General features: G+C 38.5%; 4 protein-coding genes across 6 annotated transcripts in view; 2 read left to right on the forward strand and 2 right to left on the reverse strand.

Annotated features, from left to right (window-relative positions):
- Window positions 1–9058: 9058 nt before the first annotated feature.
- Window positions 9059–18740, reverse strand: mis18a (MIS18 kinetochore protein A; the record flags this gene model as incomplete). Its single annotated transcript, XM_079804705.1, has 5 exons — window positions 9059–9245; window positions 14253–14355; window positions 14458–14580; window positions 14678–14744; window positions 18533–18740. 5 exons carry the CDS (start codon window positions 18738–18740, stop codon window positions 9168–9170), a joined length of 579 nt encoding a protein of 192 aa, XP_079660831.1. The 3' UTR covers window positions 9059–9167.
- Window positions 18741–18849: 109 nt separating this feature from the next.
- eva1c (eva-1 homolog C (C. elegans)) lies at window positions 18850–37228 on the forward strand. Of its 3 annotated transcripts, XM_079804707.1 has the most exons (9): window positions 18850–18903; window positions 19401–19663; window positions 23088–23284; window positions 29487–29610; window positions 29689–29841; window positions 31926–32072; window positions 33341–33415; window positions 33502–33588; window positions 36469–37228. In XM_079804707.1, the coding sequence occupies exons 2-9, from the start codon at window positions 19549–19551 to the stop codon at window positions 36861–36863; spliced, it is 1293 nt and encodes a 430-aa protein (XP_079660833.1). In that variant the 5' UTR covers window positions 18850–18903; window positions 19401–19548; the 3' UTR covers window positions 36864–37228. The 3 variants fall into 3 exon arrangements, with proteins under 3 accessions (XP_079660833.1, XP_079660832.1, XP_079660834.1); XM_079804706.1 differs by lacking the exon at window positions 18850–18903 and having other exon boundaries at window positions 19203–19663; XM_079804708.1 differs by lacking the exon at window positions 18850–18903 and having other exon boundaries at window positions 19203–19663; window positions 31929–32072.
- A 1184-nt stretch (window positions 37229–38412) lies between these two features.
- cfap298 (cilia and flagella associated protein 298) lies at window positions 38413–55574 on the reverse strand. The gene is made up of 8 exons (XM_079804709.1): window positions 55518–55574; window positions 54611–54770; window positions 44571–44738; window positions 44426–44493; window positions 44184–44342; window positions 42048–42179; window positions 41004–41099; window positions 38413–38966 (listed from the first exon to the last, which is right to left on the reverse strand). The coding sequence occupies exons 2-8, from the start codon at window positions 54747–54749 to the stop codon at window positions 38856–38858; spliced, it is 873 nt and encodes a 290-aa protein (XP_079660835.1). The 5' UTR covers window positions 54750–54770; window positions 55518–55574; the 3' UTR covers window positions 38413–38855.
- A 9638-nt stretch (window positions 55575–65212) lies between these two features.
- Window positions 65213–65686, forward strand: part of LOC307118872 (heat shock factor protein) — a 25226-nt gene continuing 24752 nt past the window's right edge. Inside the window, exon 1 of the mRNA XM_079804710.1 lies at window positions 65213–65387. Within this exon, the coding sequence (XP_079660836.1) occupies window positions 65295–65387 (93 nt within the window). The 5' untranslated portion in view covers window positions 65213–65294. The remainder of the gene's footprint in view (window positions 65388–65686) is intronic.

The raw sequence follows: 65686 nt of genomic DNA on the forward strand, positions 1-65686 counted from the left end.
TAATGGATAATAATGTTTATGATCATCCCCATTATGCCTTACATACTGTTGATTGAGCTTAACATGTGTTGAACCCTGAACACACTTTAATGGACTGTAAACATTGCTCTGTGTTTAAGTGCTGATCGACTGATTCAGTTATTAAAGTGAGTCTTTAACCCTTTAACTGTCAGCCCCCTTTTGAGAATACATATGAAAATGCACTATCCAAACTATAAAGGCTGTAATTCAAGAAAGCTTTGGAATATAGAGCTAACTTTAGTCTTGTTTTAAACACTCGGCAGATCATTGCTGAAGTGAAAGTGAAAGGAAGTTTAATATTTTTATCTTATATATAGGGCTGTCAAAAGATTAATCGCATCCAAAATAAAAGTTTGTGTTTACATAATATATGTGTGTGTACTCTGTATAATTATTATTTATATATAAAAACACACACAAGCATGTATATATTTAAGAAAAATGTATTATATTTATATATAAAATATTTATATTTATATATAATATAAATTATATAAATATATATACATGCAAATATTTTCTTAAATATATACATGAATGTGTTTGTATTTATATATACATAATAATTATACAGAGTACACACACATATAATATGTAAACACAAACTTTTATTTTGGATGTGATTAATCGCGATTAATCTTTTGACAGACCTACTTATATAAAATATATATTTTACAAAAAAGTTTTAATCTAAAATTACTCTAAAATCAAAGCCATATGTCTAACCAAGTTGTGTTCCAAATTTGAAGTTGATATCACAAAAATTGAAGTTCCCATGAGATTTTGTTTAGGGCGCTGTACCAAAAACAGCCACCGGGCGTCATTCAAATTACATGGATTGTTTTTTTGATGCATTTTCCTGTAAATTTCTGTCCAAATGTCACTTCCATCACAAAACGGTTCCCAAATATGGAACCTTGAGACTCAGACCTTTCCGACAATATGTGTTTTGTCAAGATTTGAAAAGATTTTGATTATAAAGTAGTTAAAATAAATGTTGCAATATGAAACATTCCCCACTAGGGGGAGGAGCCCGCTAGAAGAATTTAAAGTACCATTTCCATGGTAACGCAACATCCAATTTCAAAACGGTTTTCACAGGAGGAATTTTGAGTTCGTAAGCTTTCGAATGATACTTAAATTATGATAATTACTAAAATATATGATACGAAAAAAGGTGTCCCGGAAAATGCATCAAAAAAACAATCAATGGAATTTGAATGACACCCGGTGGCTGTTTTTGGTACAGCGCCTAAACAAAATCTCATGGGGACTTTAATTTTTGTGATATCAACTTCAAATTTGGAACACAACTTGGTTAGACATATGGCTTTGATTTTATAAAAAAATTAGATTAAAACATTTTTGTCAAATTTATATTTTATATAAAATAAAAAATATTTAGTACAGTATTTTTTATTTATACTTAATTAACTTTTTCATACTTATGCTTTCACTTCAGCAATGATCTGCCGAGTGTCTGCTTTAAAACAAGACCAACGTTAGGTCTATATTCCGAAGCATTCTTGAATTACAGCCGTTTAAGTTTGGATAGTGCATTTTCATGTGTATTCTCAAAAAGGAGGGTGGCGGTTAAAGGGTTAAATCGCTATTGTGAGAAGGACTATTTCTTCCGCGTCTGACGGCTCTTTTGCTAGTTCCAAAACGTCATTTTAAAGCTGGTAACGGAGACTTGAGCCGCTGATAGCAGACTAATGCAGTTATTAATGAAGTTATTAGAGAGAGAGAGAGAGAGAGAGAGAGAGAGAGAGAGAGAGAGAGAGAGAGAGAGAGAGAGAGAGAGAGAGAGAGAGAGAGAGAGAGAGAGAGAGAGAGAGAGAGAGAGAGAGCTTGTGTGAATTAGGCTTCCTCTGTGCGTTATTACCTCGCTAGTGAAAAAATATAAGTATTAAAATTTACTTTAGGAAAATCGTCTGTCATGTTGTTGTTTTTTTAGTCCTGTAATTTCCGTTATTACAACAATGCGGAGTGATATGAAACTGTAATGCGGTCAAGAGCTGCCTGGAACTACATAATCGCAGACCTCACCTCAGAACGTTCATCAGCCAATCAGATTCAAGCATTCAACGGCCCCGTAGATACAGTCATTGAATTCACAGTAAATGCCTTCATCGTTTACTTACACTCATGTCGTTCCAAACCTGTATGACTTTCTCTCTTCTGTGGAACACAAAAGATGATATTTTGAAGAATATTGGCAACCAAACCATCTCAGTCACCCTCACCTTCTGTTCTATGGACAAAAAAACACAACAAAAACAACAAATAATGACTCAAATTATTTTCTTTTATGTTCCACATGTTTGGAATGACATTAGGGTGAGTTAACACTTCAGTTAACAATAACACTTCAGGGAAAATCCCCCGTATGCTCGATTACCGATCCAGCCCTGGAACGGCTCCACAGATGTCGAGTTAACCTGCTGACATCATAACCTGAGCAAATAAATCCCGGTTATCCTTTAGTGTCATCGATATTAAACGGGTAGGGCATCGTCGCGATTTAAAACTCAGTGTCCAGGGCGTGCAAATCCCTCTTTACTGTTTGTTACACGGCTAAGGCCATCATTAGAGTCAAAGTCAAATAAAGGCCCTCTCAATCTCTCAATCTGTTCGGGCTTAGACCCTGATTGAGACTAATCCTGTTTACAAACGGGGGTGTTTTACCAGCTGAGGAGCATTTTCTTTGTGTCTGAAAAACAGACAATTAATACCGTCCGCACAGACCCTGGGGAGACGGGGGCAAGTTGTCACATGTTTTTCAGGGTAGGTTTATTTCTGAAAGTCAGTTTCTGTACAGATAAATACATTTTAATGGGATAGTTCACCCAAAAATAAATATTACCCCATAATCAAGCCATCCTTGGTCTGTCGGAAGCTAGTGTTTTTAGTTATTAAATTATAAATATGGATATGTTTCTGAAACAAACACTTCAGAAGGTCTTTTTTATTTTTTATGATGGATAGATGGTCTTTTATGATGGATGGATTTTTATGATGGATAGATGCACTTTTATGATGGATGGATGCACTTTTATGATGGATAGATGCACTTTTATGATGGATAGATGCACTTTTATGATGGATGGATGCACTTTTATGATGGATAGATGCACTTTTATGATGGATAGATGCACTTTTATGATGGATAGATGCACTTTTATGATGGATGGATGCACTTTTATGATGTATGGATGCACTTTTATGATGGATGCACTTTTATGATGGATGGATGCACTTTTATGATGGATAGATGCACTTTTATGATGGATAGATGCACTTTTATGATGGATGGATGCACTTTTATGATGTATGGATGCACTTTTATGATGGATATGCACTTTTATGATGGATAGATGCACTTTTATGATGGATGGATGCACTTTTATGATAGATAGATGCACTTTTATGATGGATGGATGGTCTTTTATGATGGATGGATGCACTTTTATGATGGATAGATGCACTTTTATGATGGATGGATGGTCTTTTATGATGGATGGATGCACTTTTATGATAGATAGATGCACTTTTATGATGGATGGATGGTCTTTTATGATGGATGGATGCACTTTTATGATAGATAGATGCACTTTTATGATGGATGGATGGTCTTTTATGATGGATGGGTGCACTTTTATGATGATGATAGATGCACTTTTATGATGGATGGATGCACTTTTATGATGGAAAGATGCACTTTTATGATGGATGGATGGTCTTTCATGATGGATGGATGCACTTTTATGATGATGATAGATGCACTTTTATGATGGATAGATGCACTTTTATGATGGATGGAGGCACTTTTATGATGGATGGATGCACTTTTATGATGGATGGATGCACTTTTATGATGTATAGATGCACTTTTATGATGTATAGATGCACTTTTATGATGGATAGATGCACTTTTATGATGGATAGATGCACTTTTATGATGTATAGATGCACTTTAATGATGTATGGATGCACTTTTATGATGTATAGATGCACTTTTATGATGTATGGATGCACTTTTATGATGGATGGATGCACTTTTATGATGTATAGATGCACTTTTATGATGTATGGATGCACTTTTATGATGTATAGATGCACTTTTATGATGTATGGATGCACTTTTATGATGATAGATGCACTTTTTGGCCGCCAAAATCATATCCTCCATTCACTGCCATTATAAAGCTTGGAAGAGCCAGGACATTATTTAATATATCTCTGATTGTGTATAAATTTCATTTTTGGGTGAACTATCCCTTTAATGTTTTGAGGGCTAAGTAGTCACAATAGAACAATTACACTATCTTGGACTTTTCAGCTAAATGTATTTATAAAACATTAAAACAACAAATTATTGAATAGGCCTATATTCTATAAATGACCTTTTAAAACTCATATATGACCCTGGAGTCGTGCGTCTCACGAGTATATCTGTGGCAATAGCCAACAACGCATTGTATGGGTTAAAATTAATAATTTTTCTTTTTTGTCAAAAAAATCATTAGGATATTAAGATCATGTTCAATGAAGATATTTAGTAAATGTCCTACCATAAATATATATATATATAAATTAGTAGTAGACAAATAGTTGTATCTCAGCCAAATATTTTCCTATTTTTTTTTAAAAAAAAGTACCCTTATGACTGGTTTTGTGGTCCAGGGTCACATATGACACCAATCTAATATTCATGAAAATCCAGAACTTCAATGTGGGTTTATTGTGTTTGGTTTAGATGACAAAATGACTTTAATTTAAAGGTGTTTTGAACTAGAGGTTTGAAAGCAACACATTTGGCCTATAAAATAAAATTTGCATACTGCGTTTCTAATGAACTCATTGTGTTGTGTAACGTCAAGAAATTCAGAAATGTCACAAGTCTATACATCGTAACCGCAAGGAATGTTGAGGCGTACACACACGCATAAAGCCAGCTGTTCCACAGAAGCTGCGTGCAATTTGCATTTAAGCAAGAAAGGACTGGCAAATCCTGTTTTGAGCCTCGCTGCTATTGGAGGGTTTGTCTCTACATTCCTCGTTTCGATTGCTTCACGGGGTTATTTGCAAAGAAGTAACCTTCGCTTAATCAGACTGTCTACATTATTGATTACCACCCTACCAGTCCACCAGGACAAAGTGTGTGTGTGTGTGTGTGTGTGTCTGGACACTGAGATGAAGGTGGATGGGGTGGGTAAGATCATACTGAAAGTGCAGCGCATCAGCACTCCAGTTCAAGTGAGATGCTCTCTGAGATTGCAGCCAGCGTCCATTAATCAAAATGACAGCGGCTGGCGGAGCAGGTGAAAAAAATTAGGCTATGGAAGAAAAATACATGAATTAAAAATTCAGTACAGCAGATGACGGCCTATGCATTTCGTTCATGAACAAATCTGTGATTTTGAATCGTGTTCATTCTGGTTCATGTATTTTTCGTTTGTTAGCGTCATTGAGGTTTTCCTTCGAAGATTCATTACACAACGAGTAAATGGCTTCCGAGAGCGTGTTGTGAAGGAGAATATCTTTGTTTTGACCTAATGAACGCCAGTCGCTGCTTTGAGATTCAATGCGGCACTTAAGACATTTAGTTTGTGAAAGAGGCATTTCGTTTTGTGAGATTCGCTGTCAAAGGCATCAGGCGTTTCAATCACACGAAGAGACAGACATGAATGTTTCTTTGCATAAAATTAAACAATATAAACATAATAATTAATTTATAGATAAAATAAAATGTACACAAACCTGCAATTTGATGGAGCTGCACTCCAAAAACTACACTGGGACCCAGGATCTGTGTATCACATAAACTACCCAAACACTGGGTTGTTACGTCTGACCCAGGATCTGAGTAACACAAAAACTACCCAAACACTGGGTTGTTACGTCTGACCCAGGATCTGAGTAACACAAAAACTACCCAAACACTGGGTTGTTACGTCTGACCCAGGATCTAAGTAACACAAAAACTACCCAAACACTGGGTTGTTACGTCTGACCCAGGATCTGAGTAACACAAAAACTACCCAAACACTGGGTTGTTACGTCTGACCCAGGATCTGAGTAACACATAAACTACCCAAACACTGGGTTGTTACGTCTAACCCAGGATCTAAGTAACACAAAAACTACCCAAACACTGGGTTGTTACGTCTGACCCAGGATCTGAGTAACACAAAAACTACCCAAACACTGGGTTGTTACGTCTGACCCAGGATCTGAGTAACACAAAAACTACCCAAACACTGGGTTGTTACGTCTGACCCAGGATCTGAGTAACACAAAAACTACCCAAACACTGGGTTGTCACGTCTGACCCAGGATCTGAGTAACACAAAAACTACCCAAACACTGGGTTGTTACGTCTGACCCAGGATCTGAGTAACACAAAAACTACCCAAACACTGGGTTGTCACGTCTGACCCAGGATCTGAGTAACACAAAAACTACCCAAACACTGGGTTGTCACGTCTGACCCAGGATCTGAGTAACACAAAAACTACCCAAACACTGGGTTGTCACGTCTAACCGAGTATCTGCGTTACACAAAAACTACCCAAACACTGGGTTGTCACGTCCAACCGAGTATCTGCGTTACACAAAAACTACCCAAACACTGGGTTGTCACGTCTAACCGAGTATCTGCGTTACACAAAAACTACCCAAACACTGGGTTGTCACGTCTAACCGAGTATCTGCGTTACACAAAAACTACCCAAACACTGGGTTGTTACGTCTGACCGAGTATCTGCGTTACACAAAAACTACCCAAACACTGGGTTGTTACGTCCAACCGAGTATCTGCGTTACACAAAAACTACCCAAACACTGGGTTGTTACGTCTGACCGAGTATCTGCGTTACACAAAAACTACCCAAACACTGGGTTGTTACGTCTGACCCAGGATCTGAGTAACACAAATACTACCCAAACACTGGGTTGTAACGTCTGACCCAGGATCTGAGTAACACAAAAACTACCCAAACACTGGGTTGTTACGTCTGACCCAGGATCTGAGTAACACAAAAACTACCCAAACGCTGGGTTGTCACGTCCGACCCAGGATCTGAGTAACACAAATACTACCCAAACACTGGGTTGTAACGTCTGACCCAGGATCTGAGTAACACAAATACTACCCAAACACTGGGTTGTAACGTCTGACCGAGTATCTGCGTTACACAAAAACTACCCAAACACTGGGTTGTTACGTCTAACCCAGGATCTGAGTAACACAAATACTACCCAAACACTGGGTTGTAACGTCCGACCCAGGATCTGAGTAACACAAATACTACCCAAACACTGGGTTGTAACGTCCGACCCAGGATCTGAGTAACACAAATACTACCCAAACACTGGGTTGTAACGTCTGACCCAGGATCTGAGTAACACAAATACTACCCAAACACTGGGTTGTAACGTCCGACCCAGGATCTGAGTAACACAAATACTACCCAAACACTGGGTTGTTACGTCTGACCGAGTATCTGCGTTACACAAAAACTACCCAAACACTGGGTTATTACGTCTGACCCAGGATCTGAGTAACACAAATACTACCCAAACACTGGGTTGTTACGTCTGACCGAGTATCTGCGTTACACAAAAACTACCCAAACACTGGGTTATTACGTCTGACCCAGGATCTGAGTAACACAAATACTACCCAAACACTGGGTTGTTACGTCTGACCCAGGATCTGAGTAACACAAAAACTACCCAAACACTGGGTTGTTACGTCCGACCCAAGATCTGAGTAACACAAAAACTACCCAAACACTGGGTTGTCACGTCCGACCCAGGATCTGAGTAACACAAAAACTACCCAAACACTGGGTTGTTACGTCCGACCCAAGATCTGAGTAACACAAAAACTACCCAAACACTGGGTTGTCACGTCCGACCCAAGATCTGAGTAACACAAAAACTACCCAAACACTGGGTTGTTACGTCCGACCCAAGATCTGAGTAACACAAAAACTACCCAAACACTGGGTTGTTACGTCCGACCCAGGATCTGAGTAACACAAAAACTACCCAAACACTGGGTTGTTACGTCCGACCCAAGATCTGAGTAACACAAAAACTACCCAAACACTGGGTTGTTACGTCCGACCCAGGATCTGAGTAACACAAAAACTACCCAAACACTGGGTTGTCACGTCAAACACAAGTCAACAAAATATATAACACTGTTCAAGTGATTTGGATATTTGAATGCAAAAATCTTACATATTGCGCCTTTAACCATGAACTTTAATAAGCATAAGGTTAGGGACGAGTGTTATCTGTACTTTCCTGAGGTGAACCCATAATCTAGCGCTGCTAGAGGATACACATGTAGAGTGAAGCTGTTTCCCTCTGCTGGACACAAGCAGTAAACATGATGCAATAATACCATGTGCTAGTAGAGTGTTTTATTCGGGTTTTACCTCATGTTCCTATTTTTAACAGGCAGAGCGGAGGAGGAGTTCAAAGACTCAAGAATGAAGAGTCTCTGCGGAGACCACGCCCCTGCGCGACGTCATCAGACTGACAGACCGCCTCGCACGCTGGTTGGCTGTCCGGCGAATAAGGAAACGACGGATGGGATGGCAACAGGCTCTAGCGACGGCATGTGCGATTTGTTTCCATAGCAGCACGGACCTTAGATACAGCTCGCTGGTTGGTCCGCGGCTGCTGTTGTTATGCGGTTGAGGGCGCGCGCCTTCAGGAGTCTCTTTCCCGCCACTCGAGTGTTGCTAGGCACATTAAGACAGGAACTGTAAACAAAAAATGGCTTAAGCCCCCCTGCCCCCACCCACTTGTTATTGAACCAGTTTTCCACAGGGTTGGAGAAGCGATGTTTTGATGTAAAAGATGAAATATCATAAACAAAACAAGTGGTGGAGGAAAAACAACACGTGTGATGCTTTATCATATTTACTGAGCATAACATGACAACAACACAAACATACAGAACAGCAACATTTAGAGAACAATAACTATATCCAAGGACATCTTTTACAGTGCGTTTCATTGACATTAACACAAGGTAGGACACTACAGATGACAGACAACATTATCTTACACAAAAATATCATTAATCATGACCGACGTGGTTTTTTTAATAAAACAACAGCCCATCATTTTGCAGTATTGCTCTGGAGGTTTGATTCAATCTCCAGTAGGCGTTGTCCAATGATCACCGCTAGGGATTTGATCTGAAAAGCACATTAGAGAATGACATTAGTGTGTGATAAAATTAAATAACACATAATTGCCAGAACACAAAGTCCCAGTACATCATATCACACAATTTCATCATCACCATTCATCAATGTTATCAGAAGTTCGTATCTGATTTATATGACAAACGCACAGACGTGGAAGATTTAATTAAAACATTATAATATCTCAAACCCACTGTCAACACTCCTTTCTAGATGAAATTCTTCAACAGCTTCTAATATCTATTGTTCGCTGGACTCAGTGACCAAACAAAGAGCTCCAGCATCACCACAAGAGCGCCATCTGCTGTTCACTCGTGTGTTTAAACCGCAGATATTATTATTCCACACCTTTAGAAATCGCTTCTTTGTACCCCACCCATACTGAAGCACATTATTATTAAAGATTTGTTTGAAACACACATTTTAATTAGTCATAATTTCAGTTACTCTCCAAATTAATATAGAAACATCTTAAAGACCAACAAGGATTATCTTAAATCTAGATTCAATCAAGGTTTATTTAATAATTCTGTTGCACCAAACTTTAAAACCTTGTTTAAAAATAAGCAGGTTTACATTCAAATCATCATTTTGATCCTGGATTTAATTTATATTTAAAATAGATTAACTTTAATCCTGTTGCTCCATAACTATTATAGATTCATTTTAAACTTACATATGAGGAGGTTTAAATAAAATAAAGAGCACCTACAATTAAACTATGCGGATGATTGAACAGATAAACAGTGGGTGTGTCGTCCGGTCTCAGGTGTTTATTACTAATAAAAATGAAAAATAAGTCCGGGAATAAGCCATTGAGTCCGGGATGCGGATCCGTCACTCATCTCAGTGCAGGACAAACAAAAGAAGAGAGGAGTATATTTAGCATTTAACGGTTTAGTTAAGTTTATTTCCTTTATTGGCAAGAGCTACTTATGTCAGAGAGAGAGTGTCTGGTGGTCAATAAAGAAGGAAACTGAATATTAGTATTGTTGCTGTCAATGGCGAATCCATCATGGTGGCGAAAATTAATTGCGGATTAAATTCTAATCCCGATTTGTTAATCTGGGTTTAAAATTAAGTGGTGCCACACAACTCGAGTTAAAATAAAACCTAGATCAACAAATCCTAGATTAGCTCTAAACTGAGTTTAATTTAATCCTTGTTGGTGCAACCCAGCCATTAATATATTTTAAATATTTGTTGTAATGGTGTGTTTTTATGAATGAAGGCCAGTATCTCTGACGTCTCTATGAAACATTAATGACAGACATTCAACATTACAGGATCAGTGAAAGATATCAATTTACACATTTATTAGGCTTTAAAAAAAAAAAAAAAAGACTCTTATGAGGATATATGAGACAAAACGGCATTTTGGCAAAATTCTGTGTTATTGTTCGTTCAAGCGTGAAAGAGACTTGATACTGGCGCGTGTGTGTGTGTGTGTGTGTGTGTGTGTCAGTCAGGACATTTACAGTCAGCGCATTCTCTTCAGTCTTTCTGAGCGTTGTGTGTGTGTGTGTGTGTCATAGTCAAGACATTTACAGTCAGTGCGTTCTCTTCTGTCTTTCTGAGCGTTGTGTGTGTGTGTGTCATAGTCAGGACATTCACAGTCAGCGCGTTCTCTTCTGTCTTTCTGAGCGTCGTGTGTGTGTGTGTGTGTGTCATAGTCAGGACATTCACAGTCAGCGCGTTCTCTTCTGTCTTTCTGAGCGTCGTGTGTGTGTGTGTGTGTGTCATAGTCAGGACATTTACAGTCAGCGCGTTCTCTTCTGTCTTTCTGAGCGTTGTGTGTGTGTCATAGTCAAGACATTTACAGTCAGCGCGTTCTCTTCTGTCTTTCTGAGCGTTGTGTGTGTGTGTCATAGTCAGGACATTCACAGTCAGCGCGTTCTCTTCTGTCTTTCTGAGCGTCGTGTGTGTGTGTGTGTGTCATAGTCAGGACATTTACAGTCAGCGCGTTCTCTTCTGTCTTTCTGAGCGTCGTGTGTGTGTGTGTGTGTCATAGTCAGGACATTTACAGTCAGTGCGTTCTCTTCTATGACACACACACACGACGCTCAGAAAGACAGAAGAGAACGCGCTGACTGTAAATGTCTTGACTATGACACACACACAACGCTCAGAAAGACAGAAGAGAACGCGCTGACTGTAAATGTCCTGACTATGACACACACACACACACACGACGCTCAGAAAGACAGAAGAGAACGCACTGACTGTAAATGTCTTGACTGTCTTTCTGAGCGTCGTGTGTGTGTGTGTCATAGTCAGGACATTTACAGTCAGCGCGTTCTCTTCTGTCTTTCTGAGCGTCGTGTGTGTGTGTGTGTGTGTCATAGTCAGGACATTTACAGTCAGCGCGTTCTCTTCTGTCTTTCTGAGCGTCGTGTGTGTGTGTGTGTCATAGTCAGGACATTTACAGTCAGCGCGTTCTCTTCTGTCTTTCTGAGCGTTGTGTGTGTGTGTGTCATAGTCAAGACATTTACAGTCAGCGCGTTCTCTTCTGTCTTTCTGAGCGTCGTGTGTGTGTGTCATAGAAGAGAACGCACTGACTGTAAATGTCCTGACTGTCTTTCTGAGCGTCGTGTGTGTGTGTGTGTGTCATAGTCAGGACATTTACAGTCAGCGCGTTCTCTTCTGTCTTTCTGAGCGTCGTGTGTGTGTGTGTGTGTGTCATAGTCAGGACATTTACAGTCAGCGCGTTCTCTTCTGTCTTTCTGAGCGTCGTGTGTGTGTGTCATAGTCAGGACATTTACAGTCAGCGCGTTCTCTTCTGTCTTTCTGAGCGTTGTGTGTGTGTGTGTCATAGTCAGGACATTTACAGTCAGTGCGTTCTCTTCTGTCTTTCTGAGCGTCGTGTGTGTGTGTGTGTGTGTCATAGTCAGGACATTTACAGTCAGTGCGTTCTCTTCTGTCTTTCTGAGCGTCGTGTGTGTGTGTGTGTCATAGTCAGGACATTTACAGTCAGCGCGTTCTATTCGGTCTTTCTGAGCGTTGTGTGTGTGTGTGTCATAGTCAGGACATTTACAGTCAGCGCGTTCTATTCGGTCTTTCTGAGTGTCGTGTGTGTGTGTGTCATAGTCAGGACATTTACAGTCAGCGCGTTCTCTTCTGTCTTTCTGAGCGTCGTGTGTGTGTGTGTCATAGTCAGGACATTTACAGTCAGCGCGTTCTCTTCTGTCTTTCTGAGCGTCGTGTGTGTGTGTGTGTCATAGTCAGGACATTTACAGTCAGCGCGTTCTATTCAGTCTTTCTGAGTGTCGTGTGTGTGTGTGTGTATGTGTGTGTCATAGTCAGGTCATTTACAGTCAGCGCGTTCTCTTCTGTCTTTCTGAGCGTTGTGTGTGTGTGTGTCATAGTCAGGACATTTACAGTCAGCGCGTTCTCTTCTGTCTTTCTGAGCGTTGTGTGTGTGTGTGTCATAGTCAGGACATTTACAGTCAGTGCGTTCTCTTCTGTCTTTCTGAGCGTCGTGTGTGTGTGTGTGTGTCATAGTCAGGACATTTACAGTCAGTGCGTTCTCTTCTGTCTTTCTGAGCGTCGTGTGTGTGTGTGTGTCATAGTCAGGACATTTACAGTCAGCGCGTTCTATTCGGTCTTTCTGAGCGTTGTGTGTGTGTGTGTCATAGTCAGGACATTTACAGTCAGCGCGTTCTATTCGGTCTTTCTGAGTGTCGTGTGCGTGTGTGTGTGTGTGTGTGTCATAGTCAGGACATTTACAGTCAGTGCGTTCTCTTCTGTCTTTCTGAGCGTCGTGTGTGTGTGTGTGTGTCATAGTCAGGACATTTACAGTCAGCGCGTTCTATTCGGTCTTTCTGAGCGTTGTGTGTGTGTGTGTCATAGTCAGGACATTTACAGTCAGCGCGTTCTATTCGGTCTTTCTGAGCGTTGTGTGTGTGTGTGTGTGTGTCATAGTCAGGACATTTACAGTCAGCGCGTTCTCTTCATTCTGTCTGAGCGTTGTGTGTGTGTGTGTGTGTGTGTCATAGTCAGGACATTTACAGTCAGCGCGTTCTCTTCTGTCTTTCTGAGCGTCGTGTGTGTGTGTGTGTGTGTGTGTGTCATAGTCAGGACATTTACAGTCAGCGCGTTCTCTTCTGTCTGTCTGAGCGTTGTGTGTGTGTGTGTGTGTGTGTCATAGTCAGGACATTTACAGTCAGCGCGTTCTCTTCTGTCTGTCTGAGCGTTGTGTGTGTGTGTGTGTGTGTGTGTGTCATAGTCAGGACATTTACAGTCAGCGCGTTCTCTTCTGTCTGTCTGAGCGTTGTGTGTGTGTGTGTGTCATAGTCAGGACATTTACAGTCAGCGCGTTCTCTTCTGTCTGTCTGAGCGTTGTGTGTGTGTGTGTGTGTGTGTCATAGTCAGGACATTTACAGTCAGCGCGTTCTCTTCTGTCTTTCTGAGCGTCGTGTGTGTCATAATCAGGACATTTACAGTCAGCGCGTTCTCTTCTGTCTGTCTGAGCGTTGTGTGTGTGTGTGTGTGTGTGTCATAGTCAGGACATTTACAGTCAGCGCGTTCTCTTCATTCTGTCTGAGCTTTGTGTGTTTGTGTGTGTCATAGTCAGGACATTTACAGTCAGCGCGTTCTCTTCTGTCTGTCTGAGCGTTGTGTGTTTGTGTGTGTCATAGTCAGGACATTTACAGTCAGCGCGTTCTCTTCATTCTGTCTGAGCTTTGTGTGTTTGTGTGTGTCATAGTCAGGACATTTACAGTCAGCGCGTTCTATTTGGTCTTTCTGAGTGTCGTGTGTGTGTTAATTGCGTTAAATATTTTTACCGCGTTAAACTGAAAAATGTATTGCATGCGTTAACGCTTTATTTTTGACAGCACTATTTAAAATAAATGTATTTCCCCCATACAGTTTTTATTATTTACACACTCAATATTGGCAATAATCTCTACACTTATAGTGCACAAGAAAGAGCTTACACTGGTTTACATCATACTCAGAGATCAATAATTCAAACGGCCTCTAGGCGAGCTGCTTCACCTCTGTCATCTGCTGCTCCACAGTGTCCTGGTACTCCAGAGTCACCGGCCTGTCTCTTCTGTCTAATTCTGGCCTCTGCTGGCCTGCACTGCCCACTACATAACTGCAGAGAAACACGTCCTCAATGAGAATCACGAAACATGCATGGCCCCAAAAAAGACCAAAGATAAATATCACACAAGCTTGTGCACAATAGGCGACTTACCTTTCAATATTTGCCACTTTAAAGCAGAAAAGGGATCTCTTGAAATCAAGCTTTTTGGGGGTTGATATGTACATGATTCCTAAATCTGCACAGCAGCCGTGGCAGGTGAGACTAACAACGAGGCTGGAGGTGAGACAGTTATACAGACATTGATTGGTGGTTAAGTCAGGCTAAAAACACATCTATGTCATTATATATCTATAAATAAAACATATCTCACCATCCAAGCTCCTTTCGGGTACCGGAAACAAAGGGATCTTTACCGATGACAATATTGTCAGTGATACCTGAAATTCAAGGTGTAAAAATACATCATGTATGTGCTAAAAAACAATATATATATAGGCAGTATATATGAGCATATATTGAAAACGAACTATGCAATAGACCTGAAAATATGATATAATTGAATAATTGAATAATGAAGACTTTTAAAATCATTTTTTCAATATTTTATCTTAAAATTATGACTTATAAAATCATATTTTTGATTTTTTATCTAATAATGAGGACTATTAAAATATTATATTTGACTTTTTATCTTATAATTATGACTTAGAATGTCATATTTTTGACTTTTTATCTAATAATGAAGACTTTTAAAATCATATTTTCTATATTTTATCTTATAATTATGACTTATAAAATCATATTTTTTGACATTTTATCCAATAATGAGGACATTTAAAACAATATATATTTTCCTTTTTATCTTATAATTATGACTTAGCATGTCATTTGTTTTACTTTTTTTCTAATGAGGACATTTAAAATAATATTTGACTTTTTATCTAATAATGAAGACTTTTAAAATCATATTTTCAATATTGAATCTTATAATTATGACTTATAAAATCATATTTTGACTTTTTATCCAATAATGAGGACATTTAAAATAATATATTTGACTTTTTAATCTTATAATTATGACTTAGCGTGTCATATTTTTGACTTTTTATCTACTAACGAGGACTTTTAAAATAATATATTTGACTTTTATCTTATAATTATGACTTAGCATGTCATATTTTTGACTTTATCTAATAATGAAGACTTTTAAAATCATATTTTCTATATTTTATCTTATAATTATGACTTATAAAATCATATTTTGACTTTTTATCCAATAATGAGCACATTTAAAATAATATATTTGACTTTTTATCTTATAATTATGACTTAGCATGTCATTTGTTTTACTTTTTTTCTAATAATGAGGACATTTAAAATAATATATTTGATTTTTATCTTATAATTATGACTTAGCATGTCATATTTTTGACTTTATCTAATAATGAAGACTTTTAAAATCATATTTTCAATATTTTGTCTTATAAAAAACAATACATATATGGGCAGTATATATGAGCATATATTGAAAACGAACTATGCAATAGACCTGAAAATATTATGATATAATTGAAATTTTTACATGGAATATATATTTTCAAAAACATGTTTTACTCTAACACTGGAAGACAATTAAAGCCTAAACAAGAAAATATAAACAAGTTTGAGGATGATATCAAAAAATGAGCTTTTAGTGCGATTGTGTTTGGGCGCAGTACCACACGCTTCCACTAGATGAAATCCGTCTCCCATTCATTTCCGATGCTCTTACAAGTGTGGCTATTTTTTTCAGGACGATTTATCCTTTTCGAAGTCCAGTCATCTTTATTTCTCCAGCGCTCTCACACACAGATGCTTCAGCTTCACACTGATGACAGGACATGAGTTTAGTTTGAGATCTAAAGTAAGTTTGAGTAAGTTTTTGATTGAATAATTTCTGTTGTTAAAAAAATATATATATTACACAAAATGAAAACAATAATGTAAATATTATTATTATTATTTTAAGTGTGAATCAAAAAATTAAAAACGCATTAAAAAAAACCCCGCATGATTTCATCTCTTAAATTTCTTAGTCATAATTTAGACTTTTTTAATCTAATTTCAGTTATCATCTCATAATTTAGAATTTTAAGTCATAATTTTGACTTTAAATCCAAAGTGTAGAATCAGAATCATTGTAGAATCAAGTCATAATTTTAACTGTTCATCTCACAATGACTTAGCATGTCTTATTTGTGACTTTTTATCTAATAATGAGGACTTTTAAAATAATATTTTTGACTTTTTATCTAATAATGAAGACTTTTAAAATCATATTTCATATAAAATCATATTGTCTTATAATTACTTATAAAATCATATTTTTGACTTTTTAATCCAATAATGAGGACATTTAAAATAACATATTTGACTTATTTTAAAATTATGATTTAGCATGTCATATTTTTGACTTTTTATCTAATAATGAAGACTTTTAAAAACATATTTTCAATATTTTATCTTAAAATTATGACTTATAAAATCATATTTTTGAAATTGTATCCAATAATGAGGACATTTAAAATAACATATTTGACTTTTTATCTTATAATTATGCCTTAGCCTGTCATATTTTTGATTTTTTTTATCAAATAATGAGGACTTTTTAAATCATATCACTTGTTATCTAATAATGAGGACTATCAAAATATTATATTTGACTTTTTATCTTATAATTATGACTTAGCATGTCATATTTTTTACTTTTTATCTAATAATGAGGACTTTTAAAATCATATTTTATATATTTTATCTTATAATTAAGACTTATAAAATCATATTTTTGACATTTTATCCAATAATGAGGACATTTAAAACAATATATATTTTCCTTTTTATCTTATAATTATGACTTAGCATGTCATTTGTTTTACTTTTTATCTAATAATGAGGACATTTAAAATAATATTTGACTTTTAATCTTATAATTATGACTTAGCATGTCATATTTTTGACTTTTTATCTAATAATGAAGACTTTTAAAATCCTATTTTCAATATTGAATCTTATAATTATGACTTATAAAATCATAATTTGACATTTTATCCAATAATGAGGACATTTAAAATAATATATTTGACTTTCTATCTTATAATTATGACTTAGCATGTCATATTTTTGACTTTTTATCTAATACCGAGGACTTTTAAAATAATATATTTGACTTTTATCTTATAATTATGACTTAGCATGTCATATTTTTGACTTTCTCTAATAATGAAGACTTTTAAAATCATATTTTCAATATTTTGTCTTATAATGACTTATAAAATCATATTTTTGACTTTTTATCAAATAATGAGGACATTTAAAATAATATATTTGACTTTTATCTTAGAATTATGACTTAGCATGTTATATTTTTGACTTTATATCTAGTAATGAGGACTTTTAAAATCATATTTTCAATATTTTGAGAGCGCGAGATCACATTTTGATTGGCGTTGTGCCAAGCGGACGAGCCGCGCAGTCAGCGGACGCTTGCGTTGCGGAGGCAGACGAAAGTATAAACAAGGCTTAACAATTTTGGAGAGCGATGGTGAATGCACCTACAGTGATTCGCGCGCCACTTAATTAAACATTTGGGCGTCCGTTATAAAAGGCGAGAAGTAGCGGTACGCAAGAAAAGGTGCCCACTTCGCCCCACTTCGAGCAATGATTATCAGGAACGTTTACAAGCTAATGTTTTTTTCCTTCTGTGATTATGAAGGCTTTGTGAAACTGTACAGCTTTTCCAGTTTTTTAAATGACATGCACTGAATACAAATAGCTTCCTTTCTACACAGAGGACAAACACATTTTCTATCATGTATGCCAATGAAAGATGATCGAGCCAATCGGAATAGGTATGGGGCGGGGCGACACGTACAGCCCCGCCCAGATCTGCAGGTCGAAGCCACGCCTTTGCTTTGAAAAAGCATCTAGCGAAAAATTACATATTGTGCCTTTAACAATTTTTTAAGGATTCTATGATGAACAGAACGTTAAAAACAACTTATATAATTTTTTGCTAACACTATAAACGTATTTACTGACATTTTGGATCAATTTAGTGCGTACAAGTATTATTTTACTTATTTATATATTAAATCCAACTGACTTCAAACGTAATAGCGGAAGTGTATCAACCCAAGACATAACACTTACACCAATACAACAGCAATAAAAGCGTAATAATATTTACGTCTGAGCATGATCTGGTTCTGCTCGTCATCACTGCCAGCCCAGGATAGACTGTCGCCGATCGGTAGTTTGCATTTCCCGCACATAAACACGGCAGGTCCGTCGTTTTCCCCCTCTTCCTCCGCCCTGCAGCTGCTGTCCGCGACGCCCTCACACACAGAGTATGTTTTATAGCTACAATCGTCCGTGTTTTTAATTTTTCCAGCCATATTTCCAAATGTTTTCAAGCGTTCGCGGGCAGCTGTACTTCTGCTGATCTGCCGCGAGCGCATCTATGAGTGGATGAGCGCTCATCGCCCCCTGCCGGAGCGGAGGAACCGCTACACTTCACTCTCAACGCGAGGTTCGCACAAAAGCAGCCAGACCTTCTCGGTTCGTATGGTTTTACTAGATAGAACATTATAAACATTATAACACACAGACAATACATTATTTATACACAGACACACAGAAATATAAATAAAAATGTTCTTGTATAAACGATCTTTTAATTAAATATATAGACTTTATAAAGGCTCCCAGAAGTTTAGCTTCAAATACATAACCGGTTCATTGACTGTATAAAATATAATTGATTGTATAATCAGAGTGGTTTTATAATCAGTGTCTCTCAACCCCTGCTAATGTCAGGCATTCACCGCCACGCCCCGTTCAAATGCGTTAACATCCTCCTCAAAATCACTTTCTGGCTATCAAGAAGTATCTTGTTTCTATTTGTAGTCTCGCTAAAGACCCTAAAATCACTAACATGCGAATATAACGCGCGCGTGGCCGGTTTCTGACTTGTTGCGCACTTTTTATTTCTCTGTGATCGCGTCGCTTTGAATGTTTTCTTTTTGCCTTTATATCTTCTGACCTTTTTTTTAAAGGTGAAACTATCCCGAGGATTTCGCTGTGTTAGATTTGACAGGAGTGGGATGAGAATAATGTACTTTAACGGGGTGAGAATCCCTGGCAGGTGAGATTCTCCAGCACGCGCTTGAATGCACGCGCCGCGGCTCGACGCAGAATCTGAACATGTTCTCAGCGCCGCTCCCGCGACGCCGGCGCGCACCTGGGCTGTGTGTTCAGGTACTCATAGGTGTGCTCATACTGTGGACCAAAGAAATGGACGGACTCTCGGATTTCTCAAGTGAGTCAATTATGAACTGACGATATTTATGAGTGCGATATTCAATAACAATGAAAAATGGCTAAACTAATATAAACACATAATTCTTATTCATTTAGTTAAATTGTTCTTGTTTAAACAACGTATACAGTCAAAAAATAAATGTATCTTTCATGATGGTTTCGTGTTTTAATGACACGAAAGTAAACAATAAGCTAAATAAGTTACTTGATTTATTTTCATTTATGTGAATATTTGTATGATAACGCTCTTATTCATTAATATTTCATAGAGACATCAGTGTCAGTGATTCATAAAAACATGCCATTACAACACATATTTAAAATATGTTTCTACATTAATTTGGAGAGTAACTTATTACAATGTGCAATTAGTTACACAATTACACCACCTATAGACACTTTTGATGTGACGCCTCACAAAAACAAAACAAAAAATACTTTAATTTTGAAATCAAAAACTAGTTCACTGTAGAAGATCATTTTCACTCGTTTTGATCATATAAATACCCTGATAAATACATAATAAAGGCTCGATGTCTTACGGCGGAGTCTTTACCGTCATCACCGGCGGCCATTTTGTCACAGGCGAGCTTTCTGGCGGACTCTGATGGAAGGTGAGTGATTATTCATAAATGTGCAGTGTCATAACTACATCTCTGACGTTTATAACAAACCAAACAGTTTGAAAAACGTTAGAAAATTGAGCAAGTTGTGGTTATTTAAAAAGTACACGCACCATTAAAACACAATGTTACGAGTGAGCGAGCTGACTGTGACAAGATGGCCGCCAGGTGCGGACGTCTACCTCCATTTATGAGTGCGATATTCGATAACGATGAAAAATGGCTAAACTAATACACAATTCTTATTCATTTAGTTAAATTGTTCTTGTTTAAACAACGCATCTTTCATGATGGTTTCGTGTTTTAATGACACTAAAATGGCAATGAAAAAAGTAAACAATAAGCTAAATAAGTTAATTTATTTATTTTCATTTATGTGAATATTTCTATGATCACGCTCTTATTCATTAATGTTTCATAGACATAAGTTTCAGTGATTCATAAAAACATGCCATTACAACAAATATTTAAAATATACTTTAAGTTGTTTCTACATTAATTTGGAGAGTAACTTATTACAATATTAAAATATATTACAAAAACTAGACAATTACACCACCTATAGATACGTTTGATGTGACACCTCACAACAACAAAAAAACAACAACAACAAAAAACAACAACAACAACAAAAAACTAGTTAATTGTAGAAGAGGTCTCCTTAAACGCTCGTTTTGATCATATAAATACATAATAAAGACTCAATGTCTTACCGTCATCACCGGTGGCCATCTTGGACAAACTATTAATAATTATTCATAAGTGTGCAGTGTCATAACCACATCTCTGACAGTTTGAAAATCGGTAGAAAATTGAGCAAGTTATGGTTATTTAAAAAGTGCACGCACCTTTAAAACACAATGAGGGAGCGATCTGACTGAGACAAGATGGCCGCCAGGTGTGGACGCCGACCTCCATTGGCTAGCAGCGCGGACGAGACATCTAGTCTTTATTATGTATATGAATGGTTTTTATATGCCTAAGCATATATAATTCTGTAGCTTTTTTTATGTTCACTTTTTAAAAAGTTATCAGCCAAAGAGATTAAATTTAAGGTTCTAAACCATTCAAGATTTACAACAGTTTAAGTTGGAAATTACATTTTCAAGTCTATGCTCAATAAGTGAATAAATGGATTATATCTACTGCATAAATATAATTTAGTTACATAAAATCCCATAAAAATACAAAACATTATTGAACATTCATTTCATTGAAGAAGAAAAAAATTGATAATTTTTGACCAACACACGAAGAGCACAAGAGATATAAAATGATTACAATTTATGTACAATAACTGTTTTGTACTTATTCCTGTGATCAGAGCTGAATTTATCATCATCATTACTCCTTCAGAAATCATTCTAATATGAGGATTTGTTGCTCAAGTAATATTTCTTATTATAAAAAGTTGAAAACTTAAAAAGGCACAATGTAAGATTTTTAGATTCAAAAATCCAAACCACTATTTTCTTGACGTGTGTACTTACATTATCCCAAATGTTTCCAAGAATGTTTAAAGGGTTACTTCAGTGATTTAGTATTAAGCTTTGTATCAGTAGAAACCCGGTTGTATATTCGAATTATCGTACTTTCCCCCCTCATATCCCCCTGAGACGAGAGAATTATGCATTTTATTTCTGGAAAAAAATCCTCCGGTGACACAAATATTGTCATTTTGCATCATTGGAGGATTTTTTGGCCAGAGGCTAAAGACCATGACACTGCACACTTATGAATAATTATTAATAGTTTGTCCAAGCATCCAGAATTATAGCCACGTTAATAACGTTTGTAAGAAACCAAACCATTTGTAAATCCGTCCAGATTTCAGCGAGATAAGAGTATTTGTGTTCAGATCACTCACCTTACATCAGAGCCAGAAAGCTCGCCTGTGACAAGATGGCCGCCGGTGATGACGTTAGAGACTCCGCCGTAAGACATCGAGCCTTTATTATGGATATCTATGGTTGGGAAAATGAAGCCATTAAACAATCAGACTAACTTGAGCTGGAGAACAATGAGGAGTTTCTGTCCATGAATGATCCAAACAGTGTCTAATAAAACACATCAGATATTAAAGCGCCGCTAGTGTTGCCATGGTTACTACACAATAACACCGGAGGGCAACGCGGGTATTGATATAATAGCTTATTTCTCTGGATTTCATCATGGACAAGTCAAAATATTGGCTATATTAAATTGTTTTAGTGGTTTTTCAATATTTTAATCCAAAAATTGTACATATTGTGCCTTTTAAGTATACTTCATACATTTTTTTTTTGTAAAAACATTGAAGTATACTTTTTTTTTTCGTAAGGGAAACAATGATTTTATTCAGAATTCTTTGATGAAGAAATTTAAAAGAACAGCATTTCATATTACATGCATTTTTTATAACAATGTAAAAGCCTTTACTGTCACTTTTGATCAATTTAACGCATCCTTTATGAATAAAGGTATTAATTTCCTTAAATAAAAACGTTAACATTTTAAACGGTGGTGGAGTAGGCTACACTTTTAAATCTGGTGTTGTTGATTTACCGCACAAAGTGCCATGTTTTACTGCCTAATATGATGAAATTATTACAATATTAAAATATAATACAAAAATGTACAATTAATTACTTAGACAATTACACCACCTATAGACACTTTTGATGTGAAGCCTCAAGCCTCACAAAAAATTACTTTAATTTTGAAAACAAAAACTAGTTCATTGTAGAAGAGGTGTGTCCATATGATATTTAGCATGTTTTCTGAATTGTAATGAACTCATTAGATCCTCCCTTGCATTAGATTATCTGTTTAGGATCATCAACAGTCACTCAGCTCAAGCCTGTGATGGAGATCTGCTGCTCCTCAGGTGTCCACGACACTCCACCATAACTGTTCAGTCTGCGTTTTATGGACAGGGTGAAACCCTTCCCGGAACCGTGCCAGGAATGAGATGCCAGTGGCGTAATCACAGCTGTTCTGCGCCCACAGCGCTGCAGGTGAGCCAGCCTTGCTTGAGCCTTTAATCAGTCCTTCCAGAAAATGCAGATTTTTTGTTGCGAGCAAAAATCCTTGATTTTGCTGCACGTTTTCTTAAAGGTGTCATGAACTGGCTTTTTACATTTTTTTTAATAAAAAAACTTATGGTCAACTTATGACGTTCGCGTGGTTTTTACAGTCAGAAACCTCATAATGAATCAGTAATAGGCTACTTTCTGCCCTGGTTTTGAGGCTTTCTGAAGAAACGCTGGGTTTTGATGGGCACTGAAGACTTGGAAGTACAGGGAGTGCAGAATTATTAGGCACGTTGATTTTCTGATCATATTTTTTTTCCAGGCACATTTGACCAATTCCAAACCACAGTAATCCTAATAACTACTATTAATTTAGTATTTAATAATGTATTAGTGATATATAATTGTTCATGAAGGCTGGAAATGAAAATCACCTTATATTCAGGTGTGCAGAATTATTAGGCATGTTTTCTTTTACAGATAAATTGAGCCAAAAAAGAGATTTAACTCAGACTGAAAAGTCAAAAAGTATTAAATGCCCATGAGAAGGATGCAATACTAATGCGTTTATGTTACGCATTATGTTTATTGTTTACTAATACTTTATGCGTATAACGTTTTGGGAGTTCATTTTTAGTCCATCTCTGCAAAACGGACTTCAGGATGGACTAAAAATGAACTTCCAAAACGTACTGCCAGATTCTGGAAGATGAATTCTTCAAACAGTGGTACTAGAGGATGTGGTGCCGGTCCTTCAAGAGTCACTCTCAACCTATCTGTCCATAAAGCCTATAAAAAAACCTTCTTCATGTATTTTACAACACTTCAGCTTGTGATTCTTATCTAGTGGGGGTCATTTTTTAGGATTCTTTACCTAACTGAAGTCTCTGAGATCCTGACACCTGCACTTCTGGAGACTCCAGGTCGGTTCAGCTCTGGAAAATGGTGGCGCTGGAGACTAAAGGGTTCCTGATGGTTTCACCCTTAATTCTTCACCTTAATTCTTCATTCTTTTGCAGTTAACAGGTGTCTTTTCTTCACCACCTGTTTTTGTCAGATCCTGCTGACCCAACGAGCATTTCACTGTCCAATGGTCATGCCTTAACTGCAATGTCTAGTATTGCATTAGTATTGCATCCTTCTCATGGGCATTTAATACTTTTTGACTTTTCAGTCTGAGTTAAATCTCTTTTTTTGGCTCAATTTATCTGTAAAAGAAAACATGCCTAATAATTCTGCACACCTGAATATAAGGTGTTTTTCATTTCCAGCCTTCATGAACAATTATATATCACTAATACATTATTAAATACTAAATCAATAGTAGTTATTAGGATTACTGTGGTTTGGAATTGGTCAAATGTGCCTGGAAAAAAAATATGATCAGAAAATCAACGTGCCTAATAATTCTGCACTCCCTGTAAACGCCCACGTCTAGGATTGGATAAGATTTGCATATTTAATGAGCTTCAGCTCCTCTCAGTAGATGTGGGGATGGGTTTGAAAGCGTCTGGAGAAACGCTCACAGGACTCTAATCTCTCATCCACTTGCGATTGATTGGGATGTTATTTCTGTATCATTTCGCCCGATCATCAGTGAATATAACCGCAAATCGTACACACTAGGGATGCCACAATTCTCAATATAATATTGAACCGTTCGGTACGGCATTCACGGTTCAATACGCGCTTGTGAATTGCGGTTTTCGGTTTTGCATTTAATTAATAATTTTTCTGCAAATTCTATAATTTGCCTCCTCCATCCCAATACTGAACAACGCGAAATACATTCACATCACACGTTAGTGGTAGAGTTATACTCACAGAACACTATAGTTATTCACAATCACAAGTTCATTATTTGCATGTGTTTTAAAGCCTTGCCGGCTCATTCGCTGTGCGCGGTTTTAACATGCGCTTTTCAGAGCGCGCGCACTAAACGCCTGTCAAACACATGATTACAGGACTAAATAGTCGTCTTACTGCGCTAATACTGTCAAATACACACAAGGTTAACATAAATACAGTCGGTTATGTCTAAAGTGAAAGTAAAATCGTGTGTGTCTGTATATTAGATGTGCAGGTCTTTAATTGACAGCAGCGCAGCCTATAGTTTTAAGTTTAAGTAAGGTTTTTCAATTCTTTTAAGTAAAATAAAGGAAGAGTATTGCAATAAAAAATAGTCTTTTTTCTCTTTAACCTCTTGCGGTTCCTGTCGCCTAAGAATAGAATAACAAAAAATGTATGTGACAAGCCATCAGAACCGAACCGTACCAAAAACCGAGGTTTGTATTGAACCGGGGACTAACTGTATTGTTGCATCCCTAGTACGCGCACACACACACATGCACGCACAAGAAAGGTGAAAGCACGTCTGATAAAAACACAGCTCCGGGACGTTGGGCTTTGCGAGCTGGCGTTACAAATCCGAGTCTGATCCCGAATGAACCAATAACAGCTTGTCCAGCCTGTGAGCGCGTGCTGAGGTGTGTAATCAATAGATATCAAACAATCTGTAACAATGCAACACTAACACATATAAACACATGTTTTACTCACATCAGTGTGTTGCAGCGTTCCTGTCGGATCCAGAAGCACAGCATTGTGTTTTAATCTCAATATGTCTGCAAATCCAGTCTCCACCTGTGTCTTGTTTACAAACGAATCCGCGGTTAAATGCAATGTCTTACACACATGAGCTGGAACCGCATGTTTATTGTTCGACCCGTTTAGCTCCACGAGTCGGTGGGCGGGGCTTGAGGCGTTGCTTCTGCGTTCTATGACGTCATTGGTCGACATATTCTGAGATCTCTCGTTTTGTGGCCCGTGTGTCAATAAAAGCTTTTCTTTGACTAACAAGGACGTTTTCAGCTCTGAAACTTACAGGATGTTCTTATATCACCATTAACTTTTATATATATCAAAGACTCAAATGGAAAGTTGATTTCTCAATCAAAAATCACCCCTTTAAAAAATGCGATGGAATATTAAGGATTTTTATGCGATGAAATCGCATAAAAACTGCGGTTTGATGAAAAAGAGAAAAAAAAGTGATTCTCCCAACACCCTGTTCTCACTAGGCTACTACCTTAAGGTAAAGAGTAATTTCTTATTACTTCCTATGAAAATAATTTCCCCCCACTGTCATGTATCACACCGGGAAACTGCTTTGCGCGATCTTTTGCGCTTATTTTTGTTGGCAAATGAGAATGATTTGCGTGCTTCATCATGGTTTCATCCATAGTTGCCAAGTCCGCGTATAACACGCGACTTTGGGCTTCTTTTTTTGGCAAGTCGCGTTAAAAAAATCACGAGTTGCGTTTTTTTGGGCTTATTTAAAAAAATGTGGTTGCTTGTTAGGAAAATATAATAAGCAACTTCGTTTCTTTACATGTATGGTCCATAACCAATACATTGGCTGACACTGTCAGCTAATAGCCAATCAGTGCAATGACACAGTGCTGTAGTAATCTGTCCTCATACATCCCGCCTCCTTCTCCCTCTCACTGAAGAAAAATCGTGTTCAGCGTGCAGGCATGTGACGTTATAAATGTACGCAATGATAGTTAGTAGACGCAAATAGACGTATACATTTTCACAAACAATGCCACCAGCAGAGATGTACAGAGATGGAGAGGAAACAGGGAGGAGAGGCACCTAATTTAATTTAAACAATATTTTTGTAATGTATTTAAAATTACAGGCTATTATAAAAAAAACAAGTATACTAATAATAACAGTAGGTATGGTTCAAATTTATTTTATTGTAAATATGTGGCTATATTGAAGCGCTCACTTAGTGCTTGCCTGTGTCCCAGAGTGCACACTATCCATCCTAAATATTATGTGACATTAGTAATTTTCAATACTATTTAGGGCAGATAGTGTGCACTTTGAGATGTAGGGCTTATCTTTTTCACGGTTTGCAGTGTCTACTCACTGCCCCTAATATGTGTGCACTAACTCCGACTATAGGTTACCATAATTGGCCTTCATGTCACTTTTCCTCTTTTTCCTCTTCTTCTGTTCACAGCTGATTGGAGGATATTGCGTGCCCTTTATTGCAATTTGATGATTTTTGTAAAATCATATCTGTTTTTGCTTTTCAAACTCCGAGAGGTTTCAGTTTAATATGTTGCAGGCTCATTTATTGATAAAAAAATTATTTATTATAAATAATATTGATGATAATAAATGATATAATAGGGCTGTACGATTAATCGAAAAATAACCGAAACCGACATTCAGAACCTCTAACCGACATATTTTTTCCATGTCGGTTATTTCGGTTTTCACGTGACTCCGCCCCGTCAGTCACATCAAGTGCAGTTTGCAGGCACACAGATACAGGAGCGGTAATCTGTGTTTATAGATGCCCAGAATCACTATAGTAACTGCACGTTTTACACAGTTTATACAGGTCAGTTAATTGCTGTTCTAATAGCCTACGCGCTGACACACACACACAGACGACGCGCGCAAGCCCCGAAGCCGCTTTCACTTTCGTGCTCATAAAGTTTGTCAAGTAAATGCGTTTAAAGGCTTGCCAGTTTCAACATTTAAAGCGATTGTGAACTATTCAAAAACAACAATACGGAAAACTTCTCCATTCAGTGCTCAGCTTTTTTCTGTGACACAGAACCGTGTCGCGTCTCTGAAAACGCGCGCGCCCTGAAGGCAGACCTCTATCACCTGCGTTCTCACAAAGCTTGTCATTTGTATGTGGTTTAAGCCCTGCCAGTTTGAACATTAAAGCGAGTTTCGACCATCAGATGTGTATTATGTTGAACTAATGCCTGATATATTTTGACAAACGAACACTCAGACAGAAGCTGTGACTAAAGTAAAGTCACTAAAGTAGCTTAGAAACTCAACCGTTATAGGCATACATTTTAATACCTTTGAAGTACAAACCACAGCTTCATAATGAATAGAGACAGTAAGAGTAATTCACACACACAATCACTCTCTCATGCATTCAAATAAATGTAATGTAGGTCTACAGTGTTAATTTATCTGTATCTGATGCACAACAAACAAAAATCTGCTCCATAGACAATAACTGCTGAAAGTGTCCTTCAAGTATTTTAAAATCACAATGCACTTTTTCATTAGAAAAAAAAATCCACCTTTAATAGTAGAAAATATTTACAGTACAAACCTTATCAGTGAACTTACTCAAAAACCTTATGAGGGCAAAAAAAAAGCAAAAAGCAAAATAATCGTTCATTAATCGTAATCGAGGTCAAAAGTTCAATTAATCGAGGTTTTTATTTTTGGTCAAATCGTTACAGCCGTATGATATAATAATATTGGGCTTGTTTTTGAAGCCCAACTTTACAGCAGAAGAACACATGTTTACAGTCTGGGACAAACTGTGCTTTTGGTCTGTACGGCTAATGTTGCCCTTCATGACGACTGTGAGGGGGGGAATGTTTTTATAACTCATTCGTTTACATTATATAAAGCCTTAAAGTTCTGCATAATTAAGGGCGTGGCCACTTTGAGTGACAGGTGGATTTCCGTTTGTCTGCTGTCTGTTAGTCCTTAGCTCCGCCCACGTCCCGCCTCTTTGCCCATTTTCTGTTATCCGGGAGTGACACGCTGACAAGATGGCGACGGCCAGCTCGACCCGACTTTACACTTCAGAACTGCTCTTCAGATCCTATGGGAGACGTCACGGACACTACGGCCATAATCGCGGGGTTTGCAGCTTTTCGATGATGTTCACGTCGCGTAATTACGTCACTTCATACCGTTCCCATGGCAATAGGGGGAAATGGCTGCTCTTGTGTGAAGTAAATGCAAAATTGTTCAACTTTCTGTGAAGATATGTCACTTTTTTGCAACGAAAATGCGGGGATTATGAAATCATACAAGGCCCGCATATTTTGTGCGCGGAATTTCGTATTTGAAAAAATGCGGCCCCCACATAAATATGCAGACTTTGGCTGATTATGCATTGAATTATGCGATCGCATAATCATGTTTTTCTGGAGGGACTGTTTAACTGTGCATGCACTAAACACTGACTCAATAAAGCCGTTTTAGTAGCTTTAGTCCCACTGAGAACTAGACTTCTGTGGCAGCTGATCTTTTTCACTTCTGGCTCAGAAATAAATCAGGACATGTTCCCTGCCTTTTGTATAACGCACAGTCTATGGTCTTTGATATCCCTCTCTATTAGAAAGTGCTGTCTGAATGCCAGGGTCATAGAGATTGCCAGATTCTGGTTAATCATCAAGTCTTTGGCAGAGATCCTTGCCCTGGAATCACTAAATTCCTCCGTGTGTCATACAGGTGTAAACCTAGTAAGTATTTCCTTCTTTAAAGCCTTTGTTGGTTATTTCATCCTCCAATATTTACTCATTAATGATGTCTGTCCACAGCGGAGCACAAGAAGAGAGTAACATGTGAGGGAGATCGACTTCTGCTGCACTGCAAGTATCCAAAAGTGCTGAATATCTACTCGGCCGTTTATGGCAGAGCGCAGGAGGAGGAAGACTTGTGCCCAGCAGAGGAGCGAGAACCTCCGCCATTTGGTACGTTTTTAGGTTTAAGTAAGATTTTTTATTTAATATTACATTGATTTAAAGGTAAAATTAGGCGGCATATTATATCCACATGTAACCCATCCTGTTCGAACCACCCGCTCTAAGTGGGACTCGAACTCGGGTCTGCGGACATGAGAGTCGGACGCTCTAACAAGGAGGCTAAAGGCTGCAACCCCTAGTGTCAGTCACTAGAGCGTCTCTTGAGATCAGAGGAGTGAGGTAAAGGGCGTTTTCACACCTGAAAGTCCGCACCAAGGTCCGAACCGAAGTTCATGTTTTGATACATTTGGTTAGTTTTGGTTTGGTTTCGCATTGCCATCATGCGAGTGCACTAAAGAACTTTACATGACACACTTGTGTCCACTCGTCATCATCATGTGGCATCTGGACTGTGATTGGTTTGTAAACGGACGTGCGTCTGACGCGTCTTTGACAAGAATGAATGAACGGACGCATATCGTTGCCACTATTGAACAGTCGCATTGCTGGACTATTTTCTTTTCGTTAAGTTTAAAAGTGGACATTTCAAGCTTTATATTAACATATTTCTCATGTTTGTGAGACGGTATCTGCTGAGTTTGGGTTTATTTGAGACGCTCCAGTTCATGTGTAAAGCATGTGATCGCTCCCGCGATTATTGTCTGCTATAGACTATTTGCTTCTTATTTATTAAATCCAGGCAATTATCTGATGAAACGTTGATTAAAATTAAGATACAATTTATACAAAACGAAATTCACATTAAAGAAAGGCTTTCTAAGCCAAATCATACAAAATTTATTTCAAAATCATTTCTGACCTTCTGTCTTTTGACATATTGCGCATCTTTTCACTTTTCATAATCAATGTAGCCGAGATGAATCCAACGCTCTCATTGACTTTGTATTGCGTGAAGCGCCTCCTTGTCATTTCTGACTTGTAACAAATAACAGAACAATGTCTAAAAGCTGATATGTGACCGGGTGTACAGCAAACAAGCTAAACAACACAGAAATACGTTTTTATAAGCTGTCAACCCAAAAAACAGAGCGTTTAAGGAGACAAAAGAGGATACAGGCAATAAGACGCGAAGCATCAGCAGGAAGAATGGGTCAATCCTGACGTTCCAGGCAGGTTTTTGAGCCCGTAAGTTACAACCTCAAACCGCGACTCACGACTTTACAGCGTTCCAGGCAAAGTCACGTGAGCGCAAGGAATTGTGGTAGCTAGATGTAAACAAAGCATGACGGACCGTACAGGGCTTATGCTCATTTACAATAATTTGTATCGCCAAAGGTGCTCACTCCTTGCTTATTTGAGGGAAACGGAGGAGAAAAAATGCGCCTCAATTACTCTTTGATTAGAGCTTTTATGTATTGTTTATCTACAGGCATGCTAAACATGCTTCTGTGTGTGATTTGGCTACTAGTAAAGCCAATGTTTAGTGTTTGTTTTGGGTTATTAGTTCTTGCGACAGATATTTGGCTATAATTGTTCTAAAAATACAAAAGTGCCATTCAGTAGCGATCACTGTAGATCCGCAGTCTTTACTCTTGAGGACTGAACAGGTTCTGCTCGATCATCTGCACTAAAATGTTCTGGGTCTGATTCGGCTCAAATTGGTGTGGTTTTATTGACGCCATTGTTTCTAATACTGACCAAAGCACAGTCTACCGGTAAAGGGAAGGGGCGTGACGTCTCCGACAAACGTGCACTGCGGTTAGCGAATCACAACACACTGGGCCAGCTAACCAATCAGAGCCCATCGCGTATTTTTGAGGGACCGGCTTCATAGAACCCGGAAAGCATCAGACCGTTTTTACAGAGCAGTGTAGAATAAAGGTCAAATATATGAAAAATAATGATTTTTTAAAAACGAAGCATGAACACATGTTACAGTGCAGCCCACAAACACAATCAAGCCTTTGAAAGAATGTGTTTTACCACCCCTTTAAAATCCGGACGTATGGACACCCTAATATGAATATGCAGTTGTAATATGCAGTATATTTATAACGTTTTTAATTTGATTTGACGGAAATTTTTTGTGTTTTGTACTGGATAAACCGGTTTTCTCCCTCTCTTTATTTCAGTAGAATGTCTTTTTTATGGAGCCGGGGATGTGGTGTCCGACATCTGCTATGGCAAACAGAGGTGTGTGTTTACCGTAGACCAGGAACATTTCAAAGACCCCTGCCCTCCTGGAACGAAAAAACACATCAGCGTCCTGTATGCATGCGGTATGAGACATCCATCACAATCTTCCTAAAGCTAAACTCACACAGGTTTTCCCATTGACTGAGAGCGTGGGAAAAGACTAGCTATGGCCTTTGTCTCATCTCAGTTGTTGACTTACCCGTCTGTTGTCTTCCTGTTTCTTAAATTACAACGAAGACAAATATCGTTTGGGAATAAAAACAGGGAATGAGCCTGGCATTCTGTAGCTCTCACGCCTGCTTCCTGTAAGACTTCCTGTGATTGCTTTGAATGCCAGGCGTTTGCCCCTGATTGGAAGGCAGAATCAGATAAAGACTACACTAGCCACGTTTACATGCGCACTTTTTTGTCATTCCGATTGAAAGATTCGTTTGACTGTTTACATGAGACGTTATCTAAACCGATCTGGTGTTTACATGTGCTGACTTTCAGTAGGAATCATTTTGTGACATGCGCACACAGTTTGTCTGCCGCCTCAGATTCGTTACGTATCGTGGATCAATAGTTCTGTGTTGGTAATTTTTATATTTATTTTTCTGTGGGCGGACATGCAGTAGTTTAACCTAATTTATGTCCAACAGCTGTGAATGATGAATGCGGAATCAAAAAAGAATTCAATTCATTTATTTTGAAAAATACAAAATTAACAACAAAATGCACTCAAACTAACGAGAAACAGAGAGCAGCTTGAATGTTCCCCGTTGAAATGGCAGCTCTCAACGGCCACCAGGACTTGTACAGTTTTATAAAAGCTATTTATTATTTGTCGTAAAGTGTAAGAATCACCTCAGAAAAATAAATTCTTCTGTCAGGCGCAGTTGAAGGACAAACGCTGTCAAGATGAGATGCTGTAGCCAGGCTATGTCTGTGTCGTTATTCCAACATCATGTTCATAACATGTTACGAAATAAAAAGTTTAATACCACAGAAAAATGAACTTTCCTCTCTTGTCAACATTAGCCTGGTGTGAGCGCGGCGCGCGCTCTTCAGTTGAGGAGGCGCGCGCTGTATATCACGTCACAGAAAGACGTGCACTCAGTAATCGGATCAGATCGTTTACATGGTGGAATTTTTCGTTTGATCGGATCATGAAAAGGTTTATCCCACCCCTCTCAAACCCATTACAATTTCATTCGGTTTGGCCATTTTTATTCCGATTGAGGTGTTTATATGGAGTATTTTCGTTCGGATTGGACTTTTAAACCAATTACAGTGCTCCATGTAAACGCACCTACTGACATACACCGACTGGGAGTTGAATGTTGTTAACTCGTACCGTTTCTTTTTCCAGTTCCACAAAGTTTACTGAAGGAGGCTGATCCCAGAAGTTTCCAAACTACCTCAGTTCCCCGCCAGAGCACCAAAGGTGACGATACACCACACAGATCTCTCTATATCTGTGCAGGCGAGGTACAGAAACGATTAAACTGTCTTTTTCATTGTTATTCGTAGAGGAACGCCCAGTCATAAGAAGTTCAAAGTTTCCAGAGAACAGGATTATTGTCAGCAATTCTTTAATGGCATATGTCTACATCACAGGTAAACTGAAATATATCAAAACATTTCTTAAATTAAACCTATTGGACATTTTTATGAGCCCAGTCAATGTAAAGTAGCACAAATGGAGGGAGTATAATTTCAATTTATTCAAAATAGTGGCCCCACTTTATATTAGGTGGCCTTAACTACTATGTACTTACATCAAAAAATAAGTACAATGTACTTACTGTGTTCAAATTGTATTGCAAAACACCTTTGCTGATATTGAGGTGGGATATGGGTAGGGTTAGGGACAGGTGTGGTGGTATGGGTAAGTTTAAGGGTAGGGTTAGGGACAGGTGTGGTGGTGTGGGTCAGTTTAAGGGTAGGGTTAGGGTCAGGTGTGGTGGTGTGGGTCAGTTTAAGGGTAAAGTTAGGGACAGGTGTGGTGGTGTGGGTAAGTTTAAGGGTAGGGTTAGGGACAGGTGTGGTGGTGTGGGTAAGTTTAAGGGTAGGGTTAGGGTCAGGTGTGGTGGTGTGGGTAAGTTTAAGGGTAGGGTTAGGGTCAGGTGTGGTGGTGTGGGTCAGTTTAAGGGTAAAGTTAGGGACAGGTGTGGTGGTGTGGGTAAGTTTAAGGGTAGGGTTAGGGACAGGTGTGGTGGTCTGGGTAAGTTTAAGGGTAGGGTTAGGGTCAGGTGTGGTGGTCTGGGTAAGTTTAAGGGTAGGGTTAGGGTCAGGTGTGGTGGTCTGGGTAAGTTTAAGGGTAGGGTTAGGGTCAGGTGTGGTGGTGTGGGTAAGTTTAAGGGTAGGGTTAGGGTCAGGTGTGGTGGTCTGGGTAAGTTTAAGGGTAGGGTTAGGGACAGGTGTGGTGGTGTGGGTAAGTTTAAGGGTAGGGTTAGGGTCAGGTGTGGTGGTATGGGTAAGTTTAAGGGTAGGGTTAGGGACAGGTGTGGTGGTGTGGGTAAGTTTAAGGGTAGGGTTAGGGTCAGGTGTGGTGGTGTGGGTAAGTTTAAGGGTAGGGTTAGGGTCAGGTGTGGTGGTATGGGTAAGTTTAAGGGTAGGGTTAGGGACAGGTGTGGTGGTCTGGGTAAGTTTAAGGGTAGGGTTAGGGTCAGGTGTGGTGGTGTGGGTAAGTTTAAGGGTAGGGTTAGGGTCAGGTGTGGTGGTATGGGTAAGTTTAAGGGTAGGGTTAGGGACAGGTGTGGTTGTCTGGGTAAGTTTAAGGGTAGGGTTAGGGACAGGTGTGGTGGTGTGGGTAAGTTTAAGGGTAGGGTTAGGGTCAGGTGTGGTGGTCTGGGTAAGTTTAAGGGTAGGGTTAGGGTCAGGTGTGGTGGTCTGGGTAAGTTTAAGGGTAGGGTTAGGGTCAGGTGTGGTGGTGTGGGTAAGTTTAAGGGTAGGGTTAGGGTCAGGTGTGGTGGTCTGGGTAAGTTTAAGGGTAGGGTTAGGGACAGGTGTGGTGGTGTGGGTAAGTTTAAGGGTAGGGTTAGGGACAGGTGTGGTGGTGTGGGTAAGTTTAAGGGTAGGGTTAGGGACAGGTGTGGTGGTGTGGGTAAGTTTAAGGGTAGGGTTAGGGTCAGGTGTGGTGGTCTGGGTAAGTTTAAGGGTAGGGTTAGGGTCAGGTGTGGTGGTCTGGGTAAGTTTAAGGGTAGGGTTAGGGTCAGGTGTGGTGGTGTGGGTAAGTTTAAGGGTAGGGTTAGGGTCAGGTGTGGTGGTGTGGGTAAGTTTAAGGGTAGGGTTAGGGACAGGTGTGGTGGTGTGGGTAAGTTTAAGGGTAGGGTTAGGGACAGGTGTGGTGGTGTGGGTAAGTTTAAGGGTAGGGTTAGGGACAGGTGTGGTGGTGTGGGTAAGTTTAAGGGTAGGGTTAGGGTCAGGTGTGGTGGTCTGGGTAAGTTTAAGGGTAGGGTTAGGGTCAGGTGTGGTGGTGTGGGTAAGTTTAAGGGTAGGGTTAGGGACAGGTGTGGTGGTCTGGGTAAGTTTAAGGGTAGGGTTAGGGTCAGGTGTGGTGGTGTGGGTAAGTTTAAGGGTAGGGTTAGGGACAGGTGTGGTGGTGTGGGTAAGTTTAAGGGTAGGGTTAGGGACAGGTGTGGTGGTCTGGGTAAGTTTAAGGGTAGGGTTAGGGTCAACTGTGTAATAACAAATGTAACTACAGAAATTAATTACAGATGTAATTACATGCAGGTATTTTTTAAAATGTAAGTACAATGTAAAAACATGTATGTACACAATAAGTGCATTGTATCATATTATTAATTAAAATGTTAGTACATAGTAGTTAAGGCCACCTAATATAAAGTGCATCTATCCATCATATAACTGCTCCACGTGGCTTTGGGGTGTTAATAAAGGCCTTCTGAAGCGAATCGACGCGTTTGTGTAAGAAAACAATCCATATTTAAAACTTTATCAAGTAAACTTTCGGCCTCCGCCTTCCCTGTTCAATTTATGGAGAAAGTGTTGAAAGTTCGCCTGCGGATGGAAAGACTAACGCGACCAGGTCATGACGTAACGAACACATCTTGAGTTTCACTTTAAACATTGAACACTTTTCCACAGAAGGCGGTCGGCCGAAAGTTTACTTGATAAAGTTTTAAATATGGATATTTTTCTTACACAAACGCGTCGATTCGCTTCAGAAGGCCTTTATTAACACCCCAGAGCTGAGTGGAGCAGTTATATGATGGATAGATGCACTTTTTATGGACTTCAAAAACAGAGCAACTATGAATCAAATTCTAATGCTTGGATTAGCCTGGACTTTTGTAATATAACTCTTTTGTAATATAAGATTTTATTAGTTTGAAAGAAGAATGTCACACACACCTCAGATGACTTGAGGGAGAGTAAATTATGGGCTAATTTTAATTTTTAGGTGAACTATCCCTTTAATATGCAGGGTAATAACATATATACAATTTTTTACGATTCCTTCCTCTCTCTCAGAGCATCCAGAGATGGCAGGGCTACTCTTCACCTCAAGTGTGTGTGTGGGCCTTCTGATCGTTCTGATAGCCGTGTCAACACAGCTGACCTGCAGTAGACATCGAAACACACCGAGGACGTTTCGGACAAAGAGTAGCACAACTAACCTGGAAGAGGAAGAGCCCATGAATCAGGACAGTGATGAGGAGGAGGATGAGAAAGGGTCACTGATGGAGATGGGCAGGAAGCTGTACTGCTGGGAGGATGTGACCTACACCACAGAGGCCGCCGAGCTGATGGAGAGGATCGAACGCCGGGAGCTCGTGATTCAGGAAATCAGGATGAACGCATACCTCAATGGAAACACATGCATCCTGCATTCATACATGCCAACTATTACACAGAACATGCAGTAGCTGTGGTTTCAACCAAACGGAGGGAACTTTTGAATGTTTTCTGTAACCAAAACACTCAAATTAAAGGGATATTTCATCCAAAAGGGAACATTGCCCCATGATTTACTCACCCTCAAGCCATCCTAGGTGTGTATGACTTTCTTCTTTCAGATGAATACAAAGTTATATTAAGTAATATCCTGGCTCTTCCAAGCTTTATAATGGGAGTGAACGGGGGATGAGATTTTGAAGCCCATAAAAGTGCATCCATCCGTCATAAAAGTGCATCCGTCCATCATAAAAGTGCATCCCTCCATCATAAAAGTGCATCCGTCCATCATAAAAATGCATCTATCTTTCATAAAAGTGCATCCCTCCATCATAAAAGTGCATCTATCCATCATAAAAGTGCATCTATCCTTCATAAAAGTGCATCCCTCCATCATAAAAGTGCATCTATCCATCATAAAAGTGCATCTATCCTTCATAAAAGTGCATCTATCCTTCATAAAAGTGCATCCCTCCATCATAAAAGTGCATCTATCCATCATAAAAGTGCATCTATCCTTCATAAAAGTGCATCTATCCTTCATAAAAGTGCATCTATCCATCATAAAAGTGCATCTACCCATCATAAAAGTGCATCTATCCATCATGTGGACCGTGGGGAGCAGTTATATGATGAATGGATGCACTTTTATGATGGGTAGATGCACTTTTATGATGGATAGATGCACTTTTATGATGGGTAGATGCACTTTTTATGATGGGTAGATGCACTTTTATGATGGATAGATGCACTTTTATGATGGAGGGATGCACTTTTATGAAGGATAGATGCACTTTTATGATGGATAGATGCACTTTTTATGATGGATAGATGCACTTTTATGATGGATGGATGCACTTTTATGATGGATGGATGCACTTTTTATGATGGATAGATGCACTTTTATGATGGATAGATGCACTTTTTATGATGGGTAGATGCACTTTTATGATGGATGGATGCACTTTTATGATGGATAGATGCACTTTTATGATGGATGGATGCACTTTTATGATGGATGGATGGATGCACTTCTATAATGGATGGATGCACTTTTATGGAGTTCAAAAACGACCCATCAAGTCAATGCCATTATAAAGCTTGGATTAGTCAGGACATGTTTTAATATAACTCAGATTGTGTTCGTCTGAAACAATAAAGTCATACAAACATAGAATGGCTTGAGGGCGAGTAAATCATGAGCTAATTTTCATTTTTAGGTGAACTATCCCATTAAAGGTGAAGTGTGTAATTTATGCGCCACTAGTCTTCAAACAGGTTTCCTGAACACTCCCCTCGTCTCCTATTGGTCAACAAATGGCCCCGCCCTAAACTCACACTATTTGTTGAGCAGCTCAAACAAGAGAAGAATGTTTTGAAAAGGGAAGGGAATCAACCTAATTTGAAGCCATTAAAGGAGTATTTTAACATAGAGCAATTACACCCAAGTGCCTTACTTACTTTATTTATCTCGTAAAGCAGCTGTTGAATAATGCATGAGGGATTGAAAGTCAATGCAAATTGAGAAGATGGCAAACATTTTTAATTAAAAGTGTATAATATTGAAATGTACAATGAACACAAACAGAATGCTCTTTTATTACACAACATCAGACTTTCCTCTAACCTCTGTCTAGTGAAACCAGATCTCCTGATACTGTAGCCGATCTCCTGCCTAGCGTTCAGAACCTCTCCGCATGAACTCTGTGCTGCACAGAAACATCCTGTCTTTAAACTGCATCGAGTTTCAATTGAGCGACTGCCAGAGGCGCAGACAAAGAGAGGAAAGGTGTTGCATCCTTCTGCCAATGAAGCAGCACAGAGAAACCTCATGTTTGCATTACACACACTTACATACAGTCACACTGATACCTTTCTTATGTATTGAAGGCACTGAATTGCATAAAAACTGCTGTGGAAGAGTCTGAGGTCTCTGAGTAGTAGCTGTGATGTTCTGTGGCGATCTATCTCGGGCCCCATTTGATATTTGAGAGTCCCTGGAACTGTCTTTTTAGGGCCTGTCTGTCCGAATAATTGGACTGAAGATGTGTGTCATCATCTGCCTCTTCTAGTTTCTATGAACAAGAGCAAAACAATCAATATTTGACAATATATGTATACACACACATTAGGGATGCCACAATTCTCAATATAATATTGAACCGTTCGGTACAGCATTCACGGTTCAATGCGCGCTTGTGAATTGCGTTTTTTTCGGTTTTAATCGCATTTAATCAATTATTTTTCTACATATTCTATCCTTTGCCTCCATCCCAATACTGAACAACACGACATACATTCACATCACAGGTCAGTGGTAGAGTTATACTCACAGGCAGTGTTGGGGTAACGCATTACAAGTAACTTGAGTTACGTAATAATATTACTTTTTCAAGTAACTAGTAAAGTAACGCATTACTTTTCAAATTTTTAACAAAATATCTGAGTTACTTTTTCAAAAAAGTAACGCAAGTTACTTTTTCACATTTATTTGACTGACAGCTCTCCTGCCCTCATGTTGTGAAAAATAAGTGGAAAGGCGTTGTGTGTAAACATGATGGTTATTGTAGTTCTAGACTAACTCGCACAATAAAGATTCTGTCCTCCTCAAAATGAATAAAATCAGTCAAATGCAAAATCAGAATACTCAAACCTCAAATATATAAATGTTAAATAGAACTAATATTTTTATGCATTTAATCTACCTTTATTGACCAATGTCGTGCTGCTGACCTTTGATGATTCAGTTAAGCCATGAGCAAAAATTACTAGATTTTTTGTTTTTATTGGTAAAACATTTTTCTCCTGCGTCCTATTCTTCCATTATCCAGAATGGCAGCACATTTATACCTCAGCCTGAGGCCTATTATTTCAATTTTGGTATGAAGAGGTCTTTACATTTGCACAAAAAAGGACTTTTTTTGCTATTAAAAAACAAAACTAAAAAGCAAGCCCAGCCCAGGTGAGAAAAAGTAACACAAAAGTAACGCAAAAGTAACGTAACGCATTACTTTTCTTAAAAAGTAACTAAGTAACTCAATTAGTTACTTTTTAAGGGAGTAACGCAATATTGTAATGCATTACTTTTCAAAGTAACTTTCCCAACACTGCTCACGGGACACTATAGATATTCACAATAACCAAAGTTCATTATTTGCATGCGTTTTAAAGCCTTGCCGGTTAAACATTTCATTCGCGTGTTTTAACATGCGCTTCTCCGAGCGTGCGCACTAAACACCTGTCAAACACGTGATTACTGGACTAAGTAGTCTGATTACTTAGTGTAGTAGTAGTAAGACTGTCTTACTACTACTACTTACTACTACTGCGCTAATACTGTCAAATACACACAAGGTTAACATAAACACAGTCGGTTATGTCTAAAGTGAAAGTAAAATCGTGTGTGTGTGTATATTAGATGTGTGCAGGTCTTAATTGACAGCAGCGCAGCCTATAGTGAACACGCCGTCCTTAAAGGGACAGTTCACCTCTAAAATGATGTCATTATTTACTCACTCTAATGTTGTTCCAAACCTGTATTCATTTCTCAATGACAGAATTTATATTTTTGAGTGAAATATCCCTTTAATGTTAATACAACAACAAAAGACAAAAAGAAAATCACTCACTGCTCTTGACTGAAAAACAGCTAAGAATCAATGTATATTTTATAGTGAAGTCTATATAGTGTTTTATTTTTACATTTATTCATTCAATTTCATACTTAAATGCTGCTGTACAGCTCTGAGCTGCCAGTGTAAATCTTTATATATATATTTATTTTATATTTTACAATACACTAGGAATGTGTACTAGGGTTTTTTTTTTCAAGTAAAGTTTTAAGTTTAAGTAAGGGTTTTCAATTCTTTTAAGTAAAATAAAGAAAGAGTATTGCAATTAAAATAGTCTTTTTTCTCCTTAACCTCTTGCTGTTCCTGTCGTCTAAGAATAGAATAGCAAAAAACTGAAGTAACAAGCCATCAGAACCGAACCGCAAACCGTGGTTAAAAACCGAGGTGTGTATTGAACCGTGGACTAACTGTTTTGTTGCATCCCTAACACACATAATATATTATACAATGAGGATATAAAATAAAGACAAATCCACTCACTTTTAGTTCTTCCTGCCTCTTGTAATAATGCAGCATCATCTGTTTTTGTTCTTCTTCACCGACCAGAGGTTCTCGCGCCGGTGCCCCCTGACCTCTCTAAAGTGAACATGCAACAATGGTCATCAGTTTTCATTTTATGGAAAACCAGGGCCATATTACATTCTTTGTAGATAGGTTCAAACAACAGGGTTGCATAAACTGCTAAGACTAGTAAGACTGAGTGATTACCCCTAACTAACTGCTAGTTGGTCATACTAGCTCTTAAAGGGGTCATGAACTGAGAAATCAAGCTTTTGACATATTAAAGGTCATCATATTATAAGAATTGTTAGTCCAAAAACAGCTTTTATTGCACCCGAGCCCAGAGATGGACTCGTTGTGGATGAGCCTATAATAGATGGTGAAAGAGCGCCTCTGCAGAAGAAGATCAACGCCCACTTCATCATCACAGCTTTGGCCCCGCCCACTGGAGTGTTAGTGAGATGACGAGGAGAGACGAACTGACTAAAAATAACATGACCTTCCAAAGGATCCTAATGCTAGGAATGAGCTGATTTATTCTCAACAATGTGAACGTCTCAGTTGAGCATTATTTATTTGTGTTCGCTACATTTCACTGTGGATTCTTTGGGAAATCAGTCGCAGTTTCGCCGCAGACTTTTACCATATGGACTCGACAGTAACGCCACAACATGTGAGTAACCGTGTTCATTCTAATGCCTGATCTGAGACCTGTGATTTCTGATATGTAATGATTCATGTACAGTCACATGTAATACTAGCTATGGGCATTTACACTGAAGTCTCACAGCAGATGTGAAACAGAGCGTTCAAATCAGCGTAGCAAAAATGCGTATTATTTCTAAATTATGACCTTTTTTGATGTAAAAATAATTTGTTATAAGTGCGCCACAGGAAACATTATAAAACAATGCAGTTCATGACCCCTTTAAGACAGTCTTAACATAATGGATATATGTTTATGCAAATGGCCCCAGATCATGGTCACAAAAAAAAGAAATTAACTTCACACCGAACACTTACTTTCTGAATTTTCACTATAATTTTTGTCTTCTCATTTTTCCCAACATAATCCTGCAGCTTCTTGCCCCTCTGCAGTTCTTTAGACGCCCACCACAGCTGAGCTTCTTCCTCTGGGATCACCTGTAATGAAGCCTGAGGTGGAGAGACTTCGTCAGTATTAGAGATGCACCGGTTGACCGGCCAAAAAAACGGAACTGGCCGGTTTTCGCTTCTAGCGCGCGATCGGCAACCAGACGGTGTGCACATACGCCTATATTGCAATCATTCGCGAACATGTCACTTGTGTGTTACAAAAGGAAACTGGAGAACCGAGGGAAGAGACAGGGCTAACCCTAACCCACATGTTGGATCGGATGAGAATTGAAACTAACTTGTGACAAAGCCGAAGTACTTCTTTTTGTAAAGAAGAACATGCATGCACTTTTGAAATGAAATACTATCAGTTATGTATAGGATGATCATTTTTATTTTACCTCAAAATTACTTTGACTTAATTTGATTTAAAAAGCACCTGCTGTAGGCCTCTCTTTGTGCACTAAACATGATTTGATTTAACATTTTGGAACAATGTATTTATATACTTTGGTTTTATTTAATTTCACTGGTTTCTTTACACTGAATTTAAAAACAAATGCTGATTTAAGTAACATCTTTGTTTGGATTGTTAAATGTGTGTTGATTGTGTTGTTTCACATAAACTCAATTTCCCGTTGATTTCAGATTGCGGACTTGTTTTCATTGGCCAAAAGCCAATTTAGCCTGTTAAATAGCCTACAAATAAACATCTTGTCCATGTATACTTTCATTCTTTTATTGTGTAAAAAAATTAATAAATCGGTATCGGAATCGGCCATGTAAAATCATGATCGGTGCATCACTAGTCAGTATTACAGCTTAAGTTCAATATGCATATTCAAGAGGAATACTCCACCCAAAGATTAAAGGGATCCTATTTATGCTTTTTCACTTGTTTTTCTTCAGGGGGGGTGTTTTTATAACTCATTCGTTTACATTATATAAAGCCTTAAAGTTCTGCATAATTAAGGGCGTGGCCACTTTGAGTGACAGGTGGATTGCCGTTTGTCTGCTGCCTGTTAATCGTCACCTCAGCTCCGCCCACGTCCCGCCTCTTTGCCCATTCTCTGATATACGGGAGTGACGCGCTGACAAGATGGCGACGGCCTGCTCGACCCGACTTTACACTTTAAAACTGCTCCAGGGTTTCACCAAGTCAAATGTAAGACTTTTTAAGACCTTTTAAAGACCATTATGAATTAAATTTAAGACCTATTTAAAGGAAATGCAGTCACGAAATTACTTGCAAAGTAAATAAATGTATTCAAATTGAACAAATGGATAAACTTCCCCATAGCTCAATCCCACCAGGATTTCGCTGTTTTTTGTGATTTTTTTAGAAAAAAATGACTGAATTTGTGGTGGTAATTTCCATACATTTGCATAATTAGGATACCACATTTACTTTATTATGTATTATATTAGATGCACAATAGTCACGCATGACAATAGAACAAACCAAATGCATAAATCTTGTTTATTTTGGTTTCTTGCCATTTGCAGTGAAATTACAAATTATGCAAGACCAGCAAAAAAAGCATTGTTGAGTTTTCATTGTATTTAGTTATCGCAGAAATGCGAAAAACTGGAGGACTATTAGCTGAAGAATAAAATCCATTTTATGTGTCAGTGGTACAATCCGAAAGAGACTCGTGCCAATAACACGAAAGCTGATTAGCTGCAATATAAGTTACATATTGGTCTCATTTGTAGTCGTAATACAGCAAATTATATTTGGACTAGCGAAAGAAAGAACTACAACACCACGAATTAAAAAACAAAACATTCTATAGCATTTCAACGAGCATTAGAGGTAGCGTTACATGGACATAGGAAAATTAAGACCTGTTTAATATTATTTAAGACCTAGAACTGAATAATTCCACAAATCTAAGACTTTTTAAGGCCTAAAATTTTGATTTTTAAATTCTAGACTTTTTCAAGAAACCCTGTGCTCTTCAGAATCCTATGGGAGACGTCACGGACACTACGCCCATATTTGTTTACAGTCTATGAGTGTTAAATGATGACAGAATTTTAAATGAGGAAAATCTCAGATACCTGTCGTCCAGTAAGATCCTCTTGATTTTCAAACTCCATCCTAATTGGATCGTGTGGAGGCAATCCCATTGGATAAACGATCATCACAGCTCCTCGCATCTGGTCTAGAGCCTCTTGGACCATGTCCAGCGTAACACACACATTTGCTTTTACCTGTTTCTTTAGAGAGAAGAAAACACATATCAGAGCGATAACAATATATTGCGTTTTAGAAGTATTCTACATTAAAAACAGCTTCATACGTTTGAGATTAAAGCTTTGGCTTCCTCCATTGTTTTCCTTAAAACATCTTTCATCCTCCCGTTTGGAGCTAAATTGAAAGGTAGAGAAGAGTTATAGCAATTAATGAGGCAATTAGTATTTAAACTTTAAATGTGACATTATTACCATGTCCATTTCGACATCCAAGCTCATCCTTCTGAAACTCAGCTCCACCGCTGGGAGTGCAGCGATCTTCCCATTCATCCTTTAGTTTGAGCTCCGAGATCTGATCATCGGTCAGGCCCTGCATATTTGGCGGAAGAGAGATCCCATGATCTGCCAGCTCTGGGATTTCTATGGAGATACAAATGAAAAGGATCATGGTTGTGCTTTAATGAGCGATTAAACGTTTAACTATTAAAACACTGAAAGGAATTGCATTTTTACACTTGTGAGTACTTCTAGCATTAGATAAAAGGGATAGTTCACCCAAAAATTAAAATTATCCCATGATTTACTCTCCCTCAAGTCATCCTAGGTTTATATGACTTTCTTCTTTCAGATGAACACAATCAATCGGAGATACACTAAAAATATATCCTGGCTTTTCCAAGCTTTATAATAGGAGTGAATGGGGGATGAGATTTTGAAGCCCAAAAAAGTGCATCATCCATCATAAGTGCATCCAGCCATCATAAAAGTGCATCTATCTATCATAAAAGTGCATCTATCATCATTAAAGTGCATCTATTCATCATAAAAGTACATCTTTCCATCACAAAAGTGCATCCATCCATCATAAAAGTGCATCCATCCATCATAAAAGTGCATCTATCCATCATAAAAGTGCATCTATCCTTCATAAAAGTGCATCCATCCATCATAAAAGTGCATCTATCCATCATAAAAATGCATCCATCCATCATAAAAGTGCATCTATCCTTCATAAAAATGCATCCATCCATCATAAAAGTGCATCTATTCATCTTAAAAGTGCATCTATCCATCATAAAAGTGCATCTATTCATCATAAAAGTGCATCCATCCATCATTAAAGTGCATCTATCATCATTAAAGTGCATCTATCATCATTAAAGTGCATCTATCATCATTAAAGTGGATCTATTCACCATAAAAGTGCATCTATCCATCATAAAAGTGCATCTATCCATCATAAAAGTGCATCCATCCATCATAAAAGTGCATCCATCCATCATAAAAGTGCATCTATCCATCATAAAAATGCATCCATCCATCATAAAAGTGCATCTATCCATCATAAAAGTGCATCTATTCATCATAAAAGTGCATCTATCCATCATAAAAGTGCATCTATCCATCATAAAAGTGCATCCATCCATCATAAAAGTGCATCTATTCATCATAAAAATGCATCCATCCATCATAAAAGTGCATCTATCCATCATAAAAGTGCATCCATCCATCATAAAAGTCAATCCATCCATCATAAAAGTGCATCTATCATCATAAAGGTGCATCTATTCATCATAAAAGTACATCCATCCATCATAAAAATCAATCCATCCATCATAAAAGTGCATCTATCATCATAAAGGTGCATCTATCCATCATAAAAGTGCATCTATCATCATAAAAGTGCATCTATTCATCATAAAAGTGCATCTATCGATCATAAAAGTGCATCTATCCATCCATCATAAAAGTGCATCTGTCCATCATAAAAGTGCATCTATCATCATAAAAGTGCATCTATCCATCATAAAAGTGCATCTATCATCATAAAAGTGCATCTATTCATCATAAAAGTGCATCTATCCATCATAAAAGTGCATCTATCCATCCATCATAAAAGTGCATCTACCCATCCATCATAAAAGTGCATCTATCATCATAAAAGTGCATCTATCCATCATAAAAGTGCATCTATCATCATAAAAGTGCATCCATCCATCATAAAAGTGCATCCATCCATCATAAAAGTGCATCTATCATCATAAAAGTGCATCCATCCATCATAAAAGTGCATCTATCATCATAAAAGTGCATCCATCCATCATAAAAGTGCATCTATCCATCATAAAAGTGCATCTATCCATCATAAAAGTGCATCTATCCATCATAAAAGTGCATCTATCCATCCATCATAAAAGTGCATCTATCATCATAAAAGTGCATCTATCCATCATAAAAGTGCAATAAAAGTGCATCTATTCATCATAAAAGTGCATCCATCCATCATTAAAGTGCATCTATAGTGCATCTATCATCATTAAAGTGCATCTATCATCATTAAAGTGGATCTATTCACCATAAAAGTGCATCTATCCATCATAAAAGTGCATCTATCCATCATAAAAGTGCATCCATCCATCATAAAAGTGCATCCATCCATCATAAAAGTGCATCTATCCATCATAAAAATGCATCCATCCATCATAAAAGTGCATCTATCTATCATAAAAGTGCATCTATTCATCATAAAAGTGCATCTATCCATCATAAAAGTGCATCTATCCATCATAAAAGTGCATCCATCCATCATAAAAGTGCATCTATTCATCATAAAAATGCATCCATCCATCATAAAAGTGCATCTATCCATCATAAAAGTGCATCCATCCATCATAAAAGTCAATCCATCCATCATAAAAGTGCATCTATCATCATAAAGGTGCATCTATTCATCATAAAAGTACATCCATCCATCATAAAAATCAATCCATCCATCATAAAAGTGCATCTATCATCATAAAGGTGCATCTATCCATCATAAAAGTGCATCTATCATCATAAAAGTGCATCTATTCATCATAAAAGTGCATCTATCGATCATAAAAGTGCATCTGTCCATCATAAAAGTGCATCTATCATCATAAAAGTGCATCTATCCATCATAAAAGTGCATCTATCATCATAAAAGTGCATCTATTCATCATAAAAGTGCATCTATCCATCATAAAAGTGCATCTATCCATCCATCATAAAAGTGCATCTACCCATCCATCATAAAAGTGCATCTATCATCATAAAAGTGCATCTATCCATCCATCATAAAAGTGCATCTATCATCATAAAAGTGCATCCATCCATCATAAAAGTGCATCTATCCATCATAAAAGTGCATCTATCATCATAAAAGTGCATCTATCCATCATAAAAGTGCATCTATCCATCATAAAAGTGCATCTGTCCATCATAAAAGTGCATCTATCATCATAAAAGTGCATCTATCCATCATAAAAGTGCATCTATCATCATAAAAGTGCATCTATCCATCATAAAAGTGCATCTATCCATCATAAAAGTGCATCTGTCCATCATAAAAGTGCATCTATCATCATAAAAGTGCATCTATCATCATAAAAGTGCATCCATCCATCATAAAAGTGCATCTATCATCATAAAAGTGCATCTATCATCATAAAAGTGCATCCATCCATCATAAAAGTGCATCTATCATCATAAAAGTGCATCTATTCATCATAAAAGTGCATCTATCCATCATAAAAGTGCATCTATCATCATAAAAGTGCATCTATTCATCATAAAAGTGCATCTATCCATCATAAAAGTGCATCTATCATCATAAAAGTGCATCCATCCATCATAAAAGTGCATCTATCATCATAAAAGTGCATCTATCCATCATAAAAGTGCATCTATCATCATAAAAGTGCATCTATCCATCATAAAAGTGCATCTATCCATCATAAAAGTGCATCTATCATCATAAAAGTGCATCCATCCATCATAAAAGTGCATCTATCATCATAAAAGTGCATCTATTCATCATAAAAGTGCATCTATCCATCATAAAAGTGCATCTATCATCATAAAAGTGCATCTATTCATCATAAAAGTGCATCTATCCATCATAAAAGTGCATCTATCCATCCATCATAAAAGTGCATCTATCCATCATAAAAGTGCATCCATCCATCATAAAAGTGCATCCATCCATCATAAAAATGCATCCATCTATCATAAAAGTGCATCTATCCATCATAAAAGTGCATCTATCCATCCATCATAAAAGTGCATCTATCCATCATAAAAGTGCATCCATCTATCATAAAAGTGCATCTATTCATCATAAAAATGCATCCATCTATCATAAAAGTGCATCTATTCATCATAAAAGTGCATCTATCTATCATAAAAGTGCATCTATTCATCATAAAAGTGCATCTATCCATCATAAATGTGCATCTATCATCATAAAAGTGCATCCATCCATCATAAAAGTGCATCTATCCATCATAAAAGTGCATCTATCCATCATAAAAGTGCATCCATCCATCATAAAAGTGCATCTATCCATCATAAAAGTGCATCTATCCATCATAAAAGTGCATCTATCCATCATAAAAGTGCATCTATCCATCATAAAAGTGCATCTATCCATCATAAAAGTGCATCTATCTATCATAAAAGTGCATCTATTCATCATAAAAGTGCATCTATCCATCATAAATGTGCATCTATCATCATAAAAGTGCATCCATCCATCATAAAAGTGCATCCATCCATCATAAAAGTGCATCTATCCATCATAAAAGTGCATCTATCCATCATAAAAGTGCATCTATCCATCCATCATAAAAGTGCATCTATCCATCATAAAAGTGCATCCATCCATCATAAAAGTGCATCTATCCATCATAAAAGTGCATCTATCCATCATAAAAGTGCATCCATCCATCATAAAAGTGCATCCATCCATCATAAAAGTGCATCCATCCATCATAAAAGTGCATCCATCCATCATAAAAGTGCATCCATCCATCATAAAAGTGCATCTATCTATCATAAAAGTGCATCCATCCATCATAAAAGTGCATCCATCCATCATAAAAGTGCATCCATCCATCATAAAAGTGCATCCATCCATCATAAAAGTGCATCCATCCATCATAAAAGTGCATCCATCCATCATAAAAGTGCATCCATCCATCATAAAAGTGCATCTATCCATCATAAAAGTGCATCCATCCATCATAAAAGTGCATCCATCCATCATAAAAGTGCATCCATCCATCATAAAAGTGCATCCATCCATCATAAAAGTGCATCTATCTATCATAAAAGTGCATCTATTCATCATAAAAGTGCATCTATCCATCATAAATGTGCATCTATCATCATAAAAGTGCATCCATCCATCATAAAAGTGCATCCATCCATCATAAAAGTGCATCTATCCATCATAAAAGTGCATCTATCCATCCATCATAAAAGTGCATCTATCCATCATAAAAGTGCATCTATCCATCATAAAAGTGCATCTATCCATCATAAAAGTGCATCCATCCATCATAAAAGTGCATCCATCCATCATAAAAGTGCATCTATCATCATAAAAGTGCATCCATCCATCATAAAAGTGCATCTATCCATCATAAAAGTGCATCTATCCATCATAAAAAGTGCATCCATCCATCATAAAAGTGCATCTATCATCATAAAAGTGCATCCATCCATCATAAAAGTGCATCCATCCATCATAAAAGTGCATCTATCCATCATAAAAGTGCATCTATCCATCATAAAAAGTGCATCCATCCATCATAAAAGTGCATCTATCATCATAAAAGTGCATCCATCCATCATAAAAGTGCATCTATCCATTATAAAAGTGCATCTATCCATCATAAAAATGCATCTATCATCATAAAAGTGCATCTATTCATCATAAAAGTGCATCTATCCATCATAAAAGTGCATCTATCCATTATAAAAGTGCATCTATCCATCATAAAAATGCATCTATCATTATAAAAGTGCATCTATCCATCATAAAAGTGCATCTATCATCATAAAAGTGCATCTATTCATCATAAAAGTGCATCTATCCATCATAAAAGTGCATCTATCCATCCATCATAAAAGTGCATCTATCCATCATAAAAGTGCATCCATCCATCATAAAAGTGCATCCATCCATCATAAAAATGCATCCATCTATCATAAAAGTGCATCTATCCATCATAAAAGTGCATCTATCCATCCATCATAAAAGTGCATCTATCCATCATAAAAGTGCATCCATCTATCATAAAAGTGCATCTATTCATCATAAAAATGCATCCATCTATCATAAAAGTGCATCTATTCATCATAAAAGTGCATCTATCTATCATAAAAGTGCATCTATTCATCATAAAAGTGCATCTATCCATCATAAATGTGCATCTATCATCATAAAAGTGCATCCATCCATCATAAAAGTGCATCTATCCATCATAAAAGTGCATCTATCCATCATAAAAGTGCATCCATCCATCATAAAAGTGCATCTATCCATCATAAAAGTGCATCTATCCATCATAAAAGTGCATCTATCCATCATAAAAGTGCATCTATCCATCATAAAAGTGCATCTATCCATCATAAAAGTGCATCTATCTATCATAAAAGTGCATCTATTCATCATAAAAGTGCATCTATCCATCATAAATGTGCATCTATCATCATAAAAGTGCATCCATCCATCATAAAAGTGCATCCATCCATCATAAAAGTGCATCTATCCATCATAAAAGTGCATCTATCCATCATAAAAGTGCATCTATCCATCCATCATAAAAGTGCATCTATCCATCATAAAAGTGCATCCATCCATCATAAAAGTGCATCTATCCATCATAAAAGTGCATCTATCCATCATAAAAGTGCATCCATCCATCATAAAAGTGCATCCATCCATCATAAAAGTGCATCCATCCATCATAAAAGTGCATCCATCCATCATAAAAGTGCATCCATCCATCATAAAAGTGCATCTATCTATCATAAAAGTGCATCCATCCATCATAAAAGTGCATCCATCCATCATAAAAGTGCATCCATCCATCATAAAAGTGCATCCATCCATCATAAAAGTGCATCCATCCATCATAAAAGTGCATCCATCCATCATAAAAGTGCATCTATCCATCATAAAAGTGCATCCATCCATCATAAAAGTGCATCCATCCATCATAAAAGTGCATCCATCCATCATAAAAGTGCATCCATCCATCATAAAAGTGCATCTATCTATCATAAAAGTGCATCTATTCATCATAAAAGTGCATCTATCCATCATAAATGTGCATCTATCATCATAAAAGTGCATCCATCCATCATAAAAGTGCATCCATCCATCATAAAAGTGCATCTATCCATCATAAAAGTGCATCTATCCATCCATCATAAAAGTGCATCTATCCATCATAAAAGTGCATCTATCCATCATAAAAGTGCATCTATCCATCATAAAAGTGCATCCATCCATCATAAAAGTGCATCCATCCATCATAAAAGTGCATCTATCATCATAAAAGTGCATCCATCCATCATAAAAGTGCATCTATCCATCATAAAAGTGCATCTATCCATCATAAAAAGTGCATCCATCCATCATAAAAGTGCATCTATCATCATAAAAGTGCATCCATCCATCATAAAAGTGCATCCATCCATCATAAAAGTGCATCTATCCATCATAAAAGTGCATCTATCCATCATAAAAAGTGCATCCATCCATCATAAAAGTGCATCTATCATCATAAAAGTGCATCCATCCATCATAAAAGTGCATCTATCCATTATAAAAGTGCATCTATCCATCATAAAAATGCATCTATCATCATTAAAAGTGCATTTACCCATCATAAAAGTGCATCTACCCATCATAAAAGTGCATCTATCCATCATAAAAGTGCATCCATCCATCATAAAAGTGCATCCATCCATCATAAAAATGCATCTATCATCATTAAAAGTGCATTTACCCATCATAAAAGTGCATCTACCCATCATAAAAGTGCATCTATCCATCATAAAAGTGCATCTATCCATCATAAGAATGCATCTATCATCATTAAAAGTGCATTTACCCATCATAAAAGTGCATCTACCCATCATAAAAGTGCATCTATCCATCATAAAAGTGCATCTATCCATCATAAAAATGCATCTATCATCATTAAAAGTGCATTTACCCATCATAAAAGTGCATCTACCCATCATAAAAATGCATCCATCCATCATAAAAGTGCATCCATCCATCATAAAAATGCATCTATCATCATTAAAAGTGCATTTACCCATCATAAAAGTGCATCTACCCATCATAAAAGTGCATCTATCCATCATAAAAGTGCATCCATCCATCATAAAAATGCATCTATCATCATTAAAAGTGCATTTACCCATCATAAAAGTGCATCTACCCATCATAAAAGTGCATCTATCCATCATAAAAGTGCATCTATCCATCATAAAAGTGCATCCATCCATCATAAAAGTGCATCCATCCATCATAAAAATGCATCTATCATCATTAAAAGTGCATTTACCCATCATAAAAGTGCATCTACCCATCATAAAAGTGCATCTATCCATCATAAAAATGCATCCATCCATCATAAAAGTGCATCCATCCATCATAAAAATGCATCTATCATCATTAAAAGTGCATTTACCCATCATAAAAGTGCATCTACCCATCATAAAAGTGCATCTATCCATCATAAAAGTGCATCTATCCATCATAAGAATGCATCTATCATCATTAAAAGTGCATCTACCCATCATAAAAGTGCATCTACCCATCATAAAAGTGAGTCTATCCATCATAAAAGTGCATCTACCCATCATAAAAGTGCATCCATCCATCATAAAAGTGTATCTATCCATCATAAAAGTGCATCCATCCATCATAAAAGTGCATCCATCCATCATAAAAGTGCATCTACCCATCATAAAAGTGCATCTACCCATCTATCCATCATAAAAGTGCATCCATCCATCATAAAAGTGCATCTATCCATCATAAAAGTGCATCTGTCCATCATAAAAGTGCATCCGTCCATCATAAAAGTGCATCTATCCATCATAAAAGTGCATCTACCCATCATAAAAGTGCATCTATCCATCATAATGCATCTATCATCATTAAAAGTGCATTTACCCATCATAAAAGTGCATCTATCCATCATAAAAGTGCATCTACCCATCATAAAAGTGCATCTATCCATCATAAAAGTGCATCTATCCATCATAACAATGCATCTATCATCATTAAAAGTGCATCTACCCATCATAAAAGTGCATCTATCCATCATAAAAGTGCATCTACCCATCATAAAAGTGCATCTATCCATCATAAAAGTGCATCTACCCCTCATAAAAGTGCATCTATCCATCATAAAAGTGCATCTATCCATCATAAAAGTGCATCTACCCCTCATAAAAGTGCATCTACCCATCATAAAAGTGCATCTATCCATCATAACAATGCATCTATCATCATTAAAAGTGCATTTACCCATCATAAAAGTGCATTTACCCATCATAAAAGTGCATCTATCCATCATAAAAGTGCATCTACCCATCATAAAAGTGCATCTATCCATCATAAAAGTGCATTTACCCATCATAAAAGTGCATCTATCCATCATAAAACTGCATCCGTCCATCATAAAAGTGCAACTATCCATCATAAAAGTGCATCTATCCATCATAAAAGTGCATCTATCATTAAAAGTGCATTTACCCATCATAAAAGTGCATCTATCATCATAAAAGTGCATCTATCCATCATAAAAGTGCATTTACCCATCATAAAAGTGCATCTATCCATCATAAAAGTGCATTTACCCATCATAAAAGTGCATCTATCCATCATAAAACTGCATCCGTCCATCATAAAAGTGCATCTATCCATCATAAAAGTGCATCTATCCATCATAAAAATGCATCTATCATTAAAAGTGCATTTACCCATCATAAAAGTGCATCTATCATCATAAAAGTGCATCTACCCATCATAAAAGTGCATCCATCCATCATAAAAGTGCATCCATCCATCATAAAAGTGCATCCATCCATCAAAAAAGTGCTAGCTATTATAGTTTATTAAGTTTTAAATATGGATGATGGATGGATGCACTTTTATGATGGATGGATGCACTTTTTTGGGCTTCAAAATCTCATCCCCCATTCACTCACATTATAAAGCTTAGAAGAGCCAGGACATTTTTATTATTTGTGTTCGTCTGAAAGAAGGAAGTCATACACACCTAGAATGGCTTGAGGGAGAGTAAATCATGGGATAATTTTCATTTTTGGGTGAACTATCCCTTTAAATTGTAACTGCCACTTACACAATACACGTATTTTAAAGCCATTTGCGTATGAACTCTCTAACCCAGAGAATGTGAGGCGTTTTGACTGTTTTGCACCATAAACACACATACCAGAGCAGATCCTGACCACTTTTAATCGTCCATTGTAGATCGCGCTGATTTCCCGACTCAGTGTCTCGATCGACACATCCACTGTAGTATTGAAGAGAAACTGACTCTCGTCTCCTCGCTTGACGTGCAGCTGAACCATCTCTCACGAGCTGAATCAGTTCTGTGTAGAGATATTATAATTATGAGATCTGAAGGGAAAGTAGATATATAACCACCGGACGACAAGGGAGACCTTTCTGAGGAGACTCGTACTGTTTGAGTGTGTTGCCATGGCACCCGCAACTATGATGACGCGTTTTATCGGTCATCAATATCGTAAATCCTGCAAAGTTTTTAGTATTTTCATTTATATATATATATATATATATATATATATATATATATATATATATATATATATATATATATATATATATATATATATATATATATATTACTTTTTCATCAAATTAAAAAGTTAACGCTGATGTGAGGGTGCTTAGTGACGGTAAAATTAACATATTTCTCTCTTTTCACTGCCGTTATCAATCAATCTCACTTTATTTTTTCCCTCTTTTTGAAAGTTGTGAAATCACTATTGTGATGGAGTTTTTCCTTGTGCTATTTGAGCAAACGGGGACACAAAAATATGTTTAATGTATAGTATACTCTCATTCACTGCTTGTGTGTGTGTGTGTGTGTGTGTGTGTGTGTGTGTGTGTGTGTGTGTGTGTGTGTGTGTGTGTGTGTGTGTGTGTGTGTTAAACGAATATTCTAGAAATGCTGTGCGGCCTCGTCACAGAAAATATGAATTTGAGGCGTGACATTAATAATACAGGTAATAGGAATAATTTAAATCGATAAATAATGATTTTACAGCAATTTCCACTATAAGATTCATTCAAATATATTTACTAGATATACTTACAGACACAGGCGACACTGCTTCCACAGGAAGTGACAATTTCAAAATAAAAGTCTCTTCAGCCGTGTTTATATTTTCGGCCATAGATATATACACATAGATGCCTCATTAGCGACAGTTTCTATATAGCCGTCCGCAACTTTAGCCGGTCGTGTGATATTAGAAAGTTTCCTGTGCGTCTCCAACCGTATTTACGCGTGCATATATGAATATCTATATCTGCAATTGACTGAAGCAGATGATTTCATATGATTTAGTTTATCATTAATGGTAGATAATTCTGCATATGCTAAACATATTGGTTAAAGACCTTATAAATATTATTGACCACTGAGTAGTTTAAGTAGTTATCATAAACTAGGTATCATTTGAAAGCTTCAATTAAAAAAAAAAAAATCTGTTTTGCAGTACTTTGAAATGTGGGCAGTTTCGAAACATTAGTATTTTACGATCAAATCCTTCTCTAACTTTGACCAAATAAATAGTCTATTATTGATAGGTATGGATAGAAGTGGTATTGTGATATGAATGTATTCATTTGTGACAATAAGCATAAAAATTATAATGGAGTTTGGGTGTCACCCGGTGGCCAACATTATAATAGCTAAACTAACACAATACATCAAGAATGCATTAACTAACACAACATTAAAACAATGCCATAGTTAAAAACCTGTAATATTGAGTTAATATATGTATATATATTAATAAATATTATATAATAAATCACAAGTGTTGTGGCATCTTTTACTGAGAGTGATGACAGCATCGGAAGTGTTGGCCGTTCCAAAATGGCGGGCGCGTCGACGTGACTGGAGCGGTTAAATGAGGCATCTACGTATTCAAATATCTACGTACATCTCCGCAGCGCGAGTCTCCACTGACTGCGCGCGCACCTCCTCAAACTCGCCGTTGTACTATATTTTTTTAAACGACAGGGGGAGACTCGGCCATCAGGAAGCAGCGGTGCGCCTACTTATATACGCCCTCAAAGTCTTTTAACTTAAACTCTAAACTCTTTTTGTGAAGAAAAAGTAGAGTAGGCCATCTTTGAGACATATACTTCGTAATAACTAAGTCTTTAACGGAGAGTTCTGTGGTTATTAGTCACGTGCATCCTGTCACAGACTTAAACTGCCATAGATATCCATAATAAAGGCCTTTATTATGGATATCTATGTAAACTGCCCTGTCAATAATCTCTTCAAAGTTGAAGGCACAATATGTAAGATTTTTAGATTTAAATATCCAAAAACCACTAGAACAGTGTTATATATTTTATTGACTTGTGTACTTACATTTTTACATTTACATTAATGCATTTGGCAGACGCTTTTATCCAAAGCGACTTACATTGCATTCAAGGTACACATTTTACATTTTTTGTCAGTTCTTGCTTTCCCTGGGAATCGAACCCATGACCTTGGCGTTGCTTGCGCCATGCTCTACTGTTTGAGCTACAGGAAAGCCTGTAGTACTTACATTAATGTTTCCCAGAATGTTTAAATCCAGGAAAATAAGCTATTTTAACCAGGACAGGTCCATGTCCGTGAATCGCCTATGACATTATATACCCGCGTTTCCCTCCATTTCCGCTTTTATTTTGTTGAAACCATGGAAACACCAAAGGCGCTTTAATATATGATGCTCTGCTTCATGCTATAGTAACGTTCATAATCAGTAATCCCTCAATAATGTAGCGTCTTTATGCAAATAAATCCGTTGAACGCGACGCGACTATCTAATAGAAGTAGAGCATATGGAGACTGGGGGAAGTCTCTCGCGTTCTAAAAACACAACATTCCCCGCTGGATCAAAACCAAGCCCATAGCGGTAAACCTGAGGAACGCCCATCAAAGTACACATGAGGGGAATCGTCGCAACCATAGACTGTAAATAAATATGGGTGTGTCCGTGACGTCTCCCATAGGATCTGAAGAGCAGTTCTGAAGCGTAAAGTCGGGTCGAGCTGGCCGTCGCCATCTTAGCAGCGCGTCACTCCCGGATAACAGAAAATGGGCAAAGAGGCGGGACGTGGGCGGAGCTAAGGACTAACAGACAGCAGACAAACGGCAATCCACCTGTCACTCAAAGTGGCCACGCCCTTAATTATGCAGAGCTTTAAGGCTTTATTTAATGTAAACGAATGAGTTATAAAAACATTCCCCCCCTCACAGTCGTCATGAAGGGCAACATTAGCCGTACAGACCAAAAGCACAGTTTGTCCCAGACTGTAAACATGTGTTCTTCTGCTGTAAAGTTGGCCATTTTAACATGAGCTCTTGAACATGCTATTTGAACATGTGATCTGGCGTGTGTGGAGTTGAACATGTGATCTGGTGTGTGTGGAGCTGAACATGTGATCTGGTGTGTGTGTAATTGAACATGTGATCTGGTGTGTGTGGAGTTGAACATGTGATCTGGTGTGTGTGGAGCTGAACATGTGATCTAGTGTGTGTGGAGTTGAACATGTGATCTGGCGTGTGTGGAGCTGAACATGTGATCTGGTTTGTGTGGAGTTGAACATGTGATCTGGTGTGTGTGGAGCTGAACATGTGATCTGGTGTGTGTGGAGTTGAACATGTGATCTGGCGTGTGTGGAGCTGAACATGTGATCTGGTGTGTGTGGAGTTGAACATGTGATCTGGTGTGTGTGGAGTTGAACATGTGATCTGGTGTGTGTGGAGCTGAACATGTGATCTGGTGTGTGTGTGGAGCTGAACATGTGATCTGGTGTGTGTGGAGTTGAACATGTGATCTGGTGTGTGTGGAGCTGAACATGTGATCTGGAGTGTGTGGAGTTGAACATGTGATCTGGTGTGTGTGGAGCTGAACATGTGATCTGGTGTGTGTGGAGTTGAACATGTGATCTGGTGTGTGTGGAGTTGAACATGTGATCTGGTGTGTGTGGAGCTGAACATGTGATCTGGTGTGTGATGAGCTGAACATGTGATCTGGTGTGTGTGTAATTGAACATGTGATCTGGTGTGTGTGGAGTTGAACATGTGATCTGGTGTGTGTGGAGCTGAACATGTGATCTGGTGTGTGTGGAGTTGAACATGTGATCTGGTGTATGTGGAGTTGAACATGTGATCTGGTGTGTGTGGAGCTGAACATGTGATCTGGTGTGTGTGGAGTTGAACATGTGATCTGGTGTGTGTGGAGTTGAACATGTGATCTGGTGTGTGTGGAGTTGAACATGTGATCTGGTGTGTGTGGAGTTGAACATGTGATCTGGTGTGTGTGGAGCTGAACATGTGATCTAGTGTGTGTGGAGTTGAACATGTGATCTGGCGTGTGTGGAGCTGAACATGTGATCTGGTGTGTGTGGAGTTGAACATGTGATCTGGTGTGTGTGGAGCTGAACATGTGATCTGGTGTGTGTGGAGTTGAACATGTGATCTGGCGTGTGTGGAGCTGAACATGTGATCTGGTGTGTGTGGAGTTGAACATGTGATCTGGTGTGTGTGGCGTTGAACATGTGATCTGGTGTGTGTGGAGCTGAACATGTGATCTGGTGTGTGTGTGGAGCTGAACATGTGATCTGGTGTGTGTGTGGAGCTGAACATGTGATCTGGTGTGTGTGGAGTTGAACATGTGATCTGGTGTGTGTGGAGTTGAACATGTGATCTGGAGTGTGTGGAGTTGAACATGTGATCTGGTGTGTGTGGAGCTGAACATGTGATCTGGTGTGTGTGGAGTTGAACATGTGATCTGGTGTGTGTGGAGTTGAACATGGGATCTGGTGTGTGTGGAGTTGAACATGTGATCTGGTGTGTGTGGAGTTGAACATGTGATCTGGTGTGTGTGGAGTTGAACATGGGATCTGGTGTGTGTGGAGTTGAACATGTGATCTGGTGTGTGTGGAGCTGAACATGTGATCTGGTGTGTGATGAGCTGAACATGTGATCTGGTGTGTGTGTAATTGAACATGTGATCTGGTGTGTGTGGAGTTGAACATGTGATCTGGTGTGTGTGGAACTGAACATGTGATCTGGTGTGTGTGGAGTTGAACATGTGATCTGGTGTGTGTGGAGTTGAACATGTGATCTGGTGTGTGTGGAGCTGAACATGTGATCTGGTGTGTATGGAGTTGAACATGTGATCTGGTGTGTGTGGAGTTGAACATGTGATCTGGTGTGTGTGGAGTTGAACATGTGATCTGGTGTGTGTGGAGTTGAACATGTGATCTGCTGTGTGTGGAGTTGAACATGTGATCTAGTGTGTGTGGAGTTGAACATGTGATCTGGTGTGTGTGGAGCTGAACATGTGATCTGGTGTGTGTGGAGTTGAACATGTGATCTGGTGTGTGTGGAGCTGAACATGTGATCTGGTGTGTGTGGAGTTGAACATGTGATCTAGTGTGTGTGGAGTTGAACATGTGATCTGGTGTGTGTGGAGTTGAACATGTGATCTGGTGTGTGTGGAGCTGAACATGTGATCTGGTGTGTGTGGAGCTGAACATGTGATCTGGTGTGTGTGAAGCTGAACATGTGATCTGGTGTGTGTGGAGTTGAACATGTGATCTGGTGTGTGTGGAGTTGAACATGTGATCTGGTGTGTGTGTGTGTGGAGTTGAACATGTGATCTGGTGTGTGTGTGTGTGTGTGTGTGTGTGTGTGGAGTTGAACATGTGATCTGGTGTGTGTGTGTGTGTGTGTGTGTGTGGAGTTGAACATTTGATCTGGTGTGTGTGTGGAGCTGAACATGTGATCTGGTGTGTGTGGAGTTGAACATGTGATCTGGTGTGTGTGGAGCTGAACATGTGATCTGGTGTGTGTGGAGTTGAACATGTGATCTAAGGCTTGTTCGACTTCACCCAGCGATGCGCAGACCGATCGGCGGCTGACTTGAAGCAGTGCATGCCGGTTAGAAATTTTGTCCGACTTGAGGCAGCGCCGACGCCACGTGACAGTGACGTATGTCAACAAAGTGCCGCGAGAGCGATTCGAGAGCAGCCGGCGATTACAGCCAGTGCAGTTTCTCCAGAGCAGCTGCACAAGGCTGCACGGACTCTGATGACGACACAGCTGTTCCAGGATTGGCCAGATTCACCGCATGACAGCGATGACGTGTGTTTCGTGTTTATTCTAAAACCTTCAGCTCCACTAATGCGCACAAATCTGTTTTTTATAACAGTAAAACCTCATTTCATGTAGTCGCGATGTTATATTGTCATGTTTATCAAAATATAACTAATTAAAAACATAGACCCCACTTCATTGATAGTGTAGGCTTATATGTTGAACTTTATTCTTGTACAAACACACGCTGTATTAAGCAGTGCATAAAGTATTACATGACAATAATGTCTCTGAAACATCTGTGTATTGCCAAATATTGCATTTATTTCACTTCAGCTGATAAAGTGTGCAGACACAGCGCGAGCGTCACTGCGGGAAGCAGAAAGTGTCCGACTTCACGTCTGTGTTTGCAGCTCCTCCCCGCCTGCACGCGGCTACTCTCGCCGATCAGTTGCTTCCAGCCGCAGCCGATGTCGAACACACCTCTAGTGTGTGTGGAGTTGAACATGTGATCTGGTGTGTGTGGAGTTGAACATGTGATCTGGTGTGTGGGGAGTTGAACATGTGATCTGGTGTGTGTGGAGTTGAACATGTGATCTGGTGTGTGTGGAGCTGAACATGTGATCTGGTGTGTGTGTGTGTGTGTGTGGAGTTGAACATGTGATCTAGTGTGTGTGGAGTTGAACATGTGATCTGGTGTGTGTGGAGTTGAACATGTGATCTGGTGTGTGTGGAGTTGAACATGTGATCTGGTGTGTGTGTGTGTGTGTGTGGAGTTGAACATGTGATCTGGTGTGTGTGGAGCTGAACATGTGATCTGGTGTGTGTGGAGTTGAACATGTGATCTGGTGTGTGTGGAGTTGAACATGTGATCTGGTGTGTGTGGAGTTGAACATGTGATCTGGTGTGTGTGGAGCTGAACATGTGATCTGGTGTGTGTGGAGTTGAACATGTGATCTGGTGTGTGTGGAGTTGAACATGTGATCTGGTGTGTGTGGAGTTGAACATGTGATCTGGTGTGTGTGGAGTTGAACATGTGATCTGGTGTGTGTGGAGTTGAACATGTGATCTGGTGTGTGTGGAGCTGAACATGTGATCTGGTGTGTGTGGAGTTGAACATGTGATCTGGTGTGTGTGGAGCTGAACATGTGATCTGGTGTGTGTGGAGTTGAACATGTGATCTGGTGTGTGTGGAGCTGAACATGTGATCTGGTGTGTGTGAAGCTGAACATGTGATCTGGTGTGTGTGGAGTTGAACATGTGATCTGGTGTGTGTGGAGTTGAACATGTGATCTGGTGTGTGTGTGTGTGTGTGTGTGTGTGTGGAGTTGAACATGTGATCTGGTGTGTGTGTGGAGTTGAACATGTGATCTGGTGTGTGTGTGTGTGGAGTTGAACATGTGATCTGGTGTGTGTGTGTGGAGGTGAACATGTGATCTGGTGTGTGTGGAGTTGAACATGTGATCTGGTGTGTGTGGAGCTGAACATGTGATCTGGTGTATGTGGAGTTGAACATGTGATCTAGTGTGTGTGTGTGGAGCTGAACATGTGATCTGGTGTGTGTGGAGCTGAACATGTGATCTGGTGTGTGTGGAGTTGAACATGTGATCTGGTGTGTGTGGAGTTGAACATGTGATCTGGTGTGTGTGGAGCTGAACATGTGATCTGGCGTGTGTGGAGTTGAACATGTGATCTGGTGTGTGTGTGTGTGTGGAGTTGAACATGTGATCTGGTGTGTGTGGAGCTGAACATGTGATCTGGTCTGTGTGGAGTTGAACATGTGATCTGGTGTGTGTGGAGCTGAACATGTGATCTGGAGTGTGTGGAGTTGAACATGTGATCTGGTGTGTGTGGAGCTGAACATGTGATCTGGAGTGTGTGGAGCTGAACATGTGATCTGGTGTGTGTGGAGCTGAACATGTGATCTGGAGTGTGTGGAGCTGAACATGTGATCTGGAGTGTGTGGAGCTGAACATGTGATCTGGTGTGTGTGGAGCTGAACATGTGATCTGGTGTGTGTGGAGCTGAACATGTGATCTGGAGTGTGTGGAGCTGAACATGTGATCTGGTGTGTGTGGAGCTGAACATGTGATCTGGTGTGTGTGGAGCTGAACATGTGATCTGGAGTGTGTGGAGCTGAACATGTGATCTGGTGTGTGTGGAGCTGAACATGTGATCTGGTGTGTGTGGAGTTGAACATGTGATCTGGTGTGTGTGGAGCTGAACATGTGATCTGGTGTGTGTGGAGTTGAACATGTGATCTGGTGTGTGTGGAGCTGAACATGTGATCTGGTGTGTGTGGAGCTGAACATGTGATCTGGTGTGTGTGGAGTTGAACATGTGATCTGGTGTGTGTGGAGTTGAACATGTGATCTGGTGTGTGTGGAGTTGAACATGTGATCTGGTGTGTGTGGAGTTGAACATGTGATCTGGTGTGTGTGGAGTTGAACATGTGATCTGGTGGGCATGTTTTTGTGAAATATCAGGACACAAATGTGTATAATGACATAGGTATTACAAAAAGAGGGTGAAATATGAGGACGTTCCCCATGTCCTAACTTTCCAAAATGCTTATAAATCACACAGAACAAGTTTTTTTTCACAGAAAGTGAACTGCACAGTCTCCTGTGAGGGTTAGGTTTAGGGGCAGGGTCAGTGTAAGGGAATAGAAAATGCGGTTTGTATGGTATAAAAACCATTACGCCTATGGAATGTCCTCACATTTCACAAAAACAAACATGTGTGTGTGTGTGTGTGAGCTCCAGTGGATCAGCGGCGCTCATTAACCCCAGTAAGAGCATCTTTCCTCAGCCAGTCCTTCTGCCGCTGGCTCTGATGTCTCTGTGGCGTCTCAGCTATAATTCGTCTTGTGTTGATCTAACGGCCGATCTTTGCTCTCATGGATCTATAATTTGTTCCCTGGCGAATCGTTTAGGCTGAGGGCAAAGTGAAGTTTCATTACTTTCTCATTTTTAGGCTATTTAACTTTACGTTAGCGTTGTAGCCGACTAGCGCTGACTGTGAATGTTTGACTGAATTGTTTGCTTTATTTCATGTGTAGCTTATTATACCTTTTACTTATACTTTTGTATTATTGATCAAACATAAACTTGCATTTAACAAAAACAGACTGTGTTGTGTTTCATGTAATTTAATGTTATCACAGTGATAATCATATGCACACTTGCCTGAAACAGATAATATATGATTAATATAAACCAGATTTTCTCTTCATTGTTGTCACTACTAGAGCAAGCTTCTGATTGGTTAACGCGGCGCGAATATCTGCCAAAGTTCAGATTTTTCAACTCACGCGAATCACGCCACAGAATGTCTATTTGTGTCTTTGCATTGACTTAACATGTAAATCACTTGCGCGAAACGCTTCATTCGCGTCCGGTGTGAATGCACCATCAGTGATCTAGTCTAGCCGAGGAAAGGCTGTTCTCGCTGGGGTTAATGAGCGCTGAGCGTCTGGTGATCGCCTGGATCTCACAACTCAAAAAACGCAAGATTATATTTTTTAAATAGGCGCTCTCTTTATAAATAAACCACAGATTTGAGCTTTAAACAACTACATTCTCACCTGAAAAAGTCTTAAAACTACCTGTTGTGACACAATAATAGTAGTATTTTTAAATTATGCGGGTTTCTCATCACGTCACTTCACCGCAATCAGGCTCCTGATTGGTTAACGCGGCGCAAATTGACGCCAAAGTTCAAATTTTTCAACTCAAGCGTCAGACGCGAATTCGCTTCAAACGCGTGAATGCACAAAAAGCACCACTCGTGTGTATCTCGCAAGACGCTCAATTTGCTTAAAATTCGCATCATTCACGCAAACTGGACACGCGAATGAGGCAGAAACGCGTCTATCGTGCCTTTCCATTGACTTGACATTGAAATCACTCGCTCCTGACGCTCTACTCGCGTTTGATGTGAACGCAGCATTACAGCGCTCGTCAATGTCAAAATGATTGAGATGGCCAATCAAATCAAAGTAGGCGGGGTTTACGTTGTCTCTTGGCTCGTGCACAGTCTTCACACACAGACGAGTGTGTCAATCTATCGCTTAATGCCGTTGTGGAGAGACTCTATTTCGGTGAAATGCACACAAACATGTCCCTGCTCTTAATATACAATCATTGATGAACATCTTTGATTTTAATGAAGAAGAAAAAAAAGATTTGAGAGCGGATTAGAAGCCGCAACCTTTGCGACGTTTGGCAAAAATTCTACCACTAGACCACTGGAGAATACAAACATTTACTATGGATTAATGTATCTATTCACTACTGCGAAGATTCTCGGGATTAATAATATATTTGAAGCAAATATTGTTTGCAAATAGTCCCAAAAGGATTATTTCCCAACTAGAATTAGACCTAGAATTTCGTTCACTGTTCTGTTTCTTTATGCTTTATAAAATTAAAAAAATTTGTCAAGACATGGTCATCAAAACACAAAGTCTTATTTAAAGATCCATTATATATAGTTCATCTCAGCCAAATAAGGTGAGCCCTGTCAGATTTGTATACAGCAAACGTGTATTTTAGTGAATGACAGGCACTTACACGAGACGTTATAGGGAGCCGTGTTCTGATTGGCGGATAGAAGGACAAGGGGGCGTGGCGCAGCGGGAAAACTCACGTGTAGTTCAGCCTGGGACTCTGTTTACCTCCTCACTGCCCAATCGAGAGCACATTTACCCTCACAAGCACAGAAAGTTTCTTCCTCTGTGGCTTTAACAGAAGTCATGAAACACAGTACCAGTGTCCCAGCTTTCGTCAGCAAACTCTGGACCCTTGTGGAGGCTCAGTCGACGAACGAGCTCATCTGCTGGAGCCGAGTGAGTACTTTATAGCACATATTATATTATCAGTGGCTCTATTTTCAGCATTAACGTTACATGTCTTGTGTATATCGGAGTACAAACAATATGAGAATATAATCTTCACAATAATAAAGGTCACTCATTTAACATTAGCTCTGTTTATCTGTCCAGAACAGGTTTGTTATGATGTAATCGGTTAGTAATACTATCTGACCTGCTTTACAAAACAGATCCACGTGTGCTGAGCTGATGCCGCTCGCTATTGGTCCACTGTCCGGCCAATCGCTGCTCGTTATATTATTAGAACGTGATTG

The sequence above is a fragment of the Gobio gobio genome (assembly GCF_949357685.1).
Source record: "Gobio gobio genome assembly, chromosome: 22".
Classification (NCBI taxonomy): domain Eukaryota; kingdom Metazoa; phylum Chordata; class Actinopteri; order Cypriniformes; family Gobionidae; genus Gobio; species Gobio gobio.

Coding starts and splice junctions, on each gene's coding strand:
- eva1c (XM_079804707.1), top strand. CDS start 19,549: ATGTTCTCAGCGCCGCTCCCGCGACGCCGGCGCGCACCTGGGCTGTGT. Junction 29,842..31,925: donor GCGAGAACCTCCGCCATTTG/GTACGTTTTTAG, acceptor TCTTTATTTCAG/TAGAATGTCTTTTTTATGGA. Junction 33,589..36,468: donor GGCATATGTCTACATCACAG/GTAAACTGAAAT, acceptor CCTCTCTCTCAG/AGCATCCAGAGATGGCAGGG.
- cfap298 (XM_079804709.1), bottom strand. CDS start 54,749: ATGGTTCAGCTGCACGTCAAGCGAGGAGACGAGAGTCAGTTTCTCTTC. Junction 44,494..44,570: donor TGGATGTCGAAATGGACATG/GTAATAATGTCA, acceptor CTTTCAATTTAG/CTCCAAACGGGAGGATGAAA. Junction 38,967..41,003: donor AGAGGCAGGAAGAACTAAAA/GTGAGTGGATTT, acceptor TCTTGTTCATAG/AAACTAGAAGAGGCAGATGA.